The 70,200-nt window shown below is 46.6% G+C and overlaps 11 protein-coding genes across 11 annotated transcripts in view; 6 read left to right on the top strand and 5 right to left on the bottom strand.

The window, feature by feature from the left end:
* BDV59DRAFT_211503 (cation diffusion facilitator family transporter) overlaps positions 1 to 304 on the top strand; it is a gene marked incomplete at its 5' end in the record, with an annotated part of 2,388 nt that extends 2,084 nt beyond the window's left edge. Inside the window, one exon of the mRNA XM_073695813.1 lies at positions 1 to 304. This exon is cut by the window's left edge and continues 1,306 nt beyond it.
* A 16,621-nt stretch (positions 305 to 16,925) lies between these two features.
* On the top strand, positions 16,926 to 18,269 carry BDV59DRAFT_196717 (secretory lipase-domain-containing protein; the record flags this gene model as incomplete). Its single annotated transcript, XM_073692763.1, has 1 exon — positions 16,926 to 18,269. One exon carries the CDS (start codon positions 16,926 to 16,928, stop codon positions 18,267 to 18,269), a length of 1,344 nt encoding a protein of 447 aa, XP_073542897.1.
* Positions 18,270 to 20,015: 1,746 nt separating this feature from the next.
* Positions 20,016 to 22,296, bottom strand: BDV59DRAFT_148904 (DUF3176 domain-containing protein). The gene is made up of 2 exons (XM_073687328.1): positions 21,561 to 22,296; positions 20,016 to 21,504 (listed from the first exon to the last, which is right to left on the bottom strand). Exons 1-2 carry the CDS (start codon positions 22,025 to 22,027, stop codon positions 20,154 to 20,156), a joined length of 1,818 nt encoding a protein of 605 aa, XP_073542896.1. The 5' UTR covers positions 22,028 to 22,296; the 3' UTR covers positions 20,016 to 20,153.
* A 197-nt stretch (positions 22,297 to 22,493) lies between these two features.
* BDV59DRAFT_189242 (uncharacterized protein) lies at positions 22,494 to 23,097 on the top strand. The gene is made up of 2 exons (XM_073691568.1): positions 22,494 to 22,776; positions 22,841 to 23,097. Exons 1-2 carry the CDS (start codon positions 22,730 to 22,732, stop codon positions 23,085 to 23,087), a joined length of 294 nt encoding a protein of 97 aa, XP_073542895.1. The 5' UTR covers positions 22,494 to 22,729; the 3' UTR covers positions 23,088 to 23,097.
* On the bottom strand, positions 23,098 to 24,533 carry BDV59DRAFT_189241 (protein ecm33). The gene is made up of 3 exons (XM_073691567.1): positions 24,425 to 24,533; positions 23,538 to 24,369; positions 23,098 to 23,485 (listed from the first exon to the last, which is right to left on the bottom strand). The coding sequence occupies exons 1-3, from the start codon at positions 24,483 to 24,485 to the stop codon at positions 23,188 to 23,190; spliced, it is 1,191 nt and encodes a 396-aa protein (XP_073542894.1). The 5' UTR covers positions 24,486 to 24,533; the 3' UTR covers positions 23,098 to 23,187.
* A 3,055-nt stretch (positions 24,534 to 27,588) lies between these two features.
* BDV59DRAFT_196714 (uncharacterized protein) lies at positions 27,589 to 28,209 on the bottom strand (the record flags this gene model as incomplete). The annotated part of the gene is made up of 4 exons (XM_073692762.1): positions 27,589 to 27,736; positions 27,795 to 27,854; positions 27,939 to 27,992; positions 28,031 to 28,209. 4 exons carry the CDS (start codon positions 28,207 to 28,209, stop codon positions 27,589 to 27,591), a joined length of 441 nt encoding a protein of 146 aa, XP_073542893.1.
* Positions 28,210 to 34,171: 5,962 nt separating this feature from the next.
* BDV59DRAFT_189233 (uncharacterized protein) lies at positions 34,172 to 34,747 on the top strand (the record flags this gene model as incomplete). The annotated part of the gene is made up of 1 exon (XM_073691566.1): positions 34,172 to 34,747. A coding segment is annotated over exon 1 (209 nt), but the record flags the coding sequence as incomplete, so codon positions are not given.
* Positions 34,748 to 40,392: 5,645 nt separating this feature from the next.
* Positions 40,393 to 40,857, top strand: BDV59DRAFT_189231 (uncharacterized protein). Its single transcript, XM_073691565.1, has one exon. It carries the CDS (start codon positions 40,406 to 40,408, stop codon positions 40,589 to 40,591), a length of 186 nt encoding a protein of 61 aa, XP_073542891.1. The 5' UTR covers positions 40,393 to 40,405; the 3' UTR covers positions 40,592 to 40,857.
* Positions 40,858 to 43,970: 3,113 nt separating this feature from the next.
* Positions 43,971 to 46,058, bottom strand: BDV59DRAFT_206360 (nucleoside phosphorylase domain-containing protein; the record flags this gene model as incomplete). The annotated part of the gene is made up of 3 exons (XM_073694786.1): positions 43,971 to 44,161; positions 44,211 to 44,321; positions 44,375 to 46,058. The coding sequence occupies 3 exons, from the start codon at positions 46,056 to 46,058 to the stop codon at positions 43,971 to 43,973; spliced, it is 1,986 nt and encodes a 661-aa protein (XP_073542890.1).
* Positions 46,059 to 55,203: 9,145 nt separating this feature from the next.
* On the bottom strand, positions 55,204 to 55,786 carry BDV59DRAFT_211494 (uncharacterized protein; the record flags this gene model as incomplete). Its single annotated transcript, XM_073695812.1, has 2 exons — positions 55,204 to 55,442; positions 55,500 to 55,786. The coding sequence occupies 2 exons, from the start codon at positions 55,784 to 55,786 to the stop codon at positions 55,319 to 55,321; spliced, it is 411 nt and encodes a 136-aa protein (XP_073542889.1). The 3' UTR covers positions 55,204 to 55,318.
* A 9,541-nt stretch (positions 55,787 to 65,327) lies between these two features.
* Positions 65,328 to 67,448, top strand: BDV59DRAFT_211492 (uncharacterized protein; the record flags this gene model as incomplete). Its single annotated transcript, XM_073695811.1, has 1 exon — positions 65,328 to 67,448. The coding sequence occupies one exon, from the start codon at positions 65,328 to 65,330 to the stop codon at positions 67,446 to 67,448; it is 2,121 nt and encodes a 706-aa protein (XP_073542888.1).
* Positions 67,449 to 70,200: the final 2,752 nt, after the last annotated feature.

Here is a 70,200-nt window from a genome sequence, read left to right as displayed (position 1 = left end):
GTTTTTTTTGACGTGGTGCATTGGGCTGACAACGCTGCGTTTATTCTGGAGGATCCATTGGGGTCTTCACGTTGGGGCCACAGAATTTATGTTTCCAACAATGTCCATATTGGAAACTCAAGCAGCTAGGATAGGGAGATAGCTTAAGAAAACAGGCCCTCATCCCTTTAATGTCGAACTTTTGTGTGCGATATACTGTACTAATTCATGCTGACACTTTCAATAGCTGACCTGAGGCGTTTGGTACTATCTCATACTGGACGAAAGGTACCTTACAATGTGAATAGGAGGCCAAACAATTGCTACCATATATCTTTTGGACCGGTCTGTATGAGAGTGATATTGAGTTTAACCATTCAACAATTCAAAAACTATTTATTTGGCGTATTGTATTATAAACACAACTAATATCTTTCGGGCATTCAAAAATTTTAGAGCCGGTAGTGCATAGTTTTGGGCCATTCTATAGACGTTCAGAGTTTTCGTGACGGCTCACCACAATCGGGACTTTTGTTTGCCAAAGGTTGATGTGCACAGTGTGGGCTGCACCCTGCCCGTCCTACTTGTCTTGCCGTCTGATGTCGATGGGCAAGCCGCAGCCAATTTGAAATCATACCTCAGGTTCGAGGGCCCATTCATCAGCTGCTTCATAATGTCCTTATTCTCGTTTTTAAGGTCATTCGTTTACTTTACCCCCATCTCTCGCTACATTCGTTTCAGGACATGAAATGAAAATATGTAGCCGTCTCTTTAGGTCAGCAGCCCCACCCCCCTTCGGGTGTTGGTCTGCTTCATCCCAACGCAAATTTTCATCCCAACGCAAAATTTGAAGCAATTCATAAAATTACTCATCACCACAATCATGAAGTCTTATTTTGAAGTCGAGGATCGTATCTCTGAAGCCTTCAAAGCAGCTAAACGCGTCGAAAATCCGAATATTAGTGCGTTGTCGCGTGAATCTAACGTTCCTTATTATCGGCTGCGGGCACGGCTTCAAGGACGAGCAACTCGATCTTCACATCCTACTCCAACTAAAGCGCTTGATAAGGCACAGGAAGGAGCGCTAATTCGTTGGATTGACCAGCTAGATTCTCTATATTCTTCGCCTACTCCTGCGATGATTGAGCGTGCTGCAAATCAGATTCTTCAGAGAAATGCGGAAAACAACGAGACGCGTACGGTTGGCAACGCATGGGTCTATCGCTTTATTAAACGCCTACCAAACGATTTCTACTTTATAAATCAGAAACCAAAGGAGAAAAGTTGTTTAATTGCAGAGGATCTTGGTCCAATTCAACACTGGTACGATGTTTTGGAGCCATTTATCTCGCAGATTCCACCCCGGAATATCTATAATTTTGATGAAACTGGTCTCCAACTAGGTCAAGGCAAAGCTCAAAAAGTGGTCACAAGAAGGCCTAATCAGGCTTTAAGAGGCAGGCCATCAAAAGAGATAGGAGAGCTAGTCTCTGCAATAGAATGTATTGCTGCAGACGGCTCTATTCTACCGCCTTATTTTATCTTTAAAGGCGCTGTCCATATGGAGCGATGGTACGATTCAGATATCCCTGGCGAATATCATATAGCCTTATCACCTAAAGGCTACTCTACCGATCGAATCGGTCTTGATTGGATTCGTCATTTTGATCGCCATACTAGAGGTCGTTTGACACGGAAAAATGAGCCTCGATTACTGCTTTTTGACGGTCATGGACCCCATTTGACATACGAATTCCTTCAGTTCTGTGGACAGAACTATATTATTCCATACTGCTTCCTTCCTTGTGCATATCCTGCTAAGTCATCAAATAAAACGCAGGTAGTTTCGCGGTCTTCATGTTGATTCTACGAGATAGAATAAAATCCAGGTTAATGCTTTTAAAACTCATCGGTGATTTATTCGCTATGGATCAGCTACTAGGTAAATTGAATGGTATCATTTATTATGCGCATAATTAGTTGCTCATAAGTAAAATGTCATCGGTTCGTGTGAAGTTGTAGAAATATATTTTGAAACATGTCGTGTTCACATTAAATAAAACGTGCAAGTCAGCGACTGCTTTTACTCTAAGGTTTTTTATGGGCTTCTCATGGGCTTCCGTGGGTTTTACATGGGCTATCGTGAGCTTTTCATGGGCTGTTATGGGCTGCCGTGGGCTTTACGTGGGCTTTCGTGGGCTTTCGTGGGCTCGGCCCCTAGAACTCGTGATATTAAGCCAATTGGCAGCTACAGTAGTATATTGCTTTTTCATTTCATTTCGTTCCCTCGACCCTGTGTTTACTATTCACTATTGAACGCGTCTGCTGGTCCTGGTATGTGCCCTATCTCTTCCTTCTTACTCTTCTTCTCACTGGTGCTCTGCTTTATATTCTCTTTCCACTATAATGTCACAGAGCCAACAGTCTTGACTTTACATCATCTCTTTATGATGGAGAGACAGATAGTATCCCTTATCTCCCGCCAAATCAACTAAGCATTTCAGAGCTATCCAGCAGTCAGCAGACATTTGATGTATTTGATCCTGAATTTCTTCGTCCGGTTATTCCTCCCGTGATTCCATCCTCCCTTACACGTATTGGGCCCGACCGAAGAAAGGCATTTGTTCTTTACACCGAATGACCCATAGCGATTGGGTAGACTGGTGGTTACAAACCGATTACGGTAGAAAGAGTAAGATACGCTGGGATGCACTTTATCAATCGGACATTTGGAGCAACTTTTACCAAGTCGCACATGGAACGGATGGTGCGCCATGTGCAAACGGTGCAATCAGATTCTTGAACATCCTTATTCCCTAAGGAGTAAAGGAGCAGATAAAAAGGACCAGCGTCATGGCTTATCAACAATGAAAAGACATCTAACGACTGTTGGGTGCCAGAAAGTCAATAAAGGACAGAAGGCAGAAATTACTAAGTTTCTTAAAACGACTGTATGTTATACTATTGATTATTGTTATCCGTTTACTAACTTACTGTTGCTACGATAGGATAATACTCTGGCCCAGGCTGCTTTCTCACAAGAAGGTTGGGAAGAAGAGATCTTATCATTCCTCTCTATTAATCGTCTTCCATTTCACCTTATCGAGCACCCAAAATTCAAAAGCCTAGTCCAAATGGCTCGCTCAGCCCCATCTTCACCTATAATTCCTTCCGTAATAACCATTCGCCGTCGGCTTGAAAGTCTAGTTCAGGGTCGGCAACAGCATATTCTTCGGATGCTTCCTACTGATTCTAAGCTATCCATTGCGCTTGACTGTTGGACATCCCCATTTTCCCAGGCGTTCATGGCGATCACCGGCTACTTCATCGACGCTAATTGGGTATACCGAGAGGTCCTACTTGACTTTAAACCTATTCATGGGGTCCATACTGGCATAAATTTGAGCAGTATTCTTGTGGAAACCCTTGTCAAGCATGGAATTGAGAATCGAATATTTGCATTGACCACGGATAATGCGTCCAATAATAAGACACTAGTTGATTCACTACAGCAAGGTTTGTCGAGTGATGTTCGGATTATTCGGATTCCATGCCTTGCAAATGTGATCCAGCTCAGCCTTAACCAGCTTCTGGGTCGTATTAAGGCTGTTCCATTGAACGAAACAGCGGAGACAGTGTGAGCAGAGCAACATACTTTAAAAGTCCAGGCAAATGCACAGCACCAGAACAAAGAGATCTCCCATACATTAGATAAGATTCGCTACTTTGCGATCTATGTCAATGCAAGTCCTCAGCGTCGGGAAACCTTCAATAATCTGCAGACTAAGAGCCTGAAGCTCATGCCAATTCAGGATGTGAAAACTCGATGGAATTCAACATTCCTAATGCTTCGTCGTACAAAACGGCTTTGTGATATTTTTGGCCCCTTCTGCGCTGAGTACGATCGTGAAGACCTATTACTTAGCAACGAAGAATGGCGTCAAATTGACTATCTTCTTTATATTACTGAGCCATTCTTCGACTATAGAACTCAACTGTCCAAGACAAGAGGTGTTACTGCACACTATGTATTCGAAATCTATAACAAACTCTTCGAACATCTGGAACAGTCGATGGAGCAGCTCCGACGAAAGCATGTTCCATGGAAAAAGCAGATGCTGGATGCACTTGAAGCTGGTCGGTTAAAGCTTGATGAGTACTATGCTCAGACGGATCATGTTCCAGGGCATGTTTACGCTATTAATACAATGCTGGCACCTACTAACAAATTTCAATTCTTTCTGACTACTGATTGGGATCCCAAATGGCGAGACACTTATCGCAAATCCTTTCAGGAAGCTCTTGCTCCATACCAAGAACGTCTATCTAGGAGTCAAGACTTACAAGGCTCCCAAGAAGCAGTCAGACCAACCTCAAAACTTGATAAGATGTTAAATGGAAGTAAAAAGCAGCCGAGGGCAGTAGGTCATGAGATGACACAATACCTCGACAGTGGTAAGTTTTAACTAAATCAAGACTGACAGTATATTGTCCCATTAACATACGAATAGATACAATTGATATTGGGCCTCTGCCATTCTGGAGAGAAAATCAAAGTCGCTTTCCCGCCATTGCAGCTCTTGCACGAGATATCCTTTCAGTTCCAGCAACGGGGGCTGGTGTTGAACGACTTTTTAATACTGCTCGTGATGTGTGCCATTATCGCCGAGGACGAATGAAATCCGAAACAATCCAAGAATTGATGATGTTCCTTTGTACTTCCAGATTTGATCTTGAAGAAAAGGAGGCCCAGCAGCTAGAGAAATTCTTCTCTCGGGAAGAGGTTGAGGCCGGAAGGGAGGAGAAAGATGATAAGCTTGACGAGATTGAAGTAGAACCAATCAGTGATGCTGAGGAGCTTTACAATAGACTAGATGATGAGATGGAGGTAGGAGAGGCTTCTCCAACTGCTATTGACGACTATGCTGAGCCTCAACTCCCAAAGAACCATGCTCAGCTACAGACTTCAGGACGGAAGCGTAAGAGCAGAGAGGACGATGCATTTGAATATCATTAAGCGGTGATGGTTGATACTAAGACATTTATCTTGACTTTAGGCTTTGATTTAGCCCAAATTACTTCTAAAAACATGATTTCCGAAGTGAGTTGTAAGAGAAATACTCCATGTTACGGCCAGGAATTGTATAAAGTTATGTAGCCACGGTCCTTGGCGAGTTTATATCGTTTCGGGCCCAATTGGGGGCCACGGCCCATGATGGGCTATAGACGCAGGCCCAAGGCCCATTGTGGGCTACGAGGCCTGGCCCAAAGCCCAACCCATTTGTGGGTTGGGTTGGGTTGGGCCTGGGCTGGTGTGGGCTTTGAAGAAGTCTAAACGCACGAGCCCTAAACTGCACTCGTGAAAAGCATAAGCACAGCGAGAGTAACCAAGAGTCCTAAATGGATTGCGATGGGAAGTAGTAGGCATTTAGGCATTGGTATTATATTTTAACCGTGATCTAGGCTTCTGGAACCTCCTCGGTGCACCGATTGACGAGGAAGGTCATTGTCTCATCATGCCGCCTTCTCCCAGATCAGTCAGCAACGATTGTCCAGCCACTATCGACCCTCAAGATCTAAACAACACCGGGCGTCCTTTCCTGCTTGACACCATCTCGGCGCCGAATTCACCCAGGCTTTCTACAGACAATGAACTTTTGCTCCATAATAGCCCAATCCTCTCTAACCACGAGGCCCCTATCAATGAATCGCCAGTTCCTAGCGTTCAGTCACGAGGTAGACGCGATATCCATTCAATTGGTTTGAACATATCCTCCGTTTCTCCGGGAAATGCAGGAGCCTCGCCAGGTTCAAACGGCCCTCCCAACTATGGCTCCTTGACGAAAACACCAAGCGTCAAACCTCTGCGGGCTCAACAACGGAAACAGACTCGAGGCTCGATTCGAAAAAAGAATCCGGAACCGAAAGCTTCTAAGCGGGCACGGAATACCGAAGCCGCTCGAAGGTCCCGGCAGCGAAAAGTCGATTATCAACGACACCTAGAGGGGCGAGTCAAGGAGCTCGAAAGATCTGTTGAGAGGGCAGAAGCAGACGTAGAATTCTGGAAGAGCTTGGTGGGGCAACGGATTAATAGCCCGTCACTTGGATCGGATGATCCTAAGGCTTAGCTCAGTACAAGTTCATGATAAAAAGAGCATAGTTTTGAACAAATTAGATCAAGGTCTTGTATTTGTAGAGTTTGTCAACAGAAATCGGTTTTCTGATACACCAAAGGGAACGGTCATAAATGAATGAATACAGGGTCTGAATTTCTGAACTATCTCTCTATCCTAGTGCCTTAAATATTCTAGCCCCAGCATTCTTGAACACGTAAATGTCAATAAACAAACAAGGGACGAGGCTGTTGTGAATCGAGACTCGATCAAGTAGACCATAGAGCTTCATAAACGGAATTTATTCCGGATACGATCAGATTGATTTCCAATCAATCTGATATCCATCTTGTATATAAACCCTCATATTTTCAGATGTGGATAGAACAACCAATCTTCCTCTGAATCACAACAGGAAGCATCAGGTGGGATTCTCTTGCCGCCAGAAACACCTATAACAACGGACACATTGACAGAAAAGATCGGTAGACCCTGAACCCAATACGAGCTCGCCTAGGTAGGTACTTGACCTTAAGTTGATCACCATCTTGCACTGCAACATTGCGCTCAAGCACCCTCTAACACCCCTCCTACCATCCAGAAATCAAATCCATCTTCAACTTCCGACAATGGATCTCCCATGGGTCCGTCCATAAGTAACAGGGCATATATTCCTGGGTGTTCGGAGGGCCCGTCGGACGCTTCTGCTCATTCGGATGCCGGCCAACAGTCAGAGGCAACACTTCCCGCGCGGCGGTCCCGACAATTCAGGGAGAATTTGAGCTATGGTCAGGAGTCGGCACAAACCCTGAGCAATGAACAGAAGTTTACTGGAGGGGTCTCTGCGGTAGCCGGAAATACAACTCCACATGGCATTTCCCTTCAGAGAGGAATTTCTAGAACGCAAGAGCAATTGGTCTCAGAAATTTATGATGGGTTAGTGATGGTGGAGGCGAATTGCATCGAAATCGACAAAGCTCAGTCCGAGTCCCAAGCTCCCCTCGACAACCAGATGTGGCTGGCACTAATCGCCCTGCACCGCACCTTCCTTCAAGAGTCACCTACCGTAATGGCTTCCAGGCTCACTGTGGCAGAAGAGTACTTTGCACGAACCACAGTTTTGAGGGAAAAATGTGAGTTATGGTCGTGGAAGTTCAACGTCCAGGTACAAATAGACTGAAAAATCCCCTATTCTTTCACGCCGGCCCAGATATGGGGTCGTGAACGCCGAGTGTTTAACGCACATCAAGGACCTTGGCCTTCAGTCCGTAGTATGGCCGGAGGCCCACGCAAATTATCCTACTTCATGGTCAGCGCAGAACCACACTCCATTGGCAATTGCAATTGCTGGCTTCCTAAGCCACAGTAGAGTTCGTGAAACGCAGTTCACAGCACGTGAAGTCAGCTGGGACGGCATTAAATGGAAGTATCCGTCCGTTTCGTGAGATCATCCGTATGACCACGGCGCTGCAGACACTAAAGTGACACGCCATCTAGACTCTAGAAACTATCTTCTTATATTTGCTTTCTCATAAGTCGCTTTGACAGGCGAGATTCGCCCGCGATGTCTGGCAACGAAGAACTCGGTCTCTCGACTAACGCCTCCCACTTATCGTACACAAATTCGCAAGCGCTTCTACACTACGATATCCTTAAACCCTGCGGGGTTTCGAAGCAATGAATACGGTCGTTCTATTTCATTTCGATCGTCTGGCAACAACATAAATTCGAGGTCAAAGCGAATATTGTCCTAAGGATTTTTTATATTAAGCACTTAGCCACCTTGCCACATGATCTAAAGCGGAAGATCGGCAGTAAATCTAAATAACACATTAAGTTTGAAACGCAAACAGCACGACATATATGGGAGATGAGTAAGAGTCTGTTGATATTTGACATTCAAGTTCATCCATTACAGCTAGATTGAGCAAGCGGGAATTCCTAGGAATGAGTGGCTTCTAAGTGTCAGGAATCATTATCATATCATCAAGGACTGGAGACGGCAAATAGAATCTAGAATATGTAATGTTGGAGTCTGACCCGCAATACTGTGACAATGTATGCAGATCTACACGCTTCTTAACCCTACGGCGATGGCATGATTTTAGATGTTCTCAGGAAGCTAGTACTTGAAATTTCTGCATGACCAATCGAGACGCTCGGATTAAACTTCAAAATTAAGTTGTGGCGGAGGCTGTGCATCTAGAAAAGGTGAGTCCTCCGCTACAAGTACGGAACACTAAACTGAGATTAAGCTTGGCATACTAGCCAGTATGCTAGCCTCGCAGCAAACTCTTTTCGTGAGGCATTTGTATTCTGAAATAGATATCACGCGCGCAGTTTTGCTGCTGCTATGTAGGCGTGGAAGGTGGTTGATTTCTAAAAACGACCCATACACTCTCTATCATAGTTGCTGTTGGTATCCGTTGTCAATGCTAGGCTCTTTTGGTTGCCAAATTACCCCTGACAAGTCTACAGTTCACTGGATGTTTTTGCTTTCCATTGTCATCAAGCTGAACTACCTAGTTGTTAACTTCGTCCACGACCCCGCATCTCCAAAGGACAGTTAAAGAAATACCTTCTTCCCTTTTTCTTGCCTACAAGTGGTACAATGCGTGGTCATGTTCTCTTTGTCCCATTACACACCTTACCTCTCCGAGAGACTTAGCGGTTTGCGACTGTACTTCTAGCCTCCCGAATAATCCTTCAAGAGCTGCTGCATATGCGAATGGCCGAGTATCTATAATTAGGTCCAGATCCACATGTTCATTTCCACGATAACAGAGATCTGCAAAAAAAGAATTATGGTTTTTATCCGCTTCCCGCCAAATGGAAAGGATGAAATCCACTTTGCTGAGAAATAAGAATAGAAGCTTGCTTCCGCCTCGGAGTCCTGAAGGTCTTCCAGAAATAATTCACTATCTTACAGTTAGAAATGATACGTGAGTTTTATTATATAGTTCAAACGCAACCTAGAGTTTGGTACGCCTTGATTGCCGCTTAATAAAGCGCTCGTCCGACATGCTCAAACATAACGTCTGCTTCCTGCTGATGTAGATCTTCATAAAATTTACCTTTGACGGGGTGTAGTCGGTAACCAGAGCTATCACGACGCATGCCACCAAGTATAACGGTGGGTACAAAAACCTGTCAGCTCCTGCGGGGCGGCACCTTTTGGAAACTCGGTCGAGGCGATGAAAAGCCTTCCAGACCCACTGTACTGTCCACACATCGTACTAACGTATTTGGTAAGCGGGTGGCCACTGTAAGCGAGTGGCCACCTCATCAGAAATTCTGCGCGTCTTATTGCCTTACTCAATTCAACCACCAACCATGCCTCCAAAAGCGCGTCAAATTTCAAGAAATTCAACTGAGCAAGAAGGGAGGATCCTACTTGCTATATCTGCTTTAAATCAACAACAATTCGAAATGTTAATGAAGCAGCACGCGTTATAATATTCCCCGCACGACTCTCCGAAGGCGATTAAATAGCGATACTTTTCGAGCAGAAACACGCGCCAATAGTCATAAAATGACTCAAAATGAAGAAAATTCGCTTGTACGGTGGATTCTATCACTAGATAAGCGTGGAGCGCCTCCCAGACCGTCTCATATACGAGAAATGGCCAATATTCTTCTTGCTCAGCGCGGTACTACACCTATCGAATCAGTTGGAGAGAAATGGGTGTATAACTTTACCAATCGCTATGAAGAGTTGAAAACACGCTATTTTAGACGATATGATTATCAACGAGCTAAATGCGAAGATCCTAAGGCTGTAAAAGAGTGGTTTGACCGCGTACAAATCACTGTAATACAACATAGTATTGCACTGGAAGATATCTATAACTTTGATGAAACTGGCTTTGCTATGGGATTAGTAGCTACTGCTAAGGTAGTTACTAGAGCTGATTACTATGAAAAAGCGCCTTTTGTACAGCCAGGTAATCGGGAATGGGTTACTTCGATCGAATGTATCAATTCTACTGGATGGGCGCTTCCGCCATGCATTATCTTTAAAGGGAAGGTCCATATAGCAGGTTGGTATGAGAATTCAACCTCTATACGCGACTGGAGACTTGAAATTAGTTCTAATAGCTGGACTACTGATGAAATCGGACTTCGCTGGCTTCAAAAGCACTTTATTCCACTTACTACTGGCCGTACTACTGGGAAATACCGCCTTCTCGTTCTTGATGGCCATGGCAGCCATCTTACGCCTCAATTCGACCAATTATGCAGTGAGAATGATATTATTCCTATCTGTATACCTGCTCATTCTTCCCACAAGCTACAGCCTTTGAATATAGGCTGTTTTGCACCGCTAAAACGCGCGTACGGTGGCTTAGTGGAAACGAAGATGCGTACAGGCGTCAACCATATCGATAAATTCGACTTTTTGGAGGCATTTCCTATAGCCCGCGATACTGCTTTTAAAGCAGAATCTATTCGGAATAGCTTCGCAGCAGCTGGCGTAGTTCCTTTCAATCCAGAGAGGGTATTTAGTGAGCTGAATATTCGACTAAAGACTCCTACACCACCAAGCAGTCGGTCAACCAACTCAGCGCCTAAAACTCCATATAATACCAAGCAGTTGGAAAAGCAGGAATCTACAGTGAAACAACTGCTTGAGGAGCGCTCGCAGAGCCCTATTCCTTCATTAGAAGCGCAATTTAATAAGCTTATAAAAGGTCATGAAATGCATCTTGATGAGCTTGTTCTTGCGCGTGAAGAAATACGTGTTTTACGCGCTTTTAATGAGAAGCAGGTTCAAAAAAGAAAACGCTCAACTAAGCAGCTTCCTATACCAGAGGGCTGTACTATCCAGGAGGGCCAGGAGCGATTCCAGCGCGAGAATGAGGTTCAGGAAGCAATCCCTATAGATCCAGCGCTTTCTGCAGTTGGGCCACGCGTACGAGCTCCACCGCAGTGTTCTAATTGTCATATCCGAGGACATACTAGAGTTAGATATCCTAAACCGCCTACTAATTAGATTTTATATAAAAATGCAATTGTGTGGTTGAAAAAGGCAATAGGATTTAGCCCATGGCAGGAATCTGCGGGAGGTGGCCGGCCCGTTTGTGTGGCCGACTCGTTTGTGGATTACGTTATGTGTGCAGATATAACAAACAATAAACCACTTGCCAGAAGATTTCCTGCCATATTTTGCGATAAATTATAAGCTACATCTAGGCACCCCGCACCACTACGTGACAATGACCGGGCCCACAGATTGTGTAAAAATCCCAGTCGAAAAAGGAGGTCCCACGATCTTGGATACCTATCCTCGGACTGCGCTGAGCTTCGCAATTTACGCTGGCCGGGAACAAGTGGAATGGAACGGACGCGTTGTGTTTAGTGTTCCTCCCTACATTCTGTGTATCCTACACGAAAAGCATAGTCAGCAACGCGATTACCCCTTGCACGGGACGCAAACTCATACCTGGGAATTATTTAAATGGAACCCTCGACACATTTGGCTTATCTCTCGCTCATGCCAATTTGGCGAAGCGCCACCAGTGTTCCTCCAAAAGTATAAAACTGGTCATCTTCTCAGCCGCTTCGCCTGAATTATATTTCGCTATTTATAGAGAATTGCTCCTAAAGGAAACGACGACGGAGACGGTAAAGTGTCGCTTCATGGAAATGGCCGGGTCTCCCTCGATGTATTCCTGAGCTGCCAAATGTGCTCGAGAATTGCTCTTATAAAATTCCGAAACCCCATACAAGTTGCCGCTCTTCGAGATCGTCAAATTTATTCGACGCGTTGCCGGTCATGCCTGATGCCTTCGCAAGAGCACGTTGGGCGGGATTTCTCACCTGATGAGGGACAAAGGACGCTCTCGAATCTGTTCATTGCAACTGAGACGGTAGCTGCACAAATGTCGCCTGAATGCGTTCTTATAAAACTTCGTTCGGATACCAAGCCGTTTCTCTGATGCGGAGGTCAGCCGGCATGGCAGTTCTATAATAGCAAGATTGGGTTGTTGAAGACTACATTTGCATGGACTAAACAACTGCTAAACGACTGAGCCTTGTTGGATTCAATACCCCCTTCCTGTAACGTACCTCTGGTATCGATCCGTCAACAATTGGCTATCCAGTAAGTATGGCTTTTCTCGTTTGTTAAGTATGGCCGCTGATTCGAGCTCATTAGGTAATGCTCATATCTTTTCCGGGCCAAACTCATGGGCACAGGTTGCCAGCGCACCGTGACGGCAACAGGCTGGCAGTTCGCAAAAGTGAGTTGTGTAGCTATCCTGAGAGGGAGTGTTGTACATAGAGGCTCAAAAAGGCAAACAATATAACGCTACGTATACTGGATGTTCTGCTCATTGAATTTTCAATTTAGTAAGGCATCTAAATTGTATATAATATGTTTTCGGATGTGAACAATAACAATCAATTTTGCTCCGCACTACAACTTCGGTCACCCACCTCTGATGAGTACGTATCATAATAGGACATACCCCAACACCTACACTATTGTGAACGGATAAAGCAACAAAGACACTAGTGGCTCACACCATCCCCTTCTGGAGATGTCCACCTGGAACCCAATTGTTCGAACAATCCCTTCTACTTGCTTGGCGGGTCTCCCATGCCCTTCCAAAACGGTTAGAACATGTTCTTCACTCTCATTTACTGTTATTTCTCTCAGTTTTCCGAGCATTGATTTTTGCTGTCAGAAAGGTCAGGGTGAACACTGGAAGGCTCCAGGTGATGACGATACCTGCCCAGCGACTCGCCAGGAGAACCGACAGAGAGACCCGTCAACCGGGGAAAGGTCAGTCGCAGACGTAGCATTCGATAGCAAATCCCAAGCTTGGACGTTTAGACAGGAGGGAAAATTCTTAAAAAAGCACTAATGCTGATTTCAGACTTACATCGAATTGAACCAGCTTTGCAGTCAAATTCCTTCATTCAATGCATGTCCTTGCTTGTTCAATTGACCAACTATTACTTCCGAACTGAACCATATAACAGGAACGCATGGAACCTCCTAAGATCCAGTTCGCCCGCCCACCCAAGAATCGCTACCCAAATACGGTCAAGAAGGACTATGGTCCTGTCCTTTCCGGCCCAGAGATTGTCGGCAGACTCGCTCCAGAGCTTCCTGAGCATTTAGGTCTGTACGTCGAATTGCTTGGTTCACAAAGCAGACGGTTTTATACCGCAGGATAGAAGATGCCGGTTTTCCTACCACAGATTAACATCCTGGTCCATTGAAATATAATCGAGCGGTGGTCACGGCGATGGTTCACTGTGATCTGTGTATTCCGTTATTTATTATGAAGCTTCTTAACGAGGGCCGCTTCGAAGTGGGGACTAATTTGTCGACTCTAATCAGCCCGTTCATTGTGAACTGCTTGAATTCATGCAGCAATACCTGCTATACGCTGTGCGCATATATTATGATTTGTGGAGCTGGTGTAATCCATAGCACTTATGAAGATGGGACCCCGTTTTCTTATAGTTGGCCCAACACCGGCAAAACAAAGTGTTCCGGAACAGAAAGAGTGTTCTGCCGGGGGGCAACCTCACCAAAACAGGTCGATAAGAAAATGCGGAACGGCCATGCTGTCCCTCACCTCAGCACTCTTCAGTGCATAGCAATAATTGTACGATCGAAGGGGGTGTCTTTTACCCCTCAGGCAACCCATATATCGATACTAAGTCTTCTTATCGTGTGGAGCCAGCTCTCCTCGCCAGTCGGACAGCTAGCCAGACGAGTCTTATCTGGATGCCAGACGAGCTCCAACGCCTTCATCGAGGCTTTATAAGATATATACGGGAAGATCTTGAAAACGGATCTCATATGGGCGATCACCAAGCCTCGAAGCTCAGGGCCATTCGCTTCCATCCCAGCAATGAAACAGGGCCACATTGTAGATTTGAACAAGCCATCATCAGGGCAGAGCTGGGAGATATGAATCACGCCCGACGCCAATGCTTGTCTGTCGGCTCGGGTGTAGTTGTTTGAGTGATGCGGAGGAAGCAGCCGGGACACGAAGAGACAGAATGCTGCCTTGTAGGCGGATGCGATCTGCACTCGTTGGCTGAAATCCTTGCGAAAAGAGTGCGGCTGAATTGAGAATGCCCGCATGAAGGGGTCAAACTCCTGCACTCGACGCAATATCGTCGCGACTTGAATCTCACTCGCTTGGCTGCGACATGCGCATGGGCAGAAGACAGGACGGCGAATATTCAATCAAAAACCCCGAGAGTTCGATAATAGTTAATATGTGTCGGGGTGATTTAACTACCAAATAATGGATTGATAGTTAGTGTGACCTGGGTGTTTATGTACATGCGCCGCAGGGAGGCGCCAACGTTTTATTTGCTGTCTATTGGATGCATCATGTTCGTATGACTCGCAGGCGGTTTTGTTAAGCCCCCCTATTATAGAAACTTTTCCGTCGAACATAAGTGGCTGCTGGAGCTCATCAGTTGGCCAGAATGACTTCCAGAATATCGTCCACCGTCGTTTCTGTGCACACGATTAAGGCATATCAGCAAGCGTGTCCGTTTCGATCTCAGTGAAAGAATTACACGCGACGTCACTGCTACACAGTGGTTTGAAATAAACAGAAGCAGGTCAGGAGACAGGGATGTAGATCTTCTGCTATTTGGCTGCCTTGCGTGTAATGAGACTACCAGTCCACAGAATGCAGATTGGCCGAGGCATTCCGAACAAGGGCAGCGGAAGGGGTTTGATGAGGCTCCCTTCAAAACCTGCGTAAACAGTGAAAGCTTACTTGACATAATTATAATTGCGTCTCAGACTACTACAAAGCTGTTTTGGTGAGGCTTAACTGTAGCTGACTGGTCCCTGTTAAATACGAAGACTCCGGAGGACAGAATGGAAATTGATCAGATCTGCGTACCAAAGAAAGCCTCAGCCAGCTTGCCGTTTTCACCATGACTTAGGGTGTTCCCCGCGGCATCCATGACTAAAGTTGCTGTAAAGTAACTGCGTTTATTATGGAATTCACATACTGTCCTCCCGTTGACTTCACGCCCAGATCTATCCTCTAGTTATGGTCATGCCATAACAAAGTGGGCATCGAGATGCACCTGAAGGGGTTGCTAGATCTAGCGGACCCAATCTCACCAACACTTGTCACGAGTCATGAGAACTGATTTATGGCCAAGGATCCGTCGATTACCTCTGCGGTCCTCCTACTGTTTACAGGAGGACTGTTTTGAATTCACTTAGATAACCGTTTGTCGAAATGTACATCCCTGGTCTCGGTCCTTTTTATGGTGTGGCTCACCGTCCGCGCAAATACCAACCCGTGCGACTGCAAGGTGCCAAGGGATCGGAGATCATACCGACGTAGGTCAGTACAGGATTCCAAGGGCCTTCGGCTCTCGTACAAATGGATCTATACTGTGTTCGCTTGCACTGCCGATAGCTAGCATGCTCAGTGGGATCGACAATGGATTGATGACTCGAGGATTGGACAAATTTAAAAGACCATGCCTGGCTCTACTTCAGAGTTGTTGTTGGGCCGGCCATATATAGGTCCCCGTTAGAAGAAGGGGTACATATAGAAATAGGAATGACAAGGAATAGCCTGAGTGGTTGGCAGATTGCTGGCAGAAGAATGGTGTTCAACATATTTAATGAAGGTGGAGAATCTATCGACCGAGATTTGGTCTCAGCCCAACTACTACCATAAGTTTGTTTACATTGGGGTTCTTGGAGGTCAGCTCGATACTGTGAAGTGTAGCATTCTCAACTCAAGGGATCACCGTGAGTATTATAGATAAAGAGACATTTGTGCGAATTTATGTTAGGCTAGTCCATTGGTTTTCGCTTGATACTTGGACAGGTACCTGATTTTTTTCATTCAATTTTATTAAAGCCCGCCAAAGGTTAAAGCCGTGAGTCAAAGATTGTAAGACAATTCCGAAGATGTGTTGGTTCACAGCTAGGCAAGTTTTAGAGTTTAACGCATTGTACTACATAGGAGGGATGCTGCGCTTAAGCAGGCAAAGGGCAGGAACAGGGCGTACGAAGGGGATTACTAAGGCAGTTACGGAGTAAACGGGGCAAACATAATGACTGTGATGTGCTACTTCATGTTGTCAATCCGAAATGATTGAAGCTTTTGTTGTTAACATATTGCAACACCAAGTAATTGGGTAATTGAATCCGCTTGGACGCGCATCCGACGATATGAGTTTGCTGCACATCCTAGATTACCCCCGCCCATCGGAAATCTCCGATTCTACTGTACCTAGAATCCAAGATCTGTGGCCTTCCATGGTGCTGAATGTCCCACACAACAAAGTGTCTCTTGCTTCTGAATATCCTACATCTGACAGTGCTTTAAGCGCTTCTTGTATTATACGTTATCGACGGAAATCGTGGATTTTCAAGTTTTTGCATGTCGGATTATTCAAGGAAAAGAGACCATGCCATTATAATGATATAATCATTAAACATGACCTTTAACAGGGATACAGAAAATGTAACTACAGAATGCAAGGGCTTAGTAAGTTGCATACTATGGCATGTGCGCAGGAATGTCAATTTCCAATTACATGAATCTTTGAAATAAAGAATTTCAAAATATATAGGACATAGAGAACCTATGATCATCACGGTCGTAATACATCTACCTATGCCATTGATCGCAAGCTCCTACATTCCGCAAGGGGTAAGGTACTACTAATATTAAACTTGATTAGAAGACGTGGTGATCGGATCCCTTTTAAGAGGATTGTGCTTTGTGAAGTGTACCATATATTTATTTTGGCTCTTCCCCTTTTTATTAGCCTTGCAACTAGCACATCAGGTGCTCCAATCCAAACATTATCGAAATGATTGGACTACGCTGTCTCCTATTGCTCTTCCATCTCGTAACCTCATGCACCGGGCACCCAAGCACTTTCAAAAGAAAAGACTCAATAATTCTGCCCAGGGCAGATCCCTTCTACGATCCTCCTCCTGGGTATCAAGATACAGCACCAGGCACTATCCTGGGATACAGAGAGGTTCCGCATCCTATCGCCGCAATAGAGCCCTTCAAACTCAGGTTGGCGGGCTCATACCAGGTGCTGTACCGGTCAAGCGACACCTTCGGCAATCCTACAGCGACTGTTACCACAGTCCTCGTTCCCGAGAATGCTGACACCTCCAAGCTCCTATCCTACCAAATCCCAGAGGATGCGGCATCCCCCGCCTGTGCGCCGTCCTTGGTACTTCAAATCGGTCCGACACATAGCGACATTCTATCCAAGCTATCATACGAAAGCCACACAGTCCTCTTCGAGGCAGCCCTAGAGAAGGGTTGGGTTGTATCGATTCCGGACTTTGAAGGTCCCCGTGCTGCCTTCCTGGCCAATCGGCGAGCGGGACATGCAGTGTTAGACGGCATCAGGGCTGTGCTGAAGTCTACGAATTTCACTGGGGTGTCCTCTGACATGTCCGTTTCTATGTGGGGGTACTCTGGCGGAAGCCTTGCGACAGGCTTTGCAGCTGAGTTGCAGCCGTCTTATGCACCCGACTTGGATAATATTGTTGTTGGAGCTGTGATAGGCGGTGTGATCGGAGATATCGAGACAGTGACATATACCGTCAACAAGGGACCTTTCGTGGGGCTAAATTTTGGAGGGTTCAATGGGATTGCGCAGGAGTATCCAGATATCAGGAATTTAATCCAGCAGCAATTGGTGGACGATCCCGCGAAGAGGGAAAAGTTTGAAGCAGCTAACCGCAACTGTTTTCTTGGTAACGTGGTGGAATATGCCTTCGACGACTGCCTCGCATATTTTAAAGATTGGAACATCCTGGGGTATCCACAGTTCCAGCAGGCATTCAAGGACAACAATTTGGGGTCGCGAACCCCGGCCATGCCCATATTCGCTTACAAGGGCTACCTAGATGAGATTAGCCCATCTAGTGGAACGGAGGCTATTGTATCCAAATACTGTGCGTCTGGAGCAGCGGTGGATTATAAGAACGTTTTGACGCATGAGCACGTCCTCCTGCAGATGGACGGATTCCTAGAGCCATTTGCTTGGTTGGAGAAGAGAATGAACGGGGAGCCTATGCAGTCAGGATGCCAGCGAACAGATGAATTGCTTCCGCTCTCAGAGCCAGGATCGTTGGATACTTTGGCTTCGACGGTCAAAGGAGAAGTAGATAATATACTTGAACTCTAGGGAGTCGATAGGTCCACCCAGCTTTTTGCTAGGGACATCGGATGCGAATGGCCTCCTACGGTATTGGAATGCTGGGTTCTGATGAATTACCCACTAGTATAAATTATCACAACTGCGAGAACCAGGGAGCCTAGAGGCAAATTTGAGGAGTAGCAGCGGGAAAATACCGTTCTTAACAGATGTTATAGAGTATAAAAGGCCATGAATTACATCTTAATGAGGTTGTTCTTGCACGTGAAGAACTACGTGATTTACGCGCTTCTAATAGGAAACAGACTCAAAAGCGGAGACGCTCTACTAGGCAGCGTCATATGCCTGAAGGCTATACCATTCAGGAAGGTCAGGAGGGATTCCAGCGTGAAAATGAGGCTCAGGAAGCTCAGGATTCTATCTCTATAGACCCAGCGCTTCGGGCCACGCGTACGAGCTCCACCGCAGTGTTCTAATTGCCATATTCGGGGACATACTAGAGTTAGATGCCCTAATCCACTTAGTAATTAGTTTTTATATAATAATGCAATTGTGTGATTGATAAAGGCCATAGTATTTGGCCCATGGGCAGAAATCTGCGGGTGGTGGCCATCTCGCTTACATGGCCATCTCGTCTACCGAATACGTTAAAATCCGTGCTGTGATAATATTCAGTTATAGTGTGGTCCATCCGCTTTACGTAGGAACACCCATGATCGAAGCCCTAACAAAGGGCAGCACTCACTTCAACCGTCCAGTGTTGCCAGTTGAAAGGGTGGCCCACGAGATAGTACTGCAAATTCTGTCAGGTAGAAGCGGTCAAGTTATTCTGCCGAGAAAGTGGCTGGGTTGCACGGACCCGGCGAGTAAACGGGCGTTTGTGCTGTGCCATGGGTTTATCCGGCGGATCGCGCCGAGGGCGGGATTGGACATTAGTGGATTTCCGAATGGGGCAGAGATGGCGGGTCCTACTTCTGGATGGTAGATGTCTTCTTTGGAAGAGAGTTTAAATGTCTAGTTGTTCTTCATCCTGCCTCGATGCTCAAAGTTCTTGGCGAGGGATAGGAGAGTTCGGCAATGGCGTCATGTTAATACGGGTGCGCGCCCATTGGAACAGGGATTATCGTGCGAATGTGTAACCTCCGCTCATCGCACGTGAAGCTTAGCCACCTGCACCTGAGCCACAATAGAAATTATCAAAAGAGCACGGATAAATCGCTAGGGAAAGGGATATTTCTTTATGATGAGTGGATGAAAATTGCACCCAAGGAGGACTCGGAGGTAATCAATAATTGAAAGTGGCGGCTCATCAATGTGCACCTTGGAAGCACCGTCGATGCTGCGACAACGGGTTTGCCAGATTATTCAAACAATATGGGTTTCTGTGTCTCTAATTGGCATTACTAGCGACCAAGTAACACTCAGCACTGCGATTCCTGGCAACTGCACCTGCCAAACAGATGCTCAGGGCAAAGACGAGAGGGTTTTGGCTAAACAGAAGAGCGTCATGGAGGAGGCTACGGTTAAACCAACTAGGAACTGTGATCCTAGGATCGATCCTATCGCAGGAATAGGTGGTCATAGGGTAGATGAGTCCCTGGAACCTTGGATTCCTGTGAGTACTTATCCTGGAAATGCTATTTCTCAAGACATCGTCTCCTCGGGTTTCTTCGGTCCTAGGTCTAGTATTTCTCAGGGAAAATTGATCCTGGGATGATCTGTCAGAAAAGGTATGTCCCAGAATGAAGATCTTCACCGGATTGTAAGGCCCAGGATCTGTCTTATTCCAGAACCCGTTCGATGCTTACATTAATCTCAGGAATATATCTTCCAAGACCAGTCTGCACCTATATTCTGTACACCAATGTAGTGTAGATCTCTTCGAGCACAGAAGCATTAATAGAATAGTAGGAATTAATATGGCCCTGATTTCACAACATTCAACCGCATACCCGCCTTCTCTCCATCAAGCAGCCGGACCTTTACACGTTTTGCAAGGTCCTCCATTTTTGTTGGATCACCACTTTCCATCAACTTCCGTTGGACGTTTTTATCTAAGTCAGAACAAAGCATGGGAAGAGTCGAAGATTTCCAGGGCGCAAGCCTTTGGTTTCGACTTTGGAATAGTGTCACAACAAAGAAGATCAAAGTCAAAAGAAGTAGGGAAATCGGGAAGGCTATCCATGCCCACTGGACACGGATTTGGGTTTGAGATGTCCACACGATCCCGCGCATGCGTTCACCAGGAATGGGTAAATTTTTTCTGAACTCTGGTGCAATATCAAACTTAAACCCTGCTAGATTGGCCTTGCGTATCTGAACGGTTATTTCCGACGCAATCCGGTCAAAGACTTCTGAAATACCGAGATCTTGTATCGGCTGAAAGAATTCAGGTCTCCGTGGATCTTCGTGGAATGTTTGCTCGCAATCCCAGCTACTTGTATAGTTATAGGAAAGTCTGTCGGACAGCCAGTTTGTTAGGGTGTTTGCGGATTCCAAGTCTATGTTGAAAGGAGATGCCGTCAGATTGCCTTCCTTTGGAGGATTTAATTCAAGATTGTAATCATAGTAGGCTTTAGGATCCCAATAACTGTCAACAACAGCCTCGTGCACATCATTATCCTTGACATGAACTGAGTAGGTATTGACGCAAAAATATAGCGAACACTGAGTTGCTTTCGCTTTTGGGCGAAAATCAATAACCAAGTCGGACTGGCTTTCGTCTTTGATTTCAACTGTCGTAAAGTTGATGAAAGCACTGGCGCCAAAATCATGGTTGGTTCCAAGCAATTCGGTGTGTCTGGACATCGTCCCTACGAGGTTTTCTTCACCGCGTATTGCCCCCTGTACCGTTATTTGCAGTGCTGTCGGGAGGGTGTAATTGAATTGCACAGCTTCCCTGATACCACAGGAAACAGCGCTGTTCGTGCGGGAAAGCAATTTGGTCACATCATTGCAATGGGAGCAAACTGCCAGAGACCGAAATTGTGGAAAATCGCAATTACCGCTTGGACAATATGTTGTGTCAGTACCCCAACTTGTACTAGGGCCTGATGTGTTCAGTAGAGACGTATAGATACCAGACACCATGTCAAAAGGGAGTCCAGCAGTATTAACAGAAGACATGAGGAATGCCTCTGCTTTAGCTGCCGACGCGGGAACATCCGACTCAATGCGGACGTTGTTCACAATTGCCATTTGCTGGACGAGAGGGCCGACGCCAATGGACAAGATCGTAAGTGCCGCACCTAGTGCTGCTAGATTCCTAGAAGCCATCAGATAACGTTATTCTAGGTAAAATCCAGTAGACAAGAGACGTACCGGAATCCTGTCCTGTGTTGAATCAGAAACGCAAGGCAACCTATCGGTCCTCTGCTAGCGAAGTCATAGATATTGATATCCGCTAAGGACCTATCTCTTGTCTTGACATGGATCCATTTTGACTGACTAAGACAGGTGGCCACGACGCCGGTTATGCACGCTGTCAGAACCTGGGCGATGAATGAGAGAATTGAGTTGATCGTGATGCCGAAGGGCCAGTTAGGGAGGTCTTTGCCATTGTATTGCTGAAGAACTATAACAATGGCCGATAAAGTAAAACTGGCAACAAAGAGCAATAATATCTCCCAGATCCACAAATCGTTGAATTTGCTGTCCCATGATTTCATGTTGTTGGGCTTGTCATCGTTCACCTCCTCTTCCCCTGAGAGAGCCAGGTGGTATACACTTTCATTGGGTTCGCGAGAACGGGCTCCTCTGCTTGCAAGCCACGCTTGCTCCATGCACATATCTAATGCTGTATGGAGGAAAGTGTGATATATGAAGGATGTATGGGCGGGTTTGTCGCAGACCGATCCAGATCAGCAGAGTTTCCGGCGACGCCGCTTCAACTTAACACGTATCCTTTAGGGGGCAAAGCAGTGAAAGTAGTTATAGAGGAAGACTCAAAATATTCTAAAATTGAGCACCGGAGATACCCTGGATTTAAAACTCATTTTCTCAGTTGAGAGCAGGGCAGAGCAGGTGGCGGTGCAGAGGCATTGCATTTTGAAGTTTCGCGCCCTGAAAACAGGGATATTTTAGCGTCAGCTTACCAGCACCAGGCAACGGAAATGAATGGAGGACGGCAGGTAGGGCGCTTTACCCAATCTAGGCAATCGTCGGGTAATGTGGCATGCAGAGGATAGGGGCCACTGGGAAGATTTGTTGGGATGGGGAAATCTGTATTTACCCGTGTAGACGATATTTTCGCTTGTTTCTCTAAGTCGGCATGTTATCAGATGAATAATGATCTATCTCGCTACGCTAATTCCTCGTTTCAGGGTTTAAGTCTCGACACACCTTTGATCGCCTTCATCCACGGCTCTAAAGGCAATGTCAGGTGACTCCTGCGGAGCACTTTTTCTGGGGGCAAAGGACGACAAGAAGTAAAATTTCGACGAAGCCCCAATTTGAAGCGCTGAGGGACTTCGAGTCTGCTCAAGTCGGCGATGCTGCAAATGCTCTTATGCATACAGGCAGCGACACTCCTATCCCGGTAACTCAACCAGTTTATACAGTCAACGCCGTTGATTATTAATTAATTCCTGATTCATAAACAGGGCTGGCTTTCGTTATCGCTCTTCGAACTGGCGCGCCTCGTGTGGACTTGGGTTCAGACGAAGCCTCCGTGATCTACCGGAGCGGCCTTTTAAAAGTCGGTCGAGGCGTGTCGACAAGCTTCCATGCTGTTTGGGACCCAGGCACTGGGCAGTGAAGGACGACAGGAATGAGGGAATACAGTATGTCTCAGGAGAGCATTCCAAGCTCCCTGAAAGGAACTTTTTACCTTTCATCATAAAAAAATAGAATGGAAACAAGTCAAGGAAATGTTGCGAGTAGATAATCCTACGGAGTTTCCCCAAAAATAGAGTACATATCTCTCTTCCCAGAGTATCACTCAGCTATTTCAGAAGAGCCGGGCAAGAGCGTAGAAGACAGCGGCAACAAGACTCACAGCGGGCACATGGATTCTGCTTATGGCGGCAACATTGGAGGTAGAAGTAGCAGAGGGTACTCCACCTGAGGTGGTACTGGTGGTGTTCACGTCACCGTGAGTCTTGTGGTCACTCTCCTCCTTACATTGCATCATACCCCTTATCGTCAGGTTCTGATACAACATCAGCCAGCTGCAGTCATCCTCGATATTTCCCGTACTCCGGACTCTGAATGCACCGTAGACATCGTCAAGCTTACTCATCCTGAGCCTGGAGAGACATGTTAGGGTTTTCAACGAGATCGCAGGGAAGGAATACCTACGTGTCAAAGTCACCGTTGAAATCAATGAAGCCAGGAACCTTCTCCAGTGAAGGCAAGGTGATATTCTTTAGGGGATCAAAGTTAGTGATGTTGAAGCCACCATTAACCTGTTGTAGGACGGGCAGGCTAATATTGCTCAGCTGAGTGTTGTTGAAGAAGGTCAGGTCGCCGGCGGAGGTTAGGTTGGGAGCGGAGAGCGATTCGAATTGGCAGTTAGAGAAAGTAAGGGACCCGCTGGTCCTGTGGAGCGAGGGGATGGAGACGTCCTTGACGGAATGGAAGGTCATGTTGGTTCCCGAGCTCAGGCTGAGGAGCTCAACCTCGAGACCGTCGTAGTTGTCAAAGAACTCAGCCTCATCGGTGACATTCATCAGGCTGTTCAGTTTGGCGGACTTCAGGAATTGGTTGGCGCGGATCGTGAGCCGGCTTATTGTCTTCGGAGAGATACCGTTTAGGTTGGCCAATTTCGTGTTCTCGATGTGGACACCACCGGCCTTGGTCACGCCAGCGGTGAACCCCAGTGACTGCAGCGAGGAGAGGGCGACAAGTTCAACCGTACCGAGAACTGTGGTCAGCTGCGAAAATTCAAGAGAGGTCAGGGAAACCGCCTTGAACAACTGTAAGTCGCCTCCGATGGCACTGATGCTGTCCGCGTGCAGCGAGGCGAGGTTCGAACAGTTGTCGCAGGTGATGCTGCCTCTGACCTGCGTGATGCCGCGAAGGTATAGGTTGCCAGAGTAATCCTTGTCAATGTTGATGTCACCGTCGACTGTCGAGCAGTTGGCAAGGATATCGGCATCGCTCTGGGAGGAGATCTTGAAGTCACCACACCCTTAGCGAAGTGAGTGTTCTGTTTGTCATTGGGCGGGTGAGGAACTATTACGCACTGGAAGCGAAAACGACCTGAGTAACCACAACCACAGGCAGAAGATACTTGGAAAAGGCCATTGCAGAAGCAACTCTGGTCGGTGAGTCAGTGGGTGGGTTGAGTATGGGGGAGTTGCCACATATTAAACGTCTGGGGCCCGCAAGGCTTAGATTATGTATTAACAGCCCATACCCCATTTGGCCTAGCTCAGCCAGTAACTATCAGAAGTGGTCAGCATAAACTCGATTAGCCGTCGCTTTATCCCCATCGCTTTCCTAGCTTTTAGGTCTTAGTCCACCTTTACCTACTCACAGGCAATGGCGGATTGGTACAATTATATAGAGGAAAAAATTGTCGATATACCTTATCGAAGTCTACCTTATCAATTGAATTGCTGCTCCACAATCGCTATGCAACCAAAATTTAGTTGAAGAGTGGCTAGGGCTATGTCATACACTTTCAGTCCAGCATTTAAGCGGACTGGACTGAGCAGGGATTTGGGCACTGGGTGAAACTGCAGTCTACCATATCTATATGACATACCGTCAGCCTGTGCTAAATATTGCCTGGCTGTTAAATGTCATGTCGATGAAACTAAAAGGCGAATGCTCACTTCATGTTTCAGGATAGTTTTACAATCTCACATAGCCTTTGGTGTAGGCGCTGTAAAATTGAGTCGTTTGGTATGGAAACATCCAATGTGGAGAAAGGAGTGGTTTTTGACCAATAATAATTGAAACTTTATAGAAGATATTGTTGGTTGGGTTTCATATATTGAATCTATGTACGATGCTGCGTAATCCGCGGTATCCAAGGTCATGCATGAAATGAGCGTTGAGTCGTGGAATTACCTATCTTGAGTTAATACTTTCATTTGCTCAGTCAAAGGCCTGAGCTCTGGCGGTATCAGCCTTGCCTTGGCGTGGTTGCGCTCGGATACAAGGCTAGCGGTAGCGGCTGACAACCATCATCATTGCCACCCCCTATGTTCTACCCCGGCCCTAGTGCCTCGAGTCCAGTCTTCAGCAGATCTTTCATCTCAGTTCTTCCAGACTCGGGTTTGTCGCAGGCATGTGTATAGGGTCATCATCTTAAAATAAAATCCCTAGGGCCGAGACTGATCCCCCTATCGACGTTTAATTTCTCCATGCCAGTGGAAAACATCCCGAGGTTCTATTATGATAGCAACTGTGTACCAGTGGCAGTGCTCTTGTCTAGTTTGATGATCGGCTGGTCGTTTCCACCTGGGCGGATGTCTATCGCTTCATTGCGGCACTCAACGTGTATCTGTCGCCTCCTGTCGCCGTGACAGGAACGTGTTTCTAACCTGGTAATCTGCAGTACGACATCTTTGAGCTTTTTCTCCAGGATGCGAAGGATGCGCAACTGCAAAGGTCGCAGGAGTACGGTACCCACACAGACTTTTAGACCTCGCCAAAACGCAGGTTGGGTTGGGTTTTCGTTTTCTGAGCCCGCCCATGGGCTACCCAGGCTGGGTTTCGGGGTCCCCAACCCGCCCATGGGTTCTTGGCGGGTACCCACGGGCTACCCACGCTACCCAAAGTTTGTATAATTTTAGCATAATTGTGATTAGTCATTTGATGTATTTTTGATACAAAAACTGTGTCACAGTTTACCAGCTCTATGTTCTTCGTAGAATAGCAGTCCAATTATATATATTCGAGCTGCACTCTTTCAAGACTGTATAGTATACCAGATCGCGCCCCAGTTCTCCGACAGATAGGGTGTTTAACAGACTAATGCTGCCCTAATGGGCCTCCTATTTCTATACACCTTAATTCGCACCAAAAAAAAGTCGTCTAACTACTGTTTCCTTTGACATTCGTATATGGATTTCATGGGTTCTTTGGGTCTGAATGGGTTTTGGGTACCCATTCGTACGGCGACGCGGTCTAACGCGCCCTTAATAGATATGTCCAAAATCCACAAAGGGGAAAAAAGAAAAAAAAAAAAAAAACCTAGGAACACAGAGCGGGTATTCTCACCATCCTCAGAAAATGGACACTTTTTAGCTATTAATTTAAGAATCATACAGCATAACCGTCAGCCATACGCCATGGCCTCATCAAGTTCTACCTCAGCAAGGCTAACGTCCTATCCATTTAGCTCTCTGCCGTCAATTGCGCTGCCATCAGATTCTATCCCGTCGTCCGATCTGCCCTCATCAGTATGTCATGATTGTCCTATTCAAATTTATCGAGGCCTTTAAGAACTTGGATATGGACTGACATAGGCTGAAGCCATTCCTTAGTCCAAGACCGAGCCATATCTTCTCTTGGGGTGATCCTCCGATAAGCCTCAAGCGTGTCGGCCCTGACCGGAAAAAGAAATTGCACGGTCCCCATTAAGGGAGCAACCTAAGCGATGCGTTACTTGACTTGTTACGAGAGTGCCAACTCGTAGATCGAGTCTTTACGGTGACCACGGATAATGCAACTAATAATGATACTTTGATTCGGGGCTTACAGGATGTATTACTTGCTACAGGTGCAATCAACTCCCGCGACTCTATTATCCATGTCCCTTGCATGGCTCATGTCATCATGTCATCCAACTATGCCTTAAACAACTCTTGGGGCATATAAAATCAGCGGTTAAGAACGAGGAAGTCAGCACCTTATGGTCAGACTCCCAAGCCAGCTTTCTCAACGATTCGGCGGATTGTGGGGATGTCGCCCATACACTTGCGAAGGTTTGTATCTGCGTAGAAATCCAACTAACTATGCTAAGAACTCTATTCAGGTCTGGTCACTTGCAGTCTTTATTTATGCCAGCCTGCAGCGACGGGACGCGTTTACCTCCCTGCAGCCTGTTTATGACCAGATTTTCCCACTACAGGACGTGCAAACGCGCTGGAATTCAACGTTTTTAATGCTTCAACGAGCGCGGAAACTGCGCAACAGTTTTATCGGTATTGTACAGACCATGATTACGCGCAATTCAAGATTAGCGATATTGAATCGCGACAAATCGATTACCTTCTCCAACTGACAAAGCCCTTCTTCCAATTCACGATGGCCCTTATGAAAACAAGGGACGTGACTATCCATAGTGTTTTTCTAGTCTATAGAAAGCTCCTGGAACATATCGAAAAGCCCACACGGAGTCTGAGCAGGAAGACAAACCCGTGAAAAAGGGCTATGCACGATGCCTTGCTGGCAGCTAAACAGAAATTAAGGGAATATTATGACAAGACTTACCAGGACCATGGATTCCTGTACGCCACGGGGACAATTCTTGCCCCGCAGTATAAGCTCTCGGCTTTCGGTGACACGGAGTACTCTCAATGCCATAGTGAAACATTGAAATACTATGGAGGCTACCTGAGGAGGGGCTTTCACCAATACCAACAGCAGATCCCAGATCACCACAAGACATCAGTCTCAGCAACAGACATCGGAGTTAGACCAGCTGCTTGTGCCGTGTACCTCTTTGTCTAGTAATAGGGCCAAACTGGACGAGGTTGATCGGTACCTTCAGGAAGGTGAGAACTTGACCCGTCTTTATTCTACTTTTGACCGGCAATTAACCTGTCTAGGAGTTGTGTCGCTTCCGCCGAGGGCGTACTGGAAGGAACACGAGCGCGACTTTCCTATTCTCTCACGCCTGGCACGCGATCTTCTCGCCGTGCAAGCTACTGGCGCAGGTGTCGAACGCCTCTTCAACAGCGCTAGAGATATCTGTCACTATTGCCGAGGTTTTCTGAACGAAAAGACCATCCAGGACTTGATGATGTACATGTGTGCCCAGAAGTTCTCCCTGGACAGTCAGCAATTCAGTCATCTCGAAAAAATGATGCCAGAGGCGGATATCCAAGTAGCCTATGAAGAGGAGCTTGCGATTAAAGCAACTGACGATGAGTTTGATGTTATAAGTGACTGCGAAGAAGAGGAACTGGAAAGTATAGGAGCCAGTGACCAGGCTATACAATTAGAAGAGTCAGACAGCGAGCTAGAAGTGTCAGGAATCAGAGGTCCATCTAGGAGCGTCTCTGAGGAGCTAGATAGAGAAGATGAGGGAACATCGCTCCCACCACCCCTTGTCCAGCTTCGCGAGAGATCACAGAAACGATCACCTGGAAGGGTTACAGTGCCATCAAGCAGATTGCAAGGGTATGAGCTATATTAGGGCTAGAACAAAATTAGTAGCCAGCTTATTATAATGTCGTGTTATTCAAATATAGCTGGTTTCGGACTCCTCAGTCGCCTTCCTAATCTATACCAAGGACTAAACCTAGTAATACAAAATTCTTTCGAAAATTACTGCACAACTTAATGCTTGAAGTCACATGACATTATTTGCTTCTGCGGGTTACTTGGCAACCCATCTGGGTTTGTGTGTCGGGTTATGAAAATCCAAACCCAGCCCATTGGGCTGGGTTCTTGGCAGGTCCCCATGGGCTTGGGCGGGCTTTGGCGAGACTAGGTAGGACGGGGGCTTTGGCGAGCTCTACTTAGGAGGGACGATCCGGGCGAGGTCTACTGGAGGGCATTAGCTATATATAATCTAGCGAAAAGAGACGACCTGGTTGACTCGTGTTGCGAGGATGCCTTCGGGCGGCCCCGGTACGGACCGGGCCGAAACACGAGCTCCTGAACCTGCCGACCGAGCGGAAGAAAAATCACCACCGCGGATTCGACCGAAACGCACAATCAGACCACCAACCAGCTATGCTCGCGAGCAAGAAGAAGAAAACGAAGCCAGCAACCCACGCTCCAAGAGAAAACGAAATAATGAGAGCCGGCAGAGCGTGAGGCAACAACCCCTGACGACGTGTCGGCAGACGGCGAGGGACTCGAGTCAACGAAGCGGCTCAAAGAACTCATCGAGCTCAGAAAAGAGCTTAAGAGAAGGGATGAAGCTCACCACGAGGAACTACAAACTGTTAAAGCCGAGTTTAAAGCGGCCCTGGCGGAAGTGCGACAAGAACTCAGAGATCTTAAAAACACGACAACCTTAACGCCGCAAGATAGCCCCGAACAAGGAAGAGAACTGCATCCAAGTCAACACGAAAGCGAACAACAATGAAGAGGAGGACGAAGGCGAAAATACATTCAAGAGGCATTTACCACCTAGAACAGCGGTCGCGCACATTCAAAACGCACTTGCCGCCGCAAGCGAGACAAAGGACATACGAGTCCTAGGCGTGGGGACCACCAGAACTGGATATGTGATACGGTTTGAAGACAAGTTTCAAGCGGAGACAGCAAGATCCAACACAAAGTGGCTCGAAGAACTCGGCAATGACACCAAACTGGCCCGACCACGATTTGGGGCCGTGGCACACAGAACGCCAACTGAAGACTTTCTATCACCAGAAATTGAACGAACCTTTATTGGCAAGATCATGGAAGAAAATAGCATGACACAACGCGGCTATCGGATCAGCCAGGTAGCGTGGCTGAAGCCAAGAGACAAACCGATAGGCCAACATGGTTCATTGGCTATCTGGTTCGACGCACGGGAGGCGGCCGAATGGACGATGGACAACGGGCTCCTGGTCGGACAAAGATATATTGGCAGCCTCGTGCCATACCGGTTGAAAGAGAGACAATGCTACCGATGCCAGGCATTTGGCCACCTCGCCTGGGCCTGCAAGGAGAAGGCGAGATGCGGGCACTGCGCGGCTGAGCACGAGCTACGACACCGTCCTATCGGCGTGACGGCTCGGTGCCTTGACTGCAGTGGAGAGCACCCAACCAACGACCGAAGCTGCCACAGCCCGGCCAACCCCCCCCCAACCTCCTTTACACAATGATAGCACCAAACTTGCGCCTACTTCAATTGAACATTTGGAGATCGAGGTCAGGCAGGGAGGCCCTGATAAACGACCTCCGAACCCAAACCTAGACATACTCATCCAAGAACCACCGCTCACGACGTACAACACACATGTGAACCACAGAGCCTGGCATCTCTACCAACCAACTTGCCTAGACGACATCCCCAAGAAGCGCAGTTTACTCTACGTAAGCAGAAGCATCTCAACAACGTCACATCGGCAGATACAATGCAACCACCCTGATGTCACAGCAGTCAAGCTGTGGACCAAGCAACAGCAACACTAATATTCTCCATGCATGTCCCGTACATGGACTACAGCCAAAACTACGAAGAGGCCTCAGTTCAGCCCATGCTGAAGGAGATCGAGACCTGCATCCGACAAGCGACAGATACCACAACCAAGTTAACCACGATTATCATGGCAGGGGACTTCAACCGCCACCACCCAATGTGGTGCAAGGATCGCGTCCATCATGGGGCAATCGAACTAGCCGAAGAACTAGTCAACTTTTTTCCAGAAACATGGACTCCAGTCGTGCCTGCCCCTAGGCACCCCCACGTACTGGTCTATGAGCCATCCCGGGAGCCACTCGACTATCGATCTCACTGTAACGGACACACCGGGAAAGCTTGAGAAGTGTCACCTGTACCACGACCACTATGGATCGGACCACCGGGCAACCTATTCCGAGTGGTCCCCCCAGCCGGCCCGCAACACCGACCGCAAACCTCGAAAAGCGTACGACCCTGCAGGCTGGAGACGGATCGGAGAATCTGTCCAAGCTCGGGTTGGGACAGAAGACCCAGTGAAACTCAGTCCATGCGGAACCTGAATTGGACCAAATGATTGACTGGGAGCAAGGAGCGTTTGCAGAAGGTGAAGTTGATGGTAGGCTTTACGGTCCGGCAGAGCCAGTAAAATGTGAGCCATCGATGATCCTTCCGACAAGAGCTGCAAGGAAAATACCAGCGTAGGACCGAAGAAAACTAGACCAGCTCTACATGATCACTGCGATGACCGGTCATTTCATCGAAACACGGTCACGACAGAGACGGAGATTTGCCGCCATTTTTGTAGAAAAAAGAATATTTGACCAAAATAATCATGACATGAATGGTTACTGTAAGGCTATTGCCCGGGCCAGATGGAGTGAGACTAGGAGATTGACCGTCAGAAATGCCCGTCGTCCGTCCGGTTATACTGAACATTATTCTGGACCGCGGCCGTCTTCCAATTAACACACACATCGGTTTATGCGTGATAGATCACCCTACTGGTATGTAGATGCAGACTTTCGCTAGGTACGCGACTCGCTAGCGAGACGGCAGTCAAGCATCTGGGCCATTACAGTACTGAACGTTTTTTTAAAAAAGTATAGATGATCGGGCGATATCTTTCCAAGGGAGGTAAGTAAGTGGATTGGCCGTGTCGGTATAAAACGATGTCCAGTAAACACGACCATTCGTGTCGCGTTGCATAAAATGAATATCAGGTGAATGGCTGGCCAAAAAAGGGGAAGACGGTTGAATGCGAAGAAGACTGCATTCATGCGCCCGGGCGTTCTGTAGAGCACCTAACAAAACTAAACATCTGCTCACTGCCTTGGCTCATGTCATTAAAATTCACGGCATAGTCTCTACAGTACATATGGGTCAGCTCTAGATCTTAATTTGCACGCTATCTGGCCAACAGATCGTGAACTTCACCGGAGCAGACTGATGTGATGCGCAGGAAGAATGAATTGTTACTATTCACATCAGAAAACATGAAGGGTTATATATATATATATATATAAGATGAATGTATATTGGATTTCCAGCCAGTCTGATTCAATACAGAATGAATTCCGCGTACGAAGCTCTGTCTATTCGGTACGTTTGGTCTCTCGAACCCATATTGTATTATGAAATGTCCATTTCCGCTTTCTTGCTCTGTATGGCTTTCCCTAACCAAATTGAATATAGTATTATGATTTGGTAGAGGCAGATGCTACGGGTTCTTTGGCCAGTCCATCAGTCCATCATGGCGTGAGGAAGAACCACGAACGTGGGGGTGATTGGAGCTTCGAAAATGCTCTCATCGTCACCCAGTGTATCCAGCCCAGACTAGAGCAGACAGAAATTTCTACAAGTTGCAGGTGAACGATATTGCACCTCGACCGATCCGATGAGCCTTGCCATCAATAGGCGCTGGGGGACAGAAGACGGACATCATCATACTAATGTAGACTGCGATGCGGTTGTCTCGAAGATCATGGCTGGAGGTGGCAGTAATATGTTCCCGTCACTTCCTCGTGACCAATTGATAGTAGGAGACTCCCGGCTTCAGGTTCCTGCCCTGTTAGTCTAATGCCTCCAGTCAAGGGAAGATACTTAAATAAATGCCCAGGCGTGCTTGAGAGAGTAAGTGCTTAGATTATTCTTTTTGATCGCTGCCTACGTCGATCAACACAACCGGTTCCCGCCATGAATTCTGTGGCGCTGAGCGTTTCAGTCGGGACACGGGGAGGACCAAACAACTCTTGGGCGCAAATTGAACTGCTGCCCCCACCAAGCGTTATCGACACGTTCACCAGCGCAGAAACCTGAATTCGTTTTGCTGCGCCGTCTTTGATTCGGGTCTGCGATAATCACAGCGTAAGCACTAGGTATGGAAGACATAATCACCAGTGGGGGTGCAAAAGTGTTAACACCCCCTTTTCGCGCTAAAATGACCGCCTTCTTATTTAGGTATAGACCGCGCTAGCTAAACCTCTCTGCCTAGTACTTAGTATACCAGCCCTCCGCGCGTAATATAGCCTCCACACGATGAGGCATAGTATTCGATAGATTCTGCAGAACCCTCTTATCTATAGCATACCAGGCCTCCTTAGCCGCCTCTATCAGACGATCTAGAGTATCCTGAGTATTAGGCGCTCGCTTAAGCTCAGGATAGCGCTTATAAATAATTGCCTTTATAAGTGCCCATAGATTCTTAATTGGATTTAAATCAGGCGAATAAGGTGGCCATATTATGACTTCTATACCTATCTTATTAAGCAGACGTCTAATAATATGTGTAGTATGTACAGACGCGCCGTTGTGTATGAATATATCGCCTGGTCTAACTAGTTCTGGCAACCATGCCTCGTATATATAAGATATAACCTATGCAGTAACGTCTCTACGTGTAGCTTCAGGATCTCCGTCAAGAGATATAAGACTAGTCCGTTTATCGAAGCTAAAGCTAGCCTAAAATATCTGCTTTACGCCCTTTCCGTAGCGTATAGCATGGATATTATGCTTAATTATCTGACGAATAGGGCTATTGAAGGTATAAAGTAACCGCGCGCCTTTACCGCGCTCTACCGAGTATTTATTAGTCTATTTAACGCGTTTCCAATCTTCAGGCGTAAAGGAGGTATACTGAAGTGCCCATTCGAGCCGTTTTCTCGCGTTTTCCTCGGTGATTTCGGGCCGTTTTTTCTGTTGCCATTTCCGCATATTATGTTCGCGAAGAAGACGTCTAATAGTATCAATTGAGACACGATTCTCGATACGAGCACGTAGTTCACGCATTTTTATATGAGGATCTTGATTGCAGATCTCTATTAAGTCCTTTTCTTCATCCTCAGTAAGGATTTTAGGACGGCCGCTGCGAGGTAAAGATCCATGTTTTTGGCGTACTCTTTCCTTGAAAATAGTATAGCGAATAGTAGATAATGAGACTTCTGGGTGCTTTTTATGAATCCGCTTATATCCCCAGCCAATTGAATGAAGCTCATATAGCTGCGCACGCAGTGTAGGGTGTAGTTCTTTACCGGGCATTATGAATATGATTCTATATAGAATTAGAGACGTGTGGACGCGATTTATTGTTTTGACCGGCAGTATTATTAAATAGAAAGGCGGTCATTTTAGCGCGAAAAGGGGGTGTTAACACTTTTGCACCCCCACTGTAATTAGGAGATTGGGATCGTCACAGAATTTTGTTTGGCTAGGATCGCGTGGATGGGGAGTGGGCACCGCTGGGTGGCTTTCGGTTGAGCCTTCGGTACCTGCCCATAATAAATACGGATTAGAGGGCCTAGATGACCCCAGAGAACTAGTTTCTGTGGTTCCATATCAAATTTTCATTTCCCCACACAACACAACTCATCCACCCCGCGCCACCCAAAAGAACAAGCTTGTCTTTTGCCACTGCAATATGACTGTATGCTGGTACCCAGATCAGAAGACCGAAGCCACGTTGGACACGCCTTGCAGCACGGACGGAAGTACTGGGGCATGTTGCGGGAGAGATTCTATATGCCTCAGCAATGGTCTGTGCTTATCAACTACTCAACCATACACCTTGTCCCGTGGAAGCTGCACTGATGTCTACTGGGGTTCTGCTTGTCCTAGTGTCTGTCGTGAGTGAAGAGCCCCTTATAATCGGAAATACAATGTCTCCTTGCTGCTAATACCCAGTGGTGAGAGATTTAGATCTGGCACAGCCGAGTTTTGGAGCTGCTGTGGTCTATCTAAACGGGACGGGTGCGGATTCTCTGTATGCTGCAACACTATTGCTGCAGACGCCAATGAGACTACCTGCAGTGATTTGCCAGACAACGTCCCGCAGAATCCGTTCAGCATTCCTGGTGGTACAATTATGTATGGTGTCGCTGGCCTTGCCAACTATACGTCAACTGCGTCCAACCTCACGGCTTGTTCGTCGAACGACACAACGTCATGTTCGCAAAGCGCATCCTACAAAGACACGGCGATAGGTGCAGGACTTGGTGTCCCACTGGGGATAGTTACTCTCGCTTCCATTGCGTGGGCCTTATGCGAACGGAAAGCGAGGCGGCGTATGATTATGCCCCATGGCCGGACCATGCTCCTGGAGCCTACCACCGACAATCACCATAGGACCGCTCAGAAACAAGCGAACGAGCTGCCTGTATCCCAGCCAGGGCCGATCGAACTGTGTGCGGACAGGACATGATGAGACGGCCTCAGGAGGCAATTTCGGACGCTCTGCCTCCTCTGCAACGCACTCTTCCTGGTTATGCGTGCTGCAATTACACCAAAACAGGCAAAATTTTAATAGGTTTTGTCGCCATTGTATCCTGGTTTCTGGTACATGTCTGATGATTAACTAGGCCTATAAATTTCTTAAACGCTGTCCTGAGCTTCGTACGCAATATAAAAGACAAATGACATATCAACGCTCAAGTCAGGAAGACCCAAAGGTTATAGAACCGTGGTTTGAGACTGCAAGCTACTATTCAATAACATGGTACACATGAAAACGATATCTGGAACTTCGATGAGACAGGCTTCGTAATCGGACTCTGCTCTGGATCTAAAGCGATTACTGCAGATGAACGCAGCAGGCATCTACGCAGATTTGTCTAGGGTAATCATGGATACGTTACAATTATTGAAACAATCGGGTCAAGCTTGAGGTGTACATCTACCACCAGTCATTATACTAAAAGCAAGCTACCAACAAGCGGCCTGGCTTCAAGAACTTAAACATACTAGCGCCTGGTGCATTGCAACTAGCCAGAATGGCTGGAATACCGTTAAAACAGGCTGTTTCTGGCTAGAAATCGGTTTTGGTCTGTTCTCTAAGCAGTATATGACTGATGCAAAAACTTGCTTATTCTTGATGGCATAGCAGTCATTCAACTGTTAGATTCAATGAATTCTGCAAACAACATGCAATTACCAGTCTCCGTATGCCTGCCCATGCTTTGCAGGTTCTTCAACCGCACGATGTGGGTGTATTTGGCCCGCTTAAAATGGCGTACGGAAAGCTTCTTGAGGGCTGTATGATGGCCGGCAACTATCATATCGATAAAGTTTATCGCTCTACCCAGATGCACGAGCTAAAGTATATAATTCAACGAAGATCTGCAGCGTCTTTACAGGGGCAGGGCTCAAGCCGTTTGACCCAGAGCGTGTTCTCTCAAAACTTTCCGACTACATATGTCTACACCATCACTTGTTGAAGGCTCGATTTCCACTGCTTTTCAGACTCTGCAGGATACTCGCAGTTGGATAAAAAGGTCCAAACCTGCATAACACCCTTAATAAGAAACGGCAGCATTTACTGTACAGACCAACTGATCATATTCAACATCTTGAGAAAGCCACGCAAATGGCGATGCAAACTAAGCTTCTTTTGGAGCAATAAATCAAGGCTTTACAGGCTAAAAACGAGCTAAATTGTCAAAAATGGCAAGAAAGCGTGCTGAACTAGGTAATGACCCCTTATTTGCGTACAGGAAGGTCAAAATCGCGTTCAGCAGCTTGATAAGACAGCTTAATGAGCAGCCTCAGGAACCTACTCCTATGCCTCGCCGACGAGCTCCGCAACGCTGCAGTGGCTCTGGAACAGTAGGGCATATAATTCGAAATTGCCCTGGTAAATAGGTATTATTTCATATATTTATTGCGTAAATTATATTTGCGTTGGTGGTTGAAAAGCTTCAAAAATTGGCGGCTATAGCGAAAAATCCGCGGTCCGGTTGTTGAATACGTCATGGAATGCTGAAGACTTGAGAAGCTGCGGTGGATTTATCACTCACTGCCCTGGACACTCTTTTCGCGGTGTTCAGGGGTCCGCTGGCAGCAGTTACTGGGGATTGCGCCTCATATATCCTATATCTTACCGCCGGATTCTGCGAGGTTTTTGATCTGTATTTATTTCGCGAAAACATCGTGACCATATGTAGGACTGGAGCGGCGTCCCTTCGGATAAACCTGTTTCGGTAATCGAGCTTCGAAATATCAGCGACTGAAAAAACAAAATTACAACATTGTGCCCGGCTGTGGGTCTGTGTACCCCTTAATAGACCGGAGAAATTTGAGAGTTCACCACTCACGAACCTCCAAATATTTAAGGGGAAATGTCTTGAACGTCTTTTAAAGGGAACGCTGCCAGCCGCAGCGTAGTGAGGCTATACCATTGTCGATCGTTTTCCGTTCAAAACTGATATCAATTCTTTCACCATTGTTTCAATTTGCTGTTTGCCACACGAAAAGTGGGACAACTCATGCCAAACGACATTGCAATAACGAACCTTGCGCCTTATTTCTTATTGGTATGTTGTTGCAGTCCAGCTTAAATTGGGAAAAGAAAAGGTCGAGTTTCGACCTTGAGAGCCTTGTCGCAATAACAGCATGCAGACGGTCTTATATCCCTGTCACTCAGAAGTTCCATGGAGACAATTAAAACGCCGTCCTGGCAACGTATTAAACAGCCAATACAATATTGACGATCGTTAACAACTCGTTAGCTGAACAACCAACACTTCATAGCTGAAGCGGGGTTGCTGATCTTCGACCCGGAGAGGCAATCTGTACGACCCGGCGCTCATACCCCATCGCAATAGGGCGGTTTTGTACAGGTTAAATTCCGAACATATATAGTAGCTAGAAACGCGATTTATATAGTTGAGAATAGTAAGGCTTTAGTTCGGTCAACGACTCATCGCTAGCCCCTAACTTAAACACTGCTTGCGGACGGTCCGTTGGCTACGCTTTGCCGTCCTTTATGGAACCCTAAACAAACACGGGTGATGATCGACCATACTAACAATAAGTATTGTCAAATTTGGAAACTTCATATGGTCTAAGAATTGGTTATACCCGTCGCGTTGCCTCCCCCCACCTGAGCGGTGGAGGGTCGGCTACAGCTCAACGCAATCGACAGCTCAACACAATATTTTTTCTAAATATACAACGAATTCAATTTTGAAGCCATTCCCACCACCACAATCATGAAATCGACGTACAAGGCAGAAGAACAGATTATTCAGAAGGTCCTGCGCGTGTTCGACCAAAAAAAAAAAAAGGCGAAAAACCCCCTGTTCATATGGCGAAAATCGCGCGTCAATATGGAATCCCATATTCTCGCTTTACAGCGCGTGTTCGTGGCAGAGAAAGCAAATCAACACGGAAGCGTACAAAATTACGCTTAAATGAAGCGCAATATAGCGCTCTATTTGACCATATACGTCGATATGATCAGATCAACGTTTCGTTGACTCCTTCCGAAATTCTTGACGCGGCTAACGAAATACTCGCTCGCGGCCATAGCGACGATTCAACGCCTCTAAAACCACATTCATCTAACTGGATTTATCGCTTCGTAAAGCAGCATCCTGAATTCAAGATTAAACACGTCCAGTAGTAGAGTTAAAGCGTCATACTGGAGATAATCTCTCAGTGGTATAACCTACTAGCTCTACGGGTTGAAGCGTACGGGATTCAAGACCAAGATCTCTGGAATTTCGATGAAGCAGGGTTTCGTGTTCGCCAGGGACACGCAGAGCCTATCGTGACGCTTAATCCTAAGCGAAATCATGATATAGCGAGTTCTTCTTCACGAGAACTAGTAACATTGATTGAATGTATCAACGCGGCAGGTGACGTTATTCCGCCAGTACTAGTTCTTCCTGGTAAAGTCCAGTTAGAAGATTGGTATACGCAGACTAATCTACCGGACGATTATATTATTCAAACCTCCGAAAGTGGCTATACAAACGATGCAATTACTTATCTATGGCTTCATCATTTTGAGTACGTCTCTAGGGCGCGCCAGCAAGGTGCCTGGCGCCTCCTACTTATGGATAACCATAAAGCCCATCTTACGATTGAATTTATTGATTTCTGCGCGCAGCAGAAGTACATCCTTACCTCGTGAATCTACTTACTGAATCTGAATCGATCAATCCATGAGCCACCAAGCCGAACTCCACGGCAATTATCGTGATTGGTGTATCATCAAAGCTCTGACTCATATCTTACGATATAGGACTCTGCTCATGATGGAAAGTCTCGCAAAAGACGAAGGCTGTTCAGCCCGATTGGTGAAAGCGTATGTTATATGTTGGCTCATTTCCATTCCCTTGTGTGTTGACACACCTAGCAGACCGGCCTAGGCCCAAACGACAGAACATTTCTTGATTCCTGCGAAAGTTTCCTCGAGACCATCGCCGAAGTTATTTTGTTGCACAAACCTCTCAAGACGGAAAATGGAAACCTGAAAGCAGAGAAAAAAACTCCGTCAGAGTGTCAAGGTGCTAGAAGAGAGATGCTCCATAAAGCGCGAGTCTGAGGAACCCGAGCAGGAGTCCACGTGACTAAGGGGTCTGCACCAAAGGGCCAACTGTGTGGTTCATTGCTCAGACTTCTTAATAGATGACTATCCTCCTTCCTCTATTGCTTTGTATTCTTCTACGAAATACCTGCGGGCGTCCATGGCATCGGATGAACACTGCTATCTACCCTCAATTTTTCCTCATCTATGGAAAATCCATGACAAAGATGCTGTCAACCAGAATTTAGATGAATTCAAGTCCCTACTACTGTCCGAAACTTAGCGGTATTACATAATTGACGCCAGATGGGTCGTCCGGCCCTACAGCATCAACCCGCTGGTCACTAGTTTAATGGGTGCTGCCCAGAGGTGCATGCCATAAAAGAGTATCCAACATCTTTTCTCCTCAGCATAAGTGGTTGGGCATTAAGTAGGAATGTGGACAGGAAGCGGCCGGAGAGAAGGCAAGTCCACGGTTGCAGAAGTGAGGTAATAGTTCTCCATGGAAATGCTACCGACTCACCATCTCAGAAATTGATCTTTGCTATGTGGACATGGAAAGCTACATTTGTATTCCGACAGTCATCTGTGCTGAGAATGTTTCTCTCTATTCTCTCCCCCATCCAGTTCCTGCTCCGGCGACGTCCAATATACCGAACTACACATTGCTGCACGAGTACAGCTTACCTGTAGATAAAGACTGGGATTGTGACACAAACTAATCATGGCCCAGGGCATATTCCTACGGTCTGTGTGATTGAAAGGCAGGAGTCATTTAATTTAGATGTACTACTGGCAGTGAACCGGAGATCTTCCCGATATGGTAATGACTTGATCCACGAAATTAAGCGAGGGGTTGAAAATATCTTTGCAATATTGGCAAGTGTCTCAAACTGTAAGTGGCCTATCCACCACAGCGACAATTATATAGCTAAACGATAAAGGAAATTCACATGCTGAGAAGGATATCTTCACAGCAATCGTATCTATGGGTTCTGAACGTGATCGGCTTCGACTGAGATCCAGCCCTGGAATATGTGTAAAAGAAGCAGTGAGATTGGCAACACTGTAGTATATGCATGGACTGAATAACAAAGCCTAACAAGACTCGAAAACTTGGTAATGGGAATCCAAAGCCTGAATCGAACTCAAAGACTGAATGAATTGATTGATGTGATTGGAAATCGTGACATGGACTCTTGTGCACGAGCCCGCCTGTTAAATATGACTGCGACAGTTAGCAGATACCGGAGGTTTCTAGATTTCTCTATCGCCTTGCGAAGAAATTCCATTCCACACGCCACATGAACGTCCACCCTGTTACCCTCGGACCAGATGTGTTTGATACCTCTTTGAATAAAGAATATGTGCCTGATCTAAGATCTGCCATCTCCCGCATCAGTCCAAAACACGGAAAACCTCTGATATATGCTCATCCATCCTGACTAATGCGCCTAACGATGGTGCAAGAGTAGCGCTATATTGCTCGACGAATGAACAACACTATTAACTGATTCCGCAAATAAGACAGGGAAACTTTTAGAATGTACTGCTGCGTCCAGGCTTATCGAAACTGGAGAGCTGTGAGAAAGGAACGGAAGGTAGGCTAAGCAGACGCTGAGTGGCTCGGGCGATGGGGAAATAAACCAGACTAACTGACAAGCTAACTAAGGATTATTTAATAATCCGGCCATATTGGTGCGAGAATAAAGACCAATCACGTCTAAACGTAAGGTGTAGGCGTTGATGGCACAGACTCACAGCTCTCTGTTTTGCCAAGCCTCGCCCAACTAGAATTGGCAAGAATTTTGCACGGCGGTGACAGCTCCAGGACACTCAAAACAGATTCTAGTCATTGTAATATCGCTTAAAGCGCTATCAGCGGCATCTAATTACTGAAACCTCCAACAAGTGTACTCCTGTAGCAATAAATGCATAGGCAAAGTTACTGATGCCCTGTGAAACACAAGATACAGTCCAGTCTCACTGCAAAACGCAAATACCCAGTGAATACGCTCTAAGTAACCCGAGAATGGCGAGCCTCGCCTTGCGGCGTACAGAAACTGTCCGTTTCGTGAGGAGGTTGATACTCGGATTCCTGTAGATTCACATTGTCGTCTGAAGCTAGAACTAAACTTCTCACCTAATCACGTGTATCGACCATAATCGTAACATGGATTGTCGAAAAGAAGGGCTTTCTTTTTTGCTTTTTCCCCTTGATAATAAAGCCGATTTGCACCCGCCAGGGGTGCACATTAACGGTGTGTGGATTTAAATTCTTCTCCCCACATAACCGTTGACATGTCCATCAAATCGGCTTGCACCTTTATTATTTCAGGATTCTCTCAACTGCACTTTTAACAGCGACGGTGGTCCTGACAGTTTTGGGTACAGATTCTCGTGATATCTCGCATTGCCAACTCCTTTTTTCACCAATCCTTGAACTCATCATTATCGACGCAGAACATAGCCCAGCATCATGTCAGGGGCTGAGGTCGTACTGGTGGTTCTAGGTTTGATTAGGCCGGCCATATCCAGCTGTATCAAACTATGTGACTTTTGGATGAGAGCCGAGGGTACTGGTTGGGACGCCCAACATATTCAAAGTACACCTCGATATGTAGTCGGCGAGGCTGAAAACGTGGAAATTAGAGTGGTGCATTGGCACGGAAGAGGATCTTACAAAGTCTCATAGGCTCTCTAGAGTGTACGGCCAACTGGCTGTTCGTTATCTTTACCTTATTCACTTCCTGCTGAATGAGCTACAGAATTTGGAGACTGATTTTAGCTTTCTCGGAGCGCCGTCTGTCACAAACAGGTTCAAGATAGCGGCTGATGTTCAAACATACCAAGAATGGGTTAAAACAATGCAAATCGCGTTTGATGCTACGAATCGTGAAGCTGGGTTGAGGAGCAGGATCAAGTGGGCCCTCAAAGCTCCCAGAGCTTGCACGAAGAGGCTAATGGAGCTCAGGGAGTTGATAGATAATCTGACCAGTTTCTTTTGTGCACCAGAGACCCTGGAACTGGCGCCGACTGTGTTGGGGACGATTTTAACGTCAAACGACCGGGGCTTAATGCAGACACTGCGCTCGGAAGATGCTTTCAGGGAAGATGGGTATGCGGGAGAGAGCAGTGCAACTGATGATGGGGCGATTAAAAATGACAAGGTCGAGGTTGATGGGAACGCAAGAACAATTTCAGCGCTTGCATGGATCAGAGAAGAGCTACTTGAAATGACTGAACGACTGTCCACACCATCACCTCGTCCTCGAGTTCTTCCTGCATCGCGCCTGAAGGGCGTTAAGAACGATATTCGCAACAATCGAGCGCAGGGCCAATTCGAAGGAAAAGATGTCCTTATAGAATGGAAGACTATACCCTCTCAGGGCAAGAACGCTTTCGCACCGATCTTCGAGGAGCATATTAAAGATGTCGCTTATCTGCTCCGCTCCGACAGGAAACCTGCACAATTTCGGACACTTGACTGTTTAGCCCTCGTGAGAGAACTCAAACCGACGGCACTACGAAATATGGCCTTGTGTACGAAAGGAAGCATCCTGCCTATTTCTCTCTCAGAGATGTATTCGCGCAAAAGCAACGGCATATTCCACTTGGTGACCGTTTCTTGGCTGCACAATCGATGGCCATCGCACTTCTCTATCTTCAGTTAGCATCCTGGGACCACAAAGGCATTCGAAGCGACAATGTGCTTTACTTCGCTCCAGGTCCGGAATTTGTGGACTTTAATGAGCCGTTCTTAATTGATATCGATATGAGCCGACCCAACAAGGAAAATGAAATGACCGAGGTGCCTCGATGCGAGCTGAGGTTCAATTTATATCGACACCCATGTGTTCAGGGTGTACCCGTTGAAGCCGCAAATGCGGCTGCAGAACATAGCCAGAACCCAGCCGTCAGTCGTGAATGGTTCTCCATCTTGCACGACATGTACAGTTTTGGTATTATCTTGCTCGAGCTGGCAGAATGCGGATGCATTGAGGATCTATGCCGGGAAGAAAAGCCGGACTGCTTTGAGGGCCGTTTCTCACCTGAGCGAATGAGGAGGTGGCTCATTGAAGAAAAAGTGCCAACACTGAGCTCCCTCATGGGGCAGCGCTATCGCGAAGCGACGATGATCTGCTTGACTGGTGAACTCGATCTCAGTCAGCGGAACTTTGAGTCTGCTTTCTATCTAGAGGTTGTCCGGAGACTGCAACAGTGTCAGGCTTGAAGTCCAACCTTACTTTAGTGGGGCGGCCGCGAGAATTGTGCCTCCGAAAGGCTGCACCACTATCAATACAAGCCAGTGATTGAGATACAGGTAGTAAGTCTTCGTAGCATTCAACCTGACAGTAAATTTTTTTAAAAAAAAATGGCATGAGTTGAAGGAATACGGTTCTCACTGATGATCACATCACCAAGGAATATCTCTTGATACTCTGGTGGCGGTGGGGCGTCTCCGCAGATCCTAATTACAAGAGCAAGAGATAGGGATTTAAGCAGGTTTTGCTATCTTTTGGACCTTAACGTATACCAAAAAGTAAGGAGTATAGGGTTCTATAAGCTAGTATCTCATCGTTATTGCGCAACATTCCGCTCAACGCAACCATCATTCTCAGTAACAGTCAATCCCCTCTACAGTCTCTTCAGCTAAGCCTCCTCCCTCGGGAATGAACTTGTTGACCTAAGACGGTCGGGTTTGGGAGGTGGTTTTGGCGGTGCGACTCGCGCGTCTGATGGACGGGGAGACTTTTCTGGAGTTGAAGGTCGGACCTTCGAGACTGGGGGTGAGGAGAGTCCTGACGATGACGACGACAAAGGTGGTGGGGTCGAGGTCACGCTGGATCTGCTCCTGGTAGAGCTCTGTGACTGTGACTGGGGTTGTTAGCACTGACTTGGAGCAATCGGCATAGAAAGACCATACACGAGGCGACTGTGAGTCGGGTGTGGGAATATCTGGACGTAGATGAGACACCGGTGAGGAACGCGGCGGTCGTGGGGGTAACTCTGGCGGGGACTCTTGTCTCGAGGTATGCTGAGACCCATGGTCGAGATTCCGCGGCGGAAGGGGGGGTCTGCTTGAGTTACCACCCAGGCAAGCATGACTGGGCTTTTGAGCGAATTGGGCTGCAAAGGGAGGTGGGAGGCGCCGGACGGGGGCTTCCTTCCTGACACACTGGTGCTTGGTCGCAGAATTCGCTTTCGGAGATGCAGTTGAAGGGGACGCTCTGTTTCCACCCCATTTCTTAGTGACGCGTTCTACTCCATCAATGACCCGTCGTGCAATTCCAGTAGCGCCATTAACCTGGCGGCCAGTTCTAGTGATATCCGTGTTATTTGTGAGCTCGCCCACATGGCTCAGTATCCCTGCAGTAGACTCCAGGGCTGCAGTAGTTGATTCAGACCTCTCCTTCAACCATGTGCTGTTCTTTTGAGCCTCGCTATGGACGGTATTCCACTTTTCCCGTTCTTCCTGTGGACTCTTTTCATGCTGTTGTGCAATCTTCCCCCGCAGCTCCTCCAGCAATTCCCGCATGTGTTTCTGTTCCACCTCTATCTGGTTTAGTCGGCTTTTGGCTTGATCGATTTCGGCGGCGCTCTTGCCCATTGCGGACTGGGTGGTTTCTCTGAGTTCCTGCGTCCTCGACTCAGACAGCTGATCCAGCTTGTCGACGGTGTCTCGAATCTCATCTAGGGCCTGCCTTGCGCCTTCTAGGGTCAATGTCTCCCCATCCCCAGGAGGGGACATCACGTGCATGACGCTTTCGAACACCTGCTCCATGTGCTGGCGCAAAGCCTCCGCATCGATATGGTGACCAGCAGCCTGCCAATCCTGATGGGGAACGACGTGAAGCAAGCTCAATGCAAACGCGGCGGCTACCGCCGCTGCGTATCCTTGCCAGCCTTTGTTTTTGTGGGAATCGGAGTAATCGCAGATGCCTCGAATCGGAAGACAAGGAAAATTAGCCATCAAGCCAGCGGATTCCATCTCGAAGCAGAGAAGTTTGAACTGGCGGGCTAGCCTGTCACGCTCGATGGCATCCCTCACCACGCAATCGGCCGATCCGATCGCCCCGCAATGGACTCTGATTCGATCATACGGCTTTCGTTCGGGTCGGGTCACTAATACCGCTGGGACGCGTGATTCGTCCTGTAGACAGTCGCAGTCGCAGTCGCTGGTGTGTTCGTAGCCGGGTTGATACAGACGATCGGATCGATCCTCGGGGCGGCGGAACCTGTCTCGAATGCGCTCGTTTTTGGCGAATTTCTCCGTGATAATGTTCTCCAGATCGACCTCACCTCCTTCAATCATTACTCGAACCTTGGCGGCGGCCGACAGAAAATCCTCACCCGGTAGGACGATGACTCCATTGAACTGTGCTGCGTTCGGGTACTTCTTGTTGACCGAGTATGGGACCATTTGGTTGGCAACTACCACATCCCCGAGGCGGATGTCATCTCCCCCAGTTGGTACGCCGCCAGCGACACCGACCATGAGCACAAACTGTAGGAATGGAAACCTGTTTTGCAGCCCGTTCAGGACGGCGACGGCTGGGAGCGTGCCATATCGTCCGAGCGTGGCTATCACCACATGGTGCTCTCCTATACGGCCGAAGGTGTAGACGTTGCCACTTCCTTTCGATACATAAAAGGCAGGCGGGGTATATTCAACGTCAAGCACTTGTTTCGCAGCTAGATACTCGCAGTGCAGTGCTGCAATCCAGCCAACCGTGAACTTCCCAAGCGGGGGGCATTTGGGTTTGGCTTGCATGGTTCCGAGAAGGGCAACAAGCAAGAGATGAGATGGAAGTATAGCAGAGCAGATGGAGGAAGAAAGAGCAGGATTGAAAACGATTCCACTGGCGAAAAGCTCCCTACGGCACTTTATATACCATGATATGCTTCAGAGGACGGGCTGGAAAACGCGGGAAAACCTTCTTTCATTCTGCGGCCAAAGCTAAAGTCATACGACAGAGACGTTGAACAATTACCCAAAAACATTACACCCCATTGAAGGGTATGTGGACGAGGCTGTGGGTGATCTATCAACAATATTGCTAAGCCGCAGCCTGCGCATTCTCCGTGTACGGGGTCTCCGCTAAATTCTTCGGGTCCCTGATATCAGGGTCCTGCACCCTCTGATTGGTGGGAACCGTCCCACGTCCACGGTATCGCAATGTTAATTGACTGTCACATAGATGTAATTGAGATGGTTGTTGTGGGTCACCTGAGCCGGTAAGACCTGGTTATATACAGTACGGGCCTAGCCCTAATGCAGTAGTAGTGCGGTCAGGCTGGACATCAAATACAGTATCAAAACAGGAGATCCAACATCGCAACCATCACTTGAAACGGCCTTTCCCGAACCGGCTAGAAGCTGGGCACATCACCCCCAAACCACACGAACTCACCAAATCTGTAAAAATGTCTCCCGGCTCATCCTTGTCCTTAACTATACGACTGGTTCTCGCCGCCTTTGCCGTGCATTTGCTTCAGATATTTAGATATTTCAGAATCTAGGGAGGTACGAGGCTCCAATGGAGCTGCAATAGCAGGGTGACTTGCACTTCCATGAACACGATCGTCCTACTCCTTGCCGATCTGTTTCCTGTCATCAACAGTCCTTAATGCCGCGTGGCCTATGGTGACGTGGCCAAGTACATGATTAAAACCCAGGTCATCTCGCTGTATTCGATTAACATACCGTTCGGACAGTCGTTGAACGTAATCAGCATAGCCCGTGGGCCATATTTCACAAAGAGGTATTCACAGAATACGCGACTGCCTTACTCGTGCGTAATCTGGGCGTTGATCCGGTTGTTGATACGAGAAGAGGTATGCCACAATCCTGCCAAATTATATCCAGTGTTTCAGCTCTGGGGTGAAACACGTCAGCCTTCTTTAAGTGCTTCGGTAGTTTCTGAGTCTGCATGTCCATCCTGCAATGGCATGTTGGATTCGTTTCATACCACGGAGCCCCGCAGATCGGTTTTCCATGATCTGCGCTTTTTTTTTTCTGGATTACTCTCCGTGCCACGCCCACGAGCTAGTCTGTCTTTAAGAAAAACGAACATGTAATCTTCAGGGGTAAGACGAGGCTGGCTTAGGTCCGGTCTGGGAGCGGAGCATTTATGCGAAGAAGGCTCAAGTGTCCTACCCCATGCTGTGGGGAGATACATATCATGCCCTCTAGGGTAGGATACGGAGAGAATTGTCATGATAACTTGTGAGAGAGTAATAAGCTCCGCATCGATACAAGAAGGGAAGGATACTGTGTCTTATGATTGTTGATAGCGAGGGTAATCCTTCTGGTCTCGTGACTTTGGTGGGTGAGGACCCGGCAATTCCGCCAGTGAAGGCGTTGCTTTCGAGGGAATATCTGTATATACGCCTAATCTTGTATGGTTTGGAACAGACCTAATCAGACTCAAGATATTAGATTATTTCTATAAAAAGCTCCTGATAAATTTACTAGTGTCGATAGCCTTGGCTCCGTGCGATCCAGCCAAAGTAAATAGAAAGAGGCGGATGCGATGTACTAACCGGCGTTAGAAGCACGAGTGAAGCTACCTGGACTTTAGCATCCTGACACGCTAGCTAGTATCAGTAACCTTCGCGAAGCGCTCTTCAGCAAAAGCAGCCTTCCTCGCAAACAAGGTCATCCTGACCGAAGACAATGGCTTGACAGGTCGATTCATCGGGGTATATCCGGACACCGGAGCCGATATGCAAAAGCCGAAAATATCAAGCACAAGCATGACGGACTTGGCTGTGCTCCTGGGTGTCTATCTAGTATCGCTATTGGCTATTACAATTTGGGGAGTGTCCGTGTTGGATGGGCTGACTCTCTTGATGCCCATGCGATGAGCAGAATCACTGTTTCATTGACAGATGCTGTAAATTCCTCCAGACCTACGGCAGATAGCAATATCGACCTCCTGGACATGCTTCCTGAATCTATTGGGGATGCCGCGCCCGACGGTCCGGTTGGGAGACTTGCTATGGGCGCGATGGCACCGCTACGGCACAGGAGAGAATCTCTGGCACCGTCCGAGCTCGGGCTCTAACGGATCCAGATACAACTAAATAACGCTATCTGTGGAGGGTTCAGTTACAGCACTAACGGATATTACACCCTTGACGAGAATAGGGAAGAAGACCATCATCATGAGGTGCAATATCCAATATATTCGTGGAGCAGTTGAATTCTACGCAAATCCTCTGGATATTCTTTGGAATACATTGGACAATCCAGACGACATAGATAGTCTTCTATCTGCGATTCTCACCTGCTGTCACGTTTACGACGCTTTCCAAGCAGCAGAGCGGCCGTTGATCGAGTCTATTTTCTGCAGATATGCCTCTCTTCCCACCAACTCCCAATCTATAAGGCCCTAGCAAAGTTGAAAATAATCATTATTCAAGCCAAGATTGAAAGAGACATAGTTCTATCTATTTTCGGAAATAATTCATTTATAAGTAAAGCGTAAAATGAACAACTGAGCCCACGAGAGTCATAGAATAGAGACTTAGTTCCCTTAATATTTGTATATTTTCTTTCACTCCTGACTCCAGCCTTATTCTCTCGCAGTTATACTCTCTTAATATAGTCAAATTCCCCTCACCCTCATATATCTCCTGTATTTTATAATAATAACTCTAAGACATAGACTCTTTTTTCCCGCAAAAGGTGTCCCGCGTTATGACTTTTACCCCTATATATTTCCTTTAATTAATAGCTTAAGTACAGTTGAGCAGACAGGAAGCCCTGTTCTCCATATCCTGTGGTCATATGTGCCTGGTGTATAATGGCTATGGAATATATCCAGTCTGCAAACTAGAAGATAGATGTAGCCGTGGGTTGCGATAGTAGTTCGGAGCGCTGATGTTGGACTGCGCCGGGTTCGCCCACGAGGCCCAGACGACCTCGGGGCCATAACACGGGAATACGGATATAACCGCCGCGAGGGGCTTAATGTTGCCCCAGTACGATTCAGCCAGTGTGAGTGTCGGTGGCTTGTTAGCAGAAAGAAGGGTCAAGGGTACCATGTCGAGGTTCTGTGTAGTGTGGTCAATGATAAGGGTTCCACCGCCGCACCTGACTTCTTAAGACTGTTCAACTGTAGCGATCGTAAAAAAAATAGGCCTCTATTCATTTAATCCTGAAGAGATTATGGGGCCTTTACGGAGGGCTAGAAGTCCTACGCCAGAACTCCAGATCTATACAACTGCATCTCCACCACCGTTACTTAGTTCCTCGCCTCCATCTACAATACGAGGGCTTCGTCTATCTATTAGAAAGACACAGGATTTCATCGGTGATAGCCCAGAGCTAAATACAAGCTTTGTACGGCGCCTTAATCGCGTCTTCCAAAGCTCTCTAGAGACTACTGAACTAGTTAGTTATCTTCAAAGCGATCAACGCCGCCTACAATACCAGAAGCCTCAATTTCAAAAGAAATTAAAGAGAAGAATTTGAGATAAGGAACATTTGACCATACATAATGCTAAGCGTCATATTCAGTTCAGAAGCGAAGAGGAACCCGACAGGAAGAGCTTTGGCGGATAAAGAGTGCGCGAACTTCAAAACACGATCAACCAACAATGCAGCCAGATATAGAGGTTGAAGTTGACCAGGAAGCTAGCCAGCTGGATAAGAAAGGTTCTAAACCGCTATATTGGATCGATTCCCAGAGTGGCGTTGAGTTAAATTATGAATAGCTTCGACATCGTTGGGATCCAATTTCTGTGGGGCGTTTGCATTACTCTAAACTGTTTTCGATTGGCTGTAGAAGGCCAGGAACGATCTTGAGAACGGAGAAACCCAGCCATCACATAGTGTGCAGTCTTCAATGGCTAGACTAATGCAGCTTATACTTTCTCAACTGAACGATAAAAACCATTTCGCTGATATCTGGCTATGGAGCGGCCCGTTTCTTACATCGCATACTCGTGGATCATGGGTGGTGCCCTTACAGGGCCTTCGAGCTTTGCAAGTCGTTCGATTATTTGCTCCTGGATACTTTGGCTGGTCTAAAGTTTCAGCTGCAGAGCAGCGAGGACCACACAAATTGTATTAAAATGCAACGGTGTGAAGCAAATACACTAGAGACCAAACGGAATATCCTCATTCTCACGTTAACCATCTGGCTGATGAACACTGTTCTTCCATAAAGGTTCCGGTAAATGATATAATTCGGATCCTCGAGTCTGGCGAGATTCCTCGTATCTCTGTTAGGCGCGATGAAGATCTAGATCTCAGTGTCATCCGATGTGACCCTTTCAGGTCATATACAGCAATATCACACGTCTGGTCAGATGGTATGGGGAATCCCCTTGATAACTCCCTTCCACAATGTCAGCTTCTACGACTGCGAAAGCTGGTAGCAGAGACATACGATGCCCAATTTAATCCATTTTATGACGAAAGCTCCATCACATCGTCTATGGCCAGGTGGAGTAAATGGAAAGCTATGCATATGAAATGGGATCGTATACTTGATAAACGCCACGTATCTCTTGGATGGACACGTTATGCATACCCGTGGGGAGATCTCTTTCACCAGACCGGCGCCGTGACTTGACGTGACTTGAAATTCATGGCCATGAAGCATATGACCCCAATTTTCGCTGCTGCCACGGATACTCTGGTTTTAGATCTAAGACTGCAGCGAACTGGTTTTGCAGATCCAAGCCGGTCGTACGAGGATGAAATTGCCGGGCGAATCCTTCATTCCAAATGGATGCAACGAGGGTGGACACTCGAAGAAGGCGCACTATCTCCAGAGATTGTGTTTCAAATATCTGCGAAACCCTACGAGATGATGGGTGCTTTGAACCACTCTCGGCCTCGTCTAAAGCGTTCACAGCCACGTATCGACAGAGTAAGCGCTTTGAATCGACGCGCCATTCCCATGGGGCTAAGACGGTCACTTCTTGAAGAACGATGGCTTGTCCCATTAGGATTACTCTGTAATTGGTTCCGAAAACAGCGACTCCTTGGCATACCGAACTTTTTCTGGATATGGAATTCCTTGCTCTCTCGTTCTACTACTAAGGCTGCAGATGCTTCTCTTATTATTGCAAATCTGTTGGACTATAACGTGAACAGTATCAAGAGCATGCCTAGTGCAGATCGCATGAGAGTCATAATCCAAAGTTGTGAGGAATTACCTTTGTCCTTGCTCTATAACGATTCTCCTCATCTAATAGCAGTTCCAAAGCATCCCGAGATAGGCTGGATTCCAGCATCAATCAGCGGGCAGCCACTGTCTCTCGCGGGCGCTCTCAGACGGTGCAAGAGCAGGAGAGAATGGCGACTAATAACGTACGTGATAGAACGTCATAGAGACCCTGAACCAGTCCTAGCACTTGGATCTCTCCCTCGATCAGTGGGCACAGCAACTTTGGATCAATTTACCATCAGGCTGGGTGAACATGCTCCCGGCAACGTATCACGCTCAGCTGGTAGATGCCAGGAGTAACCAATTGCACGGTATTTGCCAACCCCTCTGAGGTATTCAATATGATCGAGGCGCATCTTCTCTGTACTCAGAGCTGAGGTGCTATTGATGTAGCTTCTTCCAAAACCATTGGGATCCTTTTGCGTAAGGATCTGGCTTCTCGGAATCGGTTGCTACTTCTGTATGTGGTGGTCAGATTATTCTACCCTGGAGCGACGAGAGGACCGACTTACTGTCCAGCCTATTAGCAAGACCACGCCTTAGGGTATAGATCATAATAATTCCGGGATATTCAGCATTGGTAACAACTTTCCGGAATATGCGGCAAAAACTCTCTCGCGTCCATGCACGCTTCGAGATCCCAGCAAATCTGGTGACTTGGCGTAATACAGGTTCCTCTGCCACGTATGGCTTCCACAAAAGTGGAACAGGCTCGTTATTATCTGGATTCTAGCTTTTCAGAGTCTGCAACGAATCGAGGTGCAGAAAAGCCTCATCCTGCACCGCTATCTCCAAAAGCCATGGTACGGGATTGAATCGCAACTTGCCGTGCTCTCTCATCGCGATAATCCAGGGTCTAGAGCAGGCGTTTGGTAATCCGTTTCAAAATAGGATCAGGGATTTTGATGCTCCTGAAGAGGCAGAAATCCTTCATATAATCTGCTATGGGTTCCATGACCAGGTACACCCAACGTTTATAGACGAAATGATTGATAAGACGAGAGACATGCCGGTAGCCATGATGTTTTACATCACCTTTGCTGGGGCGTTTCAAGGTCTCTACCGCGAGGATATCACGATCACCTCCGTAACAATATTCACTAAGAACCTTTATCGTCTGGTATGATTGGTCTCTATCGGCGCGATACGATTATCGAATCCGCGTAACAAACTCACACTTGATCTTTAATTAACCAGACTGTGAAATAACGTACTCCACAAACGAGTCGGCCACACAAGTGGGCCGGCCACCTCATCAGAATTTCTCGCGTTTTATTGCCTTACCAACTTCAACCACCAACCATGCCTCCAAAAAGGCGTCAAAATTCAAGAGAATTAGCAGAGAAAGAGGGGCGGATCACACTAGCTATTTCTGCTTTAAAAAAGCAAGAGATTCGCAATATTCGCGAAGCGGCACGTCTTTATAATATTCCTCGCACAACACTACAAGATCGACTACGCGGTATCTCTACACGCTCAGAAACACGCGCCAACAACCATAAAATGACTCAAAATGAAGAGGAATCGCTTGTACAGTGGATTCTATCGCTAGATCGACGTGGAGCGGGTCCCCGACCGTCTACTATACGAGAAATGGCCAATATTCTTCTTGCTCAGCGCGGTACTACACCTATCCAAACAGTCGGAGAGAACTGGGCCTCCAACTTCATTAAACGACATGATGAAGTAAAATCTCGCTATACTCGACGCTACGATTACCAACGTGCTAAATGCGAAGATCCTAAGGCTATAAAAGAGTGGTTTGACCGCGTACAAATCACTATAATGCAACATGGGATTGCAATGGAGGATATCTATAATTTTGACGAGACTGGCTTCGCTATGGGCTTAGTAGCTACTGCTAAAGTAGTTACTAGAGCTGATTACTACGGAAAAGCACCTCTTGTACAGCCAGGTAATCGGGAATGGGTTACCTCGATCGAATGTATCAATTCTACTGGATGGGCGCTTCCGCCATGCATTATCTTCAAAGGGAAGGTCCATATAGGAGGTTGGTTTGAGAATTCAGCCTCTATATGCGATTGGCGACTTGAAGTTAGTCCTAATGGCTGGACTACTGATGAAATCGGACTTCGCTGGCTTCAAAAGCACTTTATTCCCCATACTACTAGCCGTACAACTGGGAAATATCGTCTTCTCGTTCTTGATGGCCATGGTAGTCATCTTACGCCTCAATTCGACAAATTATGCAGTGAGAATGATATTATTACTATCTGCATGCCTGCTCATTCTTCCCACAAGCTACAGCCTTTAGATATAGGCTGTTTTGCACCGCTAAAAGGCGCGTATGGTGGCTTAGTGGAAATGAAGATGCGTACAGGCGTCAACCACATCGATAAATTCGACTTTTTAGAGGCATTTCCTATAGCCCGCGATATTGCTTTTAAAGCAGTCTATTCGGAATAGCTTCGCAGCAGCTGGATTAGTTCCATTCAATCCAGAGAGGGTGCTTAGTGAGCTAGGTGTTCAACTAAAGACCCCTACACCACCAGGTAGTCGGTCAACCAATTCAGCGCCTAAAACACTATACAACACACAGCAGCTAGAAAAGCAGGCATCTACAGTGAGAAAACTGCTTAGGGAACGTTCTCAGAGCCCTATTCCGTCATTAGAAGCGCGATTAAATAAGCTTATAAAAGGTCATGAATTAACTTACACCTTAATGAGCTTGTTCTTGCGCGAGAAGAAATACGTACTTTACGCGTTTCTAATGAGAAGCAGGTTCAAAAGCGGAGACGCTCTACTAAGCAACTTACTATACCAGAGAGCTGCACTATCCAGGAGGGCCAGGAGCGATTCCAACGCGAGAATGAGGCTCAGGAAGCTCAGAATACTATCCCTATAGATCCAGCGCTTCCTACAGTTGGGCCACGCGTACGAGCTCCACCGCAGTGTTCTAATTGCCATATTCGGGGACATACTAGATTTAGTTGTCCTAATCCACGTAGTAATTAGAATTCATATAAAAATGCAATTGTGTGGTTGAAAAAAAGCTATAGTATTTAGCCCATGGGCAGGAATCTGCGGGAGGTGGCCGGCCCACTTGTGTGGCCGACACGTTTGTGAAATACGTTATCGACCACATCAGAGTTCTTTTATGTCAGACGGCTAAGAAGGATGCCTTATTCTTTAGGCAGCAATTCCTTATACTGATTCCCGCAGTCTCCATTCTTTTCTATCTGCTCCCTGCTATGCATTCATTTCTATGCATTCCATCCCTATTCATTCCATTCTATTCACTCTATTTCATTCTATTCTATTCTACCCCTCTTTCTATGTCTAAACCATAGGACTCTAGGCCATCAAGACTGCATTCTAAATATGGCCTAATTTACCCAGCAAGCTCAGTTCTTCAACTGCATTCAACATTCAGTTCATTTTATCTATCTTTTATTTTTCGTCTACTTTTCTATGCAATTCCCATACAAATCTGAGATCTAACTAAGGTGGAATTTATAGATTCCCTTAGGCTAGCAATATCGAACTTCAACAGTTCAATCCAAACTTCACCAGTTCAACATTTTATAATCGGATATCTGTCGTTCAGCAACTGTCCGACAAATTCATGCCCAAATAGTCCTCGTGGTCTGTCCGCCATGGTTCATGGGTACTTGAATGGACCAAAAGGAAGAAGTCAATTTGAAGATTGAATTAATCTCTTCTAGCAAGTTCACAAGTACGCTACAATACTAGACAATCATATTTCAGACTCTTCACTAGATGCATTGTTGGAAGATAGCAAAGGCTACATTTCCCCCCTACCCGTAAAACACAAACAACAGAACCATCAAAGTGTGCAAGCATAAATAAAGCCTTGGGCCGCAGTCTAGCATTCAAACTCAACTTTGCACTGAGAAGAAGCGGTGATTCCAATACCGTAGAAATCAGTGCCACTAGTGGGCTCTTCGCCGTCAATATGGGTTTGATCGCCGTAAGAACCGTGGCATTCCCTGCGAAGAAATCAGTGTTTTCGATTCGATATTCACATCCAAAGATTGGGAACACACGTAAATGTATTGATGTTACAACTAGCGGCCCACGCAAAACTGGCCTCTAGCCCATCTCCGTCAATCCAAGCAAAGTCGGTGCAGGCGCCCGGGCAGTCATCATCACAGTTCATTTCGCCGATTTGGTCGCCATTCGCGTTGAATAGTTCAACACCGTTCCATGCAGCCAGGGGCCCTTCGACCATAACCGAATTGTCTCTCATCCAGCCGACAGCAGAGCATGTGGCTGCCATGGTGGTTGAAAGGCATGTGGCCACGAATAGCGCAGGAAGGATAATTTTGGACATATTGGTCACAGGTGAAGGGGTATGCTGTACGACAGGATCCAATGATCGACACCGATGGCAATGGAACAACTGGAAAACTGCGAGTCATCGCTCCTTAAATACCATTTTTTGGGCCGTTGAACTTATGGGTATCGAAATATGCTACCGGTTTGCTAAGGCCTCTTTGATCCTTCTGTGGTTGTACATAGGTCCCCGGAGGAAGATTATGCGGCTGTGTGACGAATGCTGGGGCAGATCTACAGAGTAGGGAGTAAACCCTCATGAACCCAAGGCATAATTCACCTGGCCCTATTTCCTTTACGGGCGCTACAGGGAATGGGATCGACAGGGGCAAGAGGGGCAAGCGCGCAGGGGCTGGGGTGGAAAGCGTGAAGGACGTTGATAGGACTATACAATTGCGCTTTGTGGGGCGCTACTACAGTCTCCAGAATATATCATTCCGGACATTTTCGGTTGTCAACCCTAGCAATGCCCGGAAAATTGCTATGGTTCTCCCCCATCGCATTCTTATATTAAATCTGGATACTGTTTATTAGATTAGAAATTCGAGAATGGCCAGTCTAAAACATTTAAATAGTTTGAATACATAATTAGTTTAGAATTCAGACTCTAGGTAAGCTGCTGCCCGACCCTACGGACTGCAAGTTCGTTCTGCCACCGCACACCGCCTTGCGCTAACTCTCTTAGCTACGGCGGCTAAACGAATTCCCCTATTTGTTGACACTTGACCGCTGCCTGATTTCCTGTTCCTTAGCTATTCCTATCGAACTCTGGGGCAGTTCAGGGTAGCAAAGTGGAATTCTTAATCAACTGACTTTATGATCAGATATGTCTCACTGAATACTTAGATCACTATGGGAGACGCATAGAAACCTAAGGAAGGAGTAAAGGAATAGTCAAAGATAGATCATTAATAAGCTAAAGATAGATAGGGATATGTCTCTAATATGGCTGAATTATCTGACCACTAGATATGACTAGAGTCCTTGATAGTCACGTCCTTAATCTTCTTCAAACACACGCGGGAATATGGCCATATTTATGTTGAATAGTATGATGGCCTAGATCTGAATTAGGCTGCGGCAACGTCCTCAATATCCTTGGATATCCAAATATCCTCTCCGCAAAATGCGGATATGGTATGCCCCCCAATATCCTCAATCCTCAATTTTGTGGATAAGGTATGTCGCTTAATATCCTCTGGATACTTGAGGATATCCAGTGGATATAAAACATGCTAAACTTGCCTAGCCTTCTGGCTTTTTCGAGCGTGCATTATTTATGCGGATTCCGTTGTAGTTTTCAGGTAAATAGGATGTAATAAATAATTACCGAGGCTTTTAGTTCAAAATATAGTTGCATTATTTTTAGACCTCGCCACGACCCTGATATTGGGTCCCTCCTACCGACTCGCGACCCGGACCTGGAACCGTTCCAGGTCCCAGCTTCATGACCCGAACCTACCCTCAGGGTCATAAAATTTCGTCAGGGTCACCCTGACTACAACCCTGACTACCCTGAATTGCATAATTCTTTTACGCCTTTCCTGATTAGGATGGATAATTTCGCTGACATATTATTATATATTACCGTTTCTTATACCTGTTCTGTATGACTTACTTCGATTCTATTAACTTTCATCCACCCCCTATGTAATTTTTTGAAATTTGTCTTTTAAATAAGTCTCCTGGCTTGGTAATAGTAAATTTGCCCTCTTTTATATCCAAGAGGAATTGTTGTGGTGTATTTTATAGAAAGTTGGTAAAATTGCTGTGTAAGGGCGCGGAAATATATCTTGAATATAAAAGGTAGTTGCACCACATCCCGCAGAATTGAATACTATCTATATCTTCCCCCCAAAACTCCTGCGGTGATGGTCTTGAAACCTAGTCAGTGACCTAGGAATGACTGTAGCCATCACAGTCGAAGGGAAATCCCACGGGAACCCTATCCTAAGCCATGACATTCGGGTACGGGATAGGATTTGGGATAGGCAATTCCCTTCTAACGGTTAGCCTAAGGGTTACCTGGACTACTCTGCGGGCGACCCTGTCTACCCTGACTACCCTGAGGATGACCCTGACTACCCTGAGGGTCACCCAATTAGCTTAAGGATTTGAATAAAAAGCGGGCCTTAGATATGATCTATCAAGCAAACAATCCGATAATGTAGAATCAGCATGTACCTCTACCCCCGAGTCCTTTCGCCTAACTCCAAAGAAAAATCTCAGTAAGTCCTTCCTTCTTGTATACAGCTTCATCATGTCTCAGTCATCCGATATGTTTCTCTCTGCATATGATGCGCCACCATCAGATTTCCTTGAATACGTTGCTAATTCTACACGAGCCCAGCTTTTCTCCCCCGTCCCTTCGGGAAGCCAACAGACACTCTACGAACCTCTAGCAGCCCCCGAATGCCTTAAACGCGTTTGCCCCGACCGGATCAGAACACACATTCTATATTCTTCAGACATGAGTCATGATTTTGTAACTTGGTGGCTTCAGACCGACTTTGGGAGGAAGAAACGGATGACTTGGGATGGGAAACGTGCAAAGTGCTGGGGGCACTTTGACCAGGTCGCCTTAGACAGGAATGGCAAGCCAGGAGTTATGTGCCAGCAATGTCAGAAGGTTCTTGGTCACCCTAGTTGGGCTCAGCGGAACGACTTCAATGAACAAGCACTATAATGGGATGACTTGTCGGAAATCCGCCTTAGCCAAAGGGCAGAAGCCAAATATCAAGCTTGCATTAGAGCATGCTGTATGTTCAGGAACCTATTATAGCCTTTATTATACTAACTCTTCTACGTCTAGGCTCAGAATGCGCCTGTACGAAGATTCGATACACATATTTGGCAGCAGAAGCTTGCGAAGCTTCTTACTGTGTCACATCTTCCGTTCTCTTTCCTTGAACACCCTGAATTCCGTGACCTTATCTCTTACGCCCGGCTCGCACCATCAATGCCAGATATCCCATCCGCGAAAGCTATGCGCCGGCAGCTTCGAGAACTAGTCCGTGAGAACCAAAGGAGTGTCCTTCAGACACTCCCTCCTGGTGCTAAGTTATCACTTGCCCTTGATTGCTGGACATCTCCATTTAAGCAGGCATTTATGGCTATCACTGGATACTTCATTGACAAAGACTGGCAGTACCGTGAGCTTTTACTTGGATTCGAACCCTTACATGGAGCTCATTCTGGTGTAAATCTGAGTGAGGTGGTTTTCGACTTGCTACAAGAGCAGCAAATCACCGATCGAGTGCTTTCGATTACTACCGACAATGCTTCAAATAACAAGACTCTTATAGAGAGTGTCCACGAGGCGATTGAAGGTCTACAATCCTCGAGCGATGTCGCTGTCATTCGAGTACCATATATTGCACATGTCATCCAGCTTAGCCTAAAAAGTCTGCTTGGGAAGATGAAGGCTATTCCAAAGAACGATAGGGTCGAGCAGACATGGTCTGATGATCGGGTAGAAGCTCTCCGGGGGACGCATCAGGACAGAGAGATTGTGCACACTCTAGGCAAGGTAAGACGTCTTGACTTCGTTTTAATCCATGATACTAATTAGTATTTTAGGTCCGAAACCTTGCGATTTATATTAACGCGAGTCCTCAGCGCCGAGAGTCATTCTATAACTTGCAGACAAGAGAGCCAAAGCTAGTTCCAATCCAGGATGTTGCGACTCGGTGGAATTCCACATCCTTAATGCTCGCACGTGCGAAGAAGCTCCAGCAGGCCTTCGATGCTTTTTGCTCCCAGTACGACCAAGGGCGCTTTGCCTTAAGTCAGGAGCAGTGGCGGCAGGTGGAATATCTTCTTATGTTCTTGAGCCTTTTCACCGATTCACAACGCTTTTGTGCAAAACAAAGAATGTTACTATCCATCGGGTTTTCAAAGTCTACAACAAGCTATTTGATCACCTTGAAAAGTCGATTAACCAGCTTCGACGGAAGAGGGTTACTTAGAAGCAGATAATGCTTACATCCCTCGAAGCAGCAAAACTTAAGCTCTCAGCCTACTACAGAGACACCGACCAGATTGATAGCCATATCTACGCGATTGGTACAATCCTTTCTCCACAGGATAAACTCAAGTTCTTCTCGACTTCCGACTGGGATCCAGACCCAGAATCCGGGGTTGACTACCGAGCAGCCTATCGCCAGAGCCTTGAGTCCTTCCTCAAGAAGTATTCTGAGAGTTTTACTGAGGACCATCAGAGGTTAGGTGCTCTGATAATAAGCTCGATACCAGATGAATTTGACTTAGCTTGTGCGTTAGATGAGCCGCAGCCATCTCAAATTTCACAGCTAGTACAGTCGGACGAGCTTACAAGGTATCTTAGCAGCAATAAGTATCCCTTGATCTCTATTAGAGCAATCACTGATCAATAGTTTAGATACAGTCCTAAATGCCCAGCCTCTGGCCTGGTGGAGAGATCATCAAGATGAGTTCCCTACGATGGCGAGGCTTGCTCGTGATGTGCTTTCTATCCCAGCTAGCGGTGCAGGAGTAGAGCGGCTTTTTAACTCTGCACGAGATGTCTGTCATTATCGTCGAGGATCTCTTCAACCTCAAACAATTTCAGATCTTATGATGTATATGTGTACATCACGGTTAGAGATTCAAGAAGAGGAACGAGCAATGCTCTCTGAATACCTCTCGGCTCAGGAGATACAGGCTGCAAAGGAAGAGAGAACACAGCAACAGCTCGCCGTTGATCCAATTAGCGACAATGAAGAGGATGAAGGGTCTACGACACAGCTCCAGGCGAGGTCACAGCCCCAAGCTACCTCGCAGGCTACTCAGGGTCCGTCCGCAAAAGCACTCGGCAAAAGACGCCTGAGCAAATATAGCTAATGATATAAGAGACGATGAGGAGGAAGACGATGGTCAAGAGCCGGAGGAAATACCACTGCCAGAGACACAGCACCGAGTATCAGGCAGAGTCCGCAAGCGTTCAAGGTTACTAGATGGGTATGAAACGTTTAACATGTAATTAGATGATTATACCATGTTCTCGGTTGACTCATTAGTTTGATTTACTTTGATATAATCCATTCTACACTGCTAAATTAAGAAACTACTCCTCTGAAGGCTGTAAGTGAGATACTGAAAAATACAGCCAAAATCTACATAACTTATGCTCGGCGTGACTTGCCCAAGTTTGCCTTCTGTAATGACCCTAAGGGTAGGTTCCCGACCCTGTGGGTAGGTCTGCGACTTTTACGACCCTACTCTGACCACATTTCAGGGTCTAACCTTACGACCTTAAAACCTGCATGGTCCGGGTCGCGGTCCGGGTCGTCAGGGTCACCCGCGGGTCGTGGCGAGGTCTAATTATTTTCGTCCTACATAGACTACCTCAAATCAATCTGAAATCCATCAGGTAGCCTTGGTTGCTTCCGAATCCGCCCCGACCGTCCCTGCGTGCCCTCATGTATTGGCATTTCGGGAAGATTATCATCGTCGTCACTGCATGCCCCATACAATCGCTTCCTAGCTCGTTTACACTGTTGTTCGTTGCTTGGTACAGTTTCCCCATAAGCTGAATCGTCATCGCAGTCTTCTATCTGCTGTGTTTCCTCAGCGGTAGCTTCCTGATCTTTCTCTTCATTGTCACTAATGGGCTCAAGAGGTTCAAGCTGAGGGATTGGTTTCCGAGCTTGGTCCAGTAATGCAGCTTCTCCAGCAGAAAGATGTTCCATAATAACCTCAATCGCCCTCCGCTCAACTTCAAATTTGGCGGCGAAGCGGTGAAGCATCAGTCCTCGGATTGTGCTTGGCTTCAATTGACCACGACGATAGTGGCAGATATCGCGAGCGCAGTTGAATAATCGCTCCACTCCCGCACCACTAGCTGGGATTGAGAGAATATCTCGTGCCATCCTTGCAAGAATAGGAAACTCATGCTCATGTTCTTTCCAAAATACCCGGGGCTTCTGTTTCTCCACGCCCCGGGCAAGATACCTTGCAATTTCATCATCTTCATGTTTTGTAAGCTCATCTTGTAGCTGGTTCTGGGAGGCACAAGCCGCATCAAGATCACAATCATCATCATCTGGGGCCTCTCCAGTAGTATCTTGCAAAACCGCGGCATCCGTGTTATAATAAAGTGTCTCTTTGTATCGATAAAACTCCCGTTTAAGGACTTCGTGATAGTGCTTGACGTAGTCAACTTCACCCTGCCAGTCTGTTGATGCAAAGTACCGAAGTTTCTTTGATGGGCAGAGGATCGTTGCAAGTGCATAGATATCGCCGTATGGTTCGTAATCCGTAGCAGTGTAATACTTTGAAAGCTTTCTTCTTGCAGTCTGAAGTGCCTGGAGCATACGCTTCTTCCAGATAACTCCTTTGTTCTTTAACTTACTCTCAGCCTCATCAAGATGAGAGAAGAGCTTGTTATAGATACTATAGATGTTATGTGCTGTAACATCCCTAGTCTTTGATAACATAGTAGTGAAGTCAAAGAACGGCTTTGTAAGGAGAAGAAGATAGTCAATCTGTCGCCAGTCCTCTTGGTCAAGTTTGAAATGGAGATATTGATGGTCTGTACAATACTGGTCATAAAATTGTTGTAAACTTTTGGCACGATTGAACATCAAGAAGGTCGATTTCCATCGGGTCTGAACGTCCTGAATAGGGATGAAAGGAGGCTCCTTTGTTTGCAGAGCCATGAATGCCTCCCGGCGCTGTGGGCTTGGATTAATAAAAACTGCAAGGCCCTGGACCTTAGACGTGTCAGAATAAATTTGAAAGACTTAGAATAGTATGAACCTTACCTTTTTCAATGTATCTGCAACTTGTCTGGTCGAGCCAGATTGTCTAGCCTGAAATGAGTGGGTTCGTTCATCAGACCACTCTGTCTCAATGTCATCATTGGGCGGCGTCCCTTTCAGCTTTCCAAGAATCTCATTTAAGCTTAGCTGGATAACGTGCGCGATACATGGAACTCGGAACGCCCAAATATTGGATCGGCTTTGCGACTGGATAGTCTCTTGGACATTCACCATTAGGGTATTGTTGTTGGTTGAATTATCTATAGTCACAGATAAAATGCGGTGGGTGATCCCATGATCTGCCAGCACCTGGATCATAGTTTTACTTAGATTCTCACCAGTATGTGATCCGGAAAGATACTCAAATCCAGGAAGAACTTCACAGTAGTTCCAATCCTGATCCAGAAAGTAACCCGTAGTAGCCATAAATGCTTGCTGAAATGGCGATGTCCAACAATCAAGCGCTAGAGAGAGGCGACTCCCATCTGGGAGTTTTGAAAGAATCTCCTTTTGGTTGCTCTTGACGGCAGAGTCGAGGTAACGCCGCATACTTCGCGCAGATGGGATATTGATCTTGCTTGGGGCTTGCTGAATAACCTCCACTAAGTCCTTGAACTGGGTATGCTCAATTATTCGGAAGGGTAGGTGAGCGGCAGAGATGAAGTCTAGTATCACTTTTACTAGACACTCCTGGGAGAAGGATGGGCTTCGTAGGTGAGTTGGCTTTAGAATTGTGTATACGGATTAGCGCGAGAGAGATTAAAGGTCGAGATTATCGAATAGCGTACCATCTGCTTCAGAAGTTGATCAACCCTTTGGGTAGGCTTCTGAGTACACGAGCTTGCCTTAATATTTGCACTCATTGGCGATGACCCAGCGCGGCGATATCTAGGATGCACAAGGGTACAGAGACATGTTGTACACATCACCTTTGGCTTGCCAGTCTTTTCATGAGCAACCTGATTGAAGTTATCCCAGATGTTAGATGTCGTTTTCCCATCCCAACGGATAGATTTTTGAATCTCAGGCTGCGATCCAAACTCTGTCGTTAGCCACCACCTTACAAAGTTCTTCCGGGATTCATCCATCTCGCTACTAGACTCAGATGAATAGAGGACCCAGTACCGCTGAAGAGGGGGGCCAACACGAGGAAGTGAGAGAGGTGCAGTCGGTGATGAAACTTCCAATTCAGATGTCAATGGAGTTTGACTGCCAATAAAATTAGAGATGTTGTCTGAATAGAGCAGAGCAGAATTCAGATCTAGATCCGAATCAGCATAGAAGGAGTAATGGGACTGAGATATCTGTAAGACATATTGTACTTGATCACAGGTCGCCTAAGAACACGTTAAGAGAGAATGAGGGAGAAAGAACATACCCATAGAACCAGCTGAGAATATCAGGAATATAGCAAACAATTCGCGCCGCGCGGGCGGGTTTTCAACGTATCTCTGCTTTTATCGACGTTGATTGGCTGTTACTAATCACCAACGTGGATGTTTGAGGATAATTAAGGATATCCGTGTGGATATCCATGGATATCCTCCATTTCCCCGGGATGTTGATCTTCGGGGAATTGAAGTCACTAAGTCTATAAATCAGAATTTCTGAGTGAAATACAAAGAAGGTGAAGGTAGGTTAGCCGATAATCTTATGTCAGATTTACTAGAATGAACCAAGAAACGGTGAGTTCGATCATACGTGCCCCGTTCAGCTAAGATACCCTCTACCACTGCGTGGCGTAGATATACGTATATATTTCATTAACCGATTGGATACATGGTTAGTATGGTCACGGCCGGAACATATGTATCTTGTGTTCGGAAAAGGTTATTAATAAGCTGCATAAGAGCCACATGACCATCTCTAAGTAGATAATTAAGCGAGAGTTATGCTAGTGCGGATATCCGCAAAATATCCTCATATCCTCGCGGATGTCCATGGATGTCCTCCTTGAGGATATAGTATTGAAGTGATATCCATCATCCTCAGATTGCGGATAAAGTACGTGACCTGATATCCAACGGAGAGGATATGCCGCAGTCTACCGGGTACAATCAGATCAATCTGATATTCATCGTACATAAAATTCTCAGCTTTTCAGATGTGAACAACAATCAATCTTCCTTTGAATTACAACACAAACAAATGACTCCAACGCCAGCTTCTGTCCTGTACAATGTACTTATACATGGTGAAGGCTTTCTGGGGTAATAGATGGATCTTCCAGAGAGAAGCTTATTGCTCCACGAGGAAAAGTCAATCGAGGAAGCTGCATTTGAGGGGCCAGACGATACAGGTGGCTACGGTTATAGCTAGTTGGTTGCTAGAACCCAACCGAGGTTCTTTGGAACATTTGTCGATCCACCTCCTATTTCGAATCCCCCCTCCTCTCCCGGACTATATTAACCCGAACTCTCCACACTATGGTCCTCGAGATCCTGCTGGGATACAGCTATGCCTGAAGGAGCCTCCAATTATTCTAATCTCTAACACTAGATGCTCACTCGGGTGAATACTTGAGCGAAAATCCTAGGTGGTCTTTTCAGAGGATTCTGGCGCGGTACTCTGCAGAATCCTATTGGAGAAGCACAAAACACTCTAACATCCTATATTAATTATATTAAAGTAGAACTGGTTCCCGTCCACACATCTACTCCACAAAAGCACTCAGGGACAATCCCACGAGGAAGAGGCTGAAGAACACAGCACAGATTTTTGTGCAATCTATGCGACTTACTGCCGCCGTTAAAGACAGGGATGCATTCTATATTGTTTTTTCTACTCACCAGTGGCGCACTTGCGACTTCTGGCGTACAGGACCTACGATCGAAGGACTTTCAAGTCGGTATCGATCCTGACACCGGGGCTGTGCTTTCCATTGTGAACCCAAACGACAATGCCTCCATGAATTGGATCAGCGGACCAGAAAACACGATCTGGCAGCCCCTTGGTAGTAGGTGGGGATTAGGCCATGTGGATCTAGGAGACCTCAACCGGGCAATTTGGAGTACTCCTGATATCAAAATTGGAAATGATCACATGACTGCATCCTACGCAATGGACAAATTGAATGTGAACGTTACCAGATGGATAGATGCACCTTCGGAAAGTTTTCGGGAATGCTATTCATTCATGAACACTGATAACGATGCGCTCAGTCTTAATGCTGCCGGTCCTGAGTCCTTGGGGATTTATGTCCCTTTCAATGACCATTATACCTCCACGAAAGATGTTCTAGAGCACCGGGCTCATGCCCATATCTGGGCGTCTGGTGAGAGCTCTTCATGGGTCAAATTAACCAGAATGGGTCTACGAGGACCCCACCTTGGGCTGGTTCTCACGGAGGGCGCACTTTCAGGTTATAGTGTGCAGTCGCGCAATACGGTAACATCCTCCAATACACGGGGTTCCTTTCTTCTACATCCTAAAGTGCCTGTTCTGGAAAGCAAAGAGTCGAGTCAGATCTGTTGGACCATGTTTTGGCATAATGATTGGCAAGACTTTTTTAAACAAAATATCGAACGATCCGACCAGTTTGTCCGTGTTGAAGCATCCCCCTGGACAGCCGTTAAAGGCGAATCCGTCAACTTGACAGTATTTGGGCGACCTGGAGATAGTATCTCACTTAATGGAATTGACCTTTGGCCACACAAGGATTCAGGCTTGTATTCGACCTCAATGCAGGCAGACACCGCAGGCGAGCAAAAATTAACGTGTACCCTGAGGCGGGGTAACAGTCAGCACAATGCCACTGTTGTCCTCAACACGGTTTATGACGTTGATCACATTATTGAGAACCGCGTTAAATTTGTCACCATGAAACAACAGATAAACTCATCCTTCCCTGATAGGTCAAGGGCCGGCGCATACGCGGTTTACGATAACCAAATGGAGGGAATAGTGACATTCGATACTGCTTCCGACCGGAACACGGGCCGAGAACGTGTCGGGATGGGCGTATTAGTAGCCCGGTGGCTCCTAAGATATCGTGATGTGGATGCTGAGAGATCTCTTCGGATCTATTATGATTATGTTAACAACAAGCTCCAAGACCCATCAGGCTACGTTTATGACTGGCCGATTGGATCCAAAACGGCGTCTCTCCGCTTATATGACTGGCCATGGGTGATGCAACTTCATCTTGCTATGGCAAAGCTAGGAAATAAGGCGGTAACGAGTCATGGGAATTATACTGCTACGCCCGTGGAACGTTTACTGTCTACAATAGAACAATTTTACATGGAAGGAGGAGCGACCTATTACCCAATCGGATTACCTATCTTGGAGAGTCTTACGTTTTTACACAGCTACAGGAATAGGGAGGCATATCAGCGCGTTCTAGAACTATTTACGGTACATGGCAAGAAGATCGCCGAAGTTGGGCAGGATTATCCCTCATCGGAGGTGAACTATGAGCAGTCGATTATTGCCCCGGCTGCGATTATCTTACTGGAACTGTACCGATCCACGGGGGACAAGTTTTGGCTCAATGAAGCCCATGGACACTTTGACCGTCTTGAAGCATTTGGAGGGAGACAACCCGATTATCATCTTCAAGATATTGCAATCCGCCACTGGGATGGATATTGGTTCGGAAAAGATCGGATGTGGGGCGATACGTTCCCTCACTACTGGAGTACTCTGACAGGTATCGCAATGCATCACTATGCGAAAGCCACTGGGGATAAGACATATAAAAGCCGTGCTGAGGGTATCCTGCGGGCAAATCTCGCTCTTTTTACTGAGGATGGACGAGGATCCTGTGCTTTCATTTATCCTATTGCTGTCGACGGACGTAAAGCTCACTATCTAGATCCATATGCGAATGACCAGGATTGGGCCCTGGCTCACATTTTGCAGCTCAGAGAAGACGATTAGTTGCTCTCAGTTAACGCTATTAGAGTGTCGGGATATTTGTGCCAGATTTATGTGCTGAAATGGACATTATTCACTTGGGATATGCTGGTTTTATTACCTCAACTGATTCGAGGCATATATTTATGGCGGTTACTAGTTTGCTATCCCCCCTCCCCGTGTACTAGGCCAATGTTTCGTAGTGTCGGAGAACTACAGCGTCTAATGGAGCTGGGTTGGCCGAGATCGATCGGTGGGTCTGAAAACAGATGGCCAATTGACCGGCTTCGGAAGCGATTATTTGGGAGGTCAGAGCATCCAGAAATGGTGGTTCAGATAACACCACTATAGAGATAGAGAGAGCTTATAAAATACTAGGGGAGATAAAGGAGAGAAGACCCCCGACAACGAAGGATGGAAGCTATTACCGATTACCTTCGGTATGGCAGTTAGTATTACTGTATTATTTGTTGAAAATGCCTGTGCGCTCTCCCATATCGTCTTATCTAGCGTTATTTATATACTCGCCACCAGATTCGAGGTCCTGAGGCAATTCAGCGCTATTTATGTTGTGATTCAGAGGTAGCGCTGCTGAATGTACTTGATTTTCTAGCCACGTCGTGGCCCTTCTCTTTCCGTTTTAGTGCTTACCCTCGCCGCTTTTTTGCTTACTGGGTAGACCTGAGCACAAGCCAGGCTGAGCGGGCTGAGCCGATCACTACGCACAGGGTGCGTGGACGGGTAAGTATCCCAAGCGGGCTAACCTCAATAGAATGCACCTTACTAGATTTCATCCATGGTTGTCCCCCTACTTAGGTGCCCCTTTTGCGCATTCCCCATCCTTTTGAAAGCAGCACTATCACCACGACATTGACAACCCACTTGAGCCCCGGAACGATGAGCACAGCCTTGTACATCGGGCACCCGGGATGATTGCTCATAACCACTGACGCCATTATATTTGACTAAATAAATATATGAAAAGATAGCTATTTACTAGGGCTATTCCGGATTGCATGTCCAACTATGCCACAGCCACTGCAGCATTGCGGACCTCGCCTGCGAGGCAAAGGGGTTTTTCTTCATCAGGCTGCTCATTAAGCTGCGTATCAAGCTGCTGAACCCGATTTTGGCCTTCCTGTATAGATAAAAAGTTTAACATTACCTAGATTAGCGTGTCGTCTTGCCCTTGTCTTATATTTTCGCTCATTTTCTTCCCGTATTTCTTAATTTCTTCTTGTAAAAGAAGGTTGGTATGCTTGGCCATTTGCGCTGCCTTTTCAAGATGCCAAATATGAGCAATAGGACTGCTAGAAAGCTTCCGTTTCGCGCTAATACTGCTCTGTAGACTGCGTACTTTCTTATCTAGCTAACGAGTATTCTGCGGGGTCTGAAAAGCAGAGGAAATAGAGCCTTCAACTAGCCGTGATGTAGGCGTACGTAGTTGGAAAGTAAGCTTCGAAAGAACATGCTCTGGATTGAATGGCTTAAGCCCTGCTCCTGCGAAACCACTACAGATCTTCGCTAAAGTAAATACTTTGCGTCCATCTGGAGATAGCGAAAGAAAATCCTCTTTATCGATATCGTTATTACCGGCAGCCATACGGCCGTCAAGAAGCTTTCCGTACGCGCCTTTGAGTGGGCCAAAAACACCTACATCAAGCGGTTGAAGAAGCTGATATGCATGAGCAGGCATACAGAGACAGATAATTATATACTGCTTGCAGAATTTCATCAAACTCAGCAGTTAAATGACTGCTATGGCCGTCAAGAATTAGTATTAGCACCATTTATATAGCGCTTAGAAAACGGCTTAAAGACGTTTTTTAGCCAGAGAAGGCCTATCTTATCAGTCGTCCAGCCATTCAGACTAGTTGCAATCTACCAGTTACTAGCAAGCTTAGGTTCCTGAAACCAGGCAGCTTGTTGGTAGCTAGCTTTCAATATAATAACTGGCGGTAGATGTACGCCTCTTGGTCCGATCGTTTCGATAATTGTAACCCATTCGCAATTGCCCTGGATAACTCCGTGGTCTCTCGTTTCGCTCAGTTGCAGTAATATCTTTAGAGGTAGATCAGAGCCTCAATGCAAAGCCAGTTTCGTCGAAGTTCCAGATATCGTCTTCATGTATACCATGCTCTTAAATTGCTATCTGTACAGCCTGAAACCAAGGTGTTATAACTTTTGGATCTTCTTTCTTTGCACATTGATATGTCATTCGTCTTTTATATCGCGTACGTAGCTCAGAATAGCGCTTAACAAATTTATAACCCCAGTTAACTCCGAGGGTTACAGTAGAATCTTGTAGGCGATTGCAAAATAATATTTGGGCCATTCCACGTAGAAATTCTGGTCGAATTGGGAATCCCCGTATATCTGCATCTAATAATCGCTTAAGAAGCAATTCTTCAAATTCAGTAAGTTTATGGCCATTAGCGTGTCTTTCTGATCGTGATTTTGAGCCATTAAGCCGATCACGTAGAGTATTTTCAGAAACTGTGAAGACCTACACAGCGCGTAATATTGACTAAATTTGACTATCCTGCTAGGCTGAAATAGCCATCTGAATCCTCAATTCTTTAGAAAGAGGTATACTGGATTATGGTGGCGAGAAAAGACGCTACAACCCTTGGATCTTCCTTTTTCGCGCATTGATATGTCATTTGTCTTGTATATCGCGTACGCAGCCCAGGGTGGCGTTTAACAAAAGTATAAGGCCAATTAATTCCGATTGTTGCTGTAGGGTCTTGAAGACGCGTACGAAGTAATATCTCTT

Source organism: Aspergillus ambiguus, assembly GCF_047715705.1.
Source record: "Aspergillus ambiguus strain CBS 117.58 unplaced genomic scaffold BDV59scaffold_63, whole genome shotgun sequence".
Classification (NCBI taxonomy): domain Eukaryota; kingdom Fungi; phylum Ascomycota; class Eurotiomycetes; order Eurotiales; family Aspergillaceae; genus Aspergillus; species Aspergillus ambiguus.
This window is presented reverse-complemented; position numbering and strand designations above follow the sequence as displayed.

What these genes read in the sequence shown, in the direction of transcription:
- BDV59DRAFT_148904 (XM_073687328.1), bottom strand. Translation starts at nt 22,027, where the DNA reads ATGTGCATGGAGCAAGCGTGGCTTGCAAGCAGAGGAGCCCGTTCTCGC. An exon ending in CAACACAGGACAGGATTCCG is followed by an intron (nt 21,505 to 21,560) that starts GTACGTCTCTTG and finishes GATGGCTTCTAG; the next exon opens with GAATCTAGCAGCACTAGGTG.
- BDV59DRAFT_189241 (XM_073691567.1), bottom strand. Translation starts at nt 24,485, where the DNA reads ATGGCCTTTTCCAAGTATCTTCTGCCTGTGGTTGTGGTTACTCAGGTC. An exon ending in TCAGGTCGTTTTCGCTTCCA is followed by an intron (nt 24,370 to 24,424) that starts GTGCGTAATAGT and finishes CACTTCGCTAAG; the next exon opens with GGTGTGGTGACTTCAAGATC. An exon ending in TTCAACGGTGACTTTGACAC is followed by an intron (nt 23,486 to 23,537) that starts GTAGGTATTCCT and finishes ATGTCTCTCCAG; the next exon opens with GCTCAGGATGAGTAAGCTTG.
- BDV59DRAFT_189231 (XM_073691565.1), top strand. Translation starts at nt 40,406, where the DNA reads ATGGGAATCCAAAGCCTGAATCGAACTCAAAGACTGAATGAATTGATT.
- BDV59DRAFT_189242 (XM_073691568.1), top strand. Translation starts at nt 22,730, where the DNA reads ATGCTGCAAATGCTCTTATGCATACAGGCAGCGACACTCCTATCCCG. An exon ending in GCAGCGACACTCCTATCCCG is followed by an intron (nt 22,777 to 22,840) that starts GTAACTCAACCA and finishes ATTCATAAACAG; the next exon opens with GGCTGGCTTTCGTTATCGCT.